The sequence below is a fragment of the Paramacrobiotus metropolitanus genome, unplaced genomic scaffold (genome assembly GCF_019649055.1).
Source record: "Paramacrobiotus metropolitanus isolate TYO unplaced genomic scaffold, Prichtersi_v1.0 Parri_scaffold0000027, whole genome shotgun sequence".
Classification (NCBI taxonomy): Eukaryota; Metazoa; Tardigrada; class Eutardigrada; order Parachela; family Macrobiotidae; genus Paramacrobiotus; species Paramacrobiotus metropolitanus.
This window is the reverse complement of record NW_026570247.1, coordinates 195,399-265,223: the sequence shown is the minus strand read 5'-3', so window position 1 is coordinate 265,223 and position 69,825 is coordinate 195,399. Positions and strand designations below refer to the sequence as shown.

General features: G+C 44.9%; 7 protein-coding genes across 7 annotated transcripts; 6 read left to right on the top strand and 1 right to left on the bottom strand.

Annotated features, from left to right (window-relative positions):
- The first annotated feature begins 15,226 nt into the window (after positions 1-15,226).
- LOC129588018 (uncharacterized) lies at positions 15,227-31,701 on the top strand. Its single transcript, XM_055482015.1, has 5 exons — positions 15,227-15,432; positions 23,067-23,880; positions 28,776-28,887; positions 29,701-30,447; positions 31,273-31,701. Exons 2-5 carry the CDS (start codon positions 23,073-23,075, stop codon positions 31,394-31,396), a joined length of 1,791 nt encoding a protein of 596 aa, XP_055337990.1. The 5' UTR covers positions 15,227-15,432; positions 23,067-23,072; the 3' UTR covers positions 31,397-31,701.
- Positions 31,702-34,756: 3,055 nt separating this feature from the next.
- On the top strand, positions 34,757-36,075 carry LOC129587941 (uncharacterized). Its single transcript, XM_055481918.1, has 4 exons — positions 34,757-35,427; positions 35,502-35,598; positions 35,668-35,989; positions 36,061-36,075. Exons 1-4 carry the CDS (start codon positions 34,899-34,901, stop codon positions 36,073-36,075), a joined length of 963 nt encoding a protein of 320 aa, XP_055337893.1. The 5' UTR covers positions 34,757-34,898.
- Positions 36,076-36,129: 54 nt separating this feature from the next.
- On the top strand, positions 36,130-36,809 carry LOC129588019 (uncharacterized). Its single transcript, XM_055482017.1, has 2 exons — positions 36,130-36,462; positions 36,528-36,809. Exons 1-2 carry the CDS (start codon positions 36,146-36,148, stop codon positions 36,565-36,567), a joined length of 357 nt encoding a protein of 118 aa, XP_055337992.1. The 5' UTR covers positions 36,130-36,145; the 3' UTR covers positions 36,568-36,809.
- Positions 36,810-37,305: 496 nt separating this feature from the next.
- On the bottom strand, positions 37,306-44,794 carry LOC129587940 (speckle targeted PIP5K1A-regulated poly(A) polymerase-like). Its single transcript, XM_055481917.1, has 8 exons — positions 44,741-44,794; positions 43,677-43,970; positions 42,144-42,578; positions 41,119-41,258; positions 41,015-41,072; positions 40,704-40,939; positions 39,076-39,416; positions 37,306-38,251 (listed from the first exon to the last, which is right to left on the bottom strand). The coding sequence occupies exons 1-8, from the start codon at positions 44,792-44,794 to the stop codon at positions 37,371-37,373; spliced, it is 2,439 nt and encodes an 812-aa protein (XP_055337892.1). The 3' UTR covers positions 37,306-37,370.
- Positions 44,706-47,611, top strand: LOC129587902 (uncharacterized). The gene is made up of 5 exons (XM_055481852.1): positions 44,706-44,896; positions 44,967-45,177; positions 45,651-46,033; positions 46,181-46,318; positions 47,035-47,611. The coding sequence occupies exons 1-5, from the start codon at positions 44,857-44,859 to the stop codon at positions 47,256-47,258; spliced, it is 996 nt and encodes a 331-aa protein (XP_055337827.1). The 5' UTR covers positions 44,706-44,856; the 3' UTR covers positions 47,259-47,611.
- An 803-nt stretch (positions 47,612-48,414) lies between these two features.
- Positions 48,415-50,739, top strand: LOC129587903 (uncharacterized). The gene is made up of 3 exons (XM_055481854.1): positions 48,415-48,604; positions 48,960-49,361; positions 50,090-50,739. Exons 2-3 carry the CDS (start codon positions 48,980-48,982, stop codon positions 50,251-50,253), a joined length of 546 nt encoding a protein of 181 aa, XP_055337829.1. The 5' UTR covers positions 48,415-48,604; positions 48,960-48,979; the 3' UTR covers positions 50,254-50,739.
- Positions 50,740-51,699: 960 nt separating this feature from the next.
- Positions 51,700-60,446, top strand: LOC129587901 (uncharacterized). Its single transcript, XM_055481851.1, has 9 exons — positions 51,700-51,888; positions 51,954-52,195; positions 53,410-53,844; positions 54,415-54,648; positions 55,188-55,435; positions 56,676-57,016; positions 57,895-58,344; positions 59,151-59,469; positions 59,954-60,446. The coding sequence occupies exons 1-9, from the start codon at positions 51,801-51,803 to the stop codon at positions 60,147-60,149; spliced, it is 2,553 nt and encodes an 850-aa protein (XP_055337826.1). The 5' UTR covers positions 51,700-51,800; the 3' UTR covers positions 60,150-60,446.
- The last annotated feature ends 9,379 nt before the right edge of the window (positions 60,447-69,825 follow it).

Sequence of the window (69,825 nt, the reverse complement as noted above, 5' to 3'; positions counted from 1 at the left end):
CTCACTGCAAAATGTCAGTGTAATTGTTTGGCATATAACGTCATGCGCATCTGCTATCAATGTGCATTTAAATGTACCTTTTCGACCGACCCCGACACCCCGTAAATAGCCCAGTCATCGAACAGCAGTTCGGGACGGGCTGACAGTATTGTCAAATACTGTCTGTTAAATCACCAACTAGGATTTGCCTTCAGGTTAAGTGCATTGATCCCAGCCGCCAGTCGATGTTCCGGCATGCTTAAGGCAGTATCAGTACAAAAAAAATTTTCAAAATATCTATCCCTAACGTCCACCGCTATTTGCAAAATTTAAGGATAATAAAGCGCAGTAAACTCAGGTAATATAAATAGATTCAAAAAAAACCATAAATCCATAATAACAGGAGTTCAAAGATTGATACAAGCGCTGCCGCATTCAACAATAAAGACTGCGATAACTCACCTCAATAACCGCCTGTGGACCCTCGCGGGTCATGCAGTTCGAATGGCATCCTGATCGCCTAACTAGTCGAATCCTTCACCGTATCGTACATGTGCCAGCGCGAATAATCCGGCTCCATATTCTCTAACCCTGCACTGGTATCATTATTAACCAATAACACGAATAATTTTACACCCCAGTATCAAAAGTGCAAATATAGTAATTAAAAGATGGACACCCACTTAGCGCAAGCTTTCTCCAGCAATGACGGCGGGAACTGTTTGGTCTGTTGCGACTGTATGCACACCAGTTAGCCATCAACAACCGTATATATAGCGCACCATCCATCAGCACTTTCCTCCACTCGCAGCGCCATGGTAATCGGTACCCCAAAGGGCCACGCCTTAGGTCAGCAAGTTCTGGTTAACCGGCACGACACGGTAAAATATCCACGCGCAGAATGCAGAACACCAAGCGCCGTCGCGAGCAGCGATATCCTACCAAACAGTGGCAAACACCAATAAATATTACAGTTAGTAACCGGCTTATCGTTTGGCTGGAAAACAGCAAATAAACTTTAAATAACTAAATCCGAAAATATAAAGAAAACGAACACCATAACAACAGAAACGAAATATCGATAACAGTATGCGAAAAAAAGTGCACAGTTACATCCGTAATTATTGTGCCATTCATTACGGGCACACTTACCAACATGTGCTCGGCCAAAAACCCTTCTCGCTGCGCCATAAAACTGCCCAGGTGTAGAACCAGACACTTCTTGCCCAACAGACTAGTGCCACCGTATCCGCTCCCATAAAAGCAGATCTCGTTCTCCTCGGGCAGATGCGCATTGATCGCCTTCTCTAGATCGCATGGTCAATCTTTTATCACAGGACCTACAAAAACTCACCGTATTGGCCTTGCGTAACGAGAAACCACCATGTACAGCTTTCCAGGTGCACAAACACGAATCAGGCAGCGAAAGTGGGGCTGAATGGTGACATCATCTACGCGCAAACCTTTTTCCCCGACACTTCCCGGCACGGCCAGGTAGGTTCCACCCAAACGCTGTCCGGAAGCAACCAGGTCGGTCTTCGTGTGGCCGCCAATGACCAGGTTGTACCAGGTTGGCACATTAAACGAGAGAGGTGCGCTGTACCATGATGTTGTAGCGTATTTGGCCATCGGTGCACCGCGTTTTGTTTTGATTTATTGAAATAATAATAATTTAATTTTTTAATTCATAATATATACAGATTTTCAATAAATTAATGTAGCACTAATTTTAAATTTTATTTCATCTGAATAAATTTTCAACAAAATGATATTTTTCCTAATTCAAAGATACTTTACTTGCCAATTAATGGTAATTCCGTATCAATCAATATTGCATAATATTAATCTAATTAAGACTTACATTGATTAATACCCGTCTTGTTGTGCCGTAATATTAATCTAATTAAGGCTTACGTTGTACCCGAATTGTTGTGCCGTAAGAACTAACTTTGTTGTGCCGGTCCCGTCGCCAAGGAATCCGCTGAACCTGCCGATTTCATCGAGCGTTAATTTGATCATTAAAGGTCACTGCGCAGCGGAATAACAAGGACCGCGCAGCCTCATCTCGGGCACCTAAACAGTAAGGTATTCCCGAATCCCTTCCCATTGCTCGGGATAGACCAGGTCACGCACCCAACGATCGCGGATTTGCGCCACTTGGGTGTAAAGGTCATCGCCAACCGGCGGACAGTGGGCGTTTGTAGCCGGCAAACTTGTTGGCCTGTTGACTGTTGGCGAGCCCGGCAGGAAAGTTGTTTTTCTCCCATAGATCTGCCGAACTGCACCCACACTTCTGCCGACCCGACCCTATGCATTGTCTATGGGAACTCCAACAGATCAGCCGAAGCGGCTCAACAGTGAAACTTGGCACTTCTTCTGAGCGCAAACAGCTATCAATAGCGCGGGCAGGCCCGCAGCATCAGATGTAGCTGCCTAGGCACACTTTATCGACAACAAAATTAAAGCGCACGGGATCTTTATTAAGGTCAAGCCTAATTCTTGCCAATTAGCTGAGTATCCTAAATGGCAATGCAGGCACCGGACATCCGACATCATTCATGACCACTGCAAGACGTAATCAAATATCTGAATGTAGTTACAAGTGATTAATATTCGCAATTTTATTTTCTGTTGAGTCTCACAGACTATGTATGTATGTTATTTGTGTACCCTTTCCTTTTGAGAACTTCACCTAAAATTTTGTATAAAAATTTTATATTTTATTTATATTTTTTCTAAAAAAATATGGTTTACAGATTGACAACATTTCTTAGTAAAACTTACTTATATTCTTCGAAGAAAAAACAGCAATAGATTTTCGTAAAAAACAAAGCGAACAATTGGAACTGGACCGTGTGTGCAGCAGAAGAACTGGGTGTCTTTCTACCTGTACAAATTTTAGCAGTGATTACTACTACTAAAATACTTGTTTGTATTTGCTTATGGGAAAAAGAATAATAATAACAATAATAATAATAATTAAATAAAACCGACTGCGGTGATTTTTGTAATTGTGTATGTGCTGATAGGTGCAGTTTTTAGAGAATATGCATTCTCGTGCAAGCTCACGCGCTCGTATTGTCTGCTGTCGTGTCCGACAAAATAACGCAAAGGCTCACTCAGCCGATATTAGCATGCCGGCTGGCGATCGGCAGAGGTATCAAGTTTTATTGTTGCTCTGGTTCGGCAGATCTATGGGCCATGGAGTTCCCCTAGACAATACGAGTACATAGGGCCGGGTCGTCAGGACTATTGGCGCAGTTCGACAAATCTATTGCTCGTAATGTTGTTTTCGAATACGCCTATTAAGTTTCAAAGCTCTAATTTTAGCATTACAAAGCCGTGTCATATTAATTAAAATTTGAAAAAATTCTTATAAGATTGCAGAAATAGTATGTTAGAATAAAATAATAGAACATGAATTAAATAATTGCCAATACTAATAACATGTGATCATATTTGAAATATGTAATTAATTACGTCTTGCAATGATGCAGGGGGCCTCGGTCTACCGTACACTCCCTCGTCTGCAAGGATGAGACACAGCGCAATGAACAGCGCGCGCTTCTCTCCGTATAGTACCAGTGTAATATGGATAGGTAGCTGCATCTCTGCTGCAGCCCGGCCGTACGCGTGCTAATCCCGGCTTGCGCTCAACAGAGATATCAAGTTTCACTGTGTGCCGCTTTGGCTGATCTATTGGAGTTCCCATAGACAATGCATAGGGTCGGGTCGGCAGAAGTGTGGGTGCAGTTCGGCAGATCTATGGGAGGATAACCACTTTTCCGCCAAGCTCGCCAACAGGTCAACAGTACTGTTGGCGAGCCCGGGTTACTATACCTTTGTTGAACGCATCAGGATAAAAAAGTGATCATGAGTTACCGGTACGTGATTATTTTACAACACACACTAACATCGTTGTCAACAATCATTACTAAGTACAAATATACTTAATCAAGTCATTTGCGGCGACTTTTCTTAATGTCTATGTGCTGCATAAGCCATTGATTGATGCAATTTATAGATATTAATTATTAATACGCAGTGTTGGACAAGTGCCCATGCTTAAATCCTACAATCCTACAAGTTTATTGAACTGTCTGACAAAAACGAATAGATTTGTTCATCAGTGACTGATATACCGGCTAGCGCACGACTCTAATATCAAGTTTCATTGTTGTTCTCCTTCGGCAGATCCACTGGAGTTCCCATAGGCAAAGTGCATTGTCGGGTCTCAGGACTACTGGCGCAGTTCGGCCGATCTGTTGTTGGTAAAGTTGACTTTAAAGTCTGGAGGGTTTAGTTTCGGCCTTGCAAAAACCCAATATTAATTTTTATATCATACAAGAATTTTAAACAAATTTAAAAGATATAGAAAAACGTATATAGTCTGTGAGATAAACAGAAAATGAAATTGCGAATAATATTAACTAGTAACGGCATTCAAGTACGTAGCTGATTACGTCTTGCAGTGAGCATGAATGATGCCGGTTGTCCGCTGCTGCATTCAAAAAAAGCGTACCCACCTAATTGGCAACAATTAAGCTGACATTAATTAAGCTGTTGTCGATAAAGTGTATCTAGGCAGCTGCATCTGTTGCTACAGCCCAGCCGTGCTATTGATGGCTGCTTACGATCAGTTGAAGTGTCAAGTTTCACTGTTGAGCCGCTTCGGCTGATCTATTGGAGTACCCATAGACAATGCATAGGGTCGGGTCGGCAGAAGTGTGGGTGCAGTTCGGCAGATCTATGGGAGAAAAACCACTTTCCTGCCGGGCTCGCCAACAGTCAACAGGCCAACAATTTTGCCGGCTACAGGCGTTGACGGTCCACATGAAACGACTGGCCAGATCATCGTTGTCCGTATCGCAGTGAAAATCCTCATGCTTTATCCTGATCTGCATCTGGTCGATGGCAAGCGGGAATTCCCATTCTTTCAGGGGGACCATCAACTGCTGCTCCGCCAGCGGCATGGAACATTCCAAGAACAACAGGCGCATGACGCGGCCGAACAGACTGCGCAGCTTCCAGTTGCGGACGATGATTCGTCGGCAGTACGGGCGGAATTGGGCGGCTTCCCCAGCGAAGTAATGCACCGGGGTAAAGCCGCCAAAATGCAGGTCATAATCACGCAAGAGGAGCAGAGGTAGGCGGGGCATCCGGGCCTCGAAAAAGGCGAGCAACGCCAAGGAGAGACGGCAGTTATTGCGCGGGCCGATGATCGTGAGGCTTTTTGTGGTGGAGCAGATGGAGCGGCTTAAAAGCAGCAACGCGGTGTGGTCGCTGCCGCCACGGCACTGTGCTGCACCGTTGCGACAGGAATGACACTGGAAGGTGATGTGATGTGTGTTGTGGGGATCGTTGAGGATCTGCTGCCAAAGTGCGCACACCCTGCAAATAAGCGTTAAAGAGGTCAGAAGTCATCCACTCTTTTTGACCGGAGTCAACGCTCATGACCGCTTACCTTTTGGCGGTTTCTTGCGTCTGGAGATCCAGCAGTAGGAGGATTGGACTCCACAGCGAAGGTGGCAGCCAGCAGAAGGCGGCGCCTGACAAATCATTCGACGTTGCAACTGCCCATAGAAACATTAGTAAATAATAATTAGTGCATAAGTGCAGTACTTTAACTAGAACAGTTATTTTAGTTGCCCTGTTCTTCAATCTCACATCGGCTCCACTTTCTGCAACCGGGACTCCTTCTTCCCATGAACGGTGGACTAATCAGTTGCGTGGCGAGCCCCGCCGTGTCGGCGCAGTGCTGTTGCAGCACCTGCAGCATCGTGGATCTCGTCCACTCCGCCGGCATGACCTTTTGCGCGGCGCTAAGGATGATACGTAAAAGCACAGCTATCCTCCCCGATGCGCAGATGGAAGCGACAGCAGTCTTCTAGCTCCTTCAGCTGGGCATGGCCACTCATGGCAGTACGGAGGCGCTGGACGAAACGGTCTCGATCAACGGTTGTTTGAAGGACAAACGCGCCTGGAAAAGGAATAATGTGCTTGGCATAATGGAAGCCTTTGGTTGCGTTGGCGCCGGATATTTGGGTGGACGGTAATTCGGGGATGACCTGACACCGGTCGACCACTTCGATGCCTGCGTTAAAGCCCAAAGACTCGCTATCCGTCGTGGAAGGCGGCGCTCCGACAAAAAACATAATAATGTGACTGAAGTCCGTCCAGAACATGCCCTTTACAACCGCAGCTCGGAAGCGGAAAAGCCCGTCGTGTTCGTCCCGCAGCGCCACTTGCACCGGCGCCTTACGATACAAGCTTTTGTCATGGGGCAAATCGCCGGCAGACAGCGCCAGCCATACGCGACTGGCCTCTATCCAGCAGGGCTCCATGTGTTACGCGTCAAAGTCAACAAGGAGAGAATGACCGTCGTCGGAGATGATAATAATAATATGATAATGGAAGTTTATTGTCCTTTGCACGGAGCATTTGCCCCCTCTAGGCTACAGACAACAGTCGTGAAACGACATACTGACATAGCAATCTAACATTGAAAAGTGCAAAACAAAACACAAAGCATTCTTCAGCAAAAACACGAAAACATCAGTTTAGTACTTCTGATCAGCTGCAGTAACATTAAGAGACAAGAAGAGACATAAAGATGGCAATTAGTTTTTTTTTCTCGGTTGCGATAAATTGACGCTATCGTGTGCAAAAAAGGGAGGGAGACGATCGCGCTGGGGTCGATGCATAAAACCAAAACCCACGTACAGTTAAATTAATTCAAATTTTCAAAAAGCATTTTCAAAAGAAATCGTGGGAAAAAGGAAAGCAAGGACACTTACGCACGTAATCGCCTTTCTTTACTTTTCAACTAGGTCGCAACCGTTTATGCATAGAAGTAGCAGTACATACTTAATACAGGACCCATTGACCACAAGCAAGAGAAAGAAAAAAGCGCAGATAAGCGTTATTTAGAGTAAAAACTGGCTTTAAAGATTTCGACCGATGGCAGCTCATATAACTTCACGGTTTCAAGGGCTTCTGAAAAGGCTTTTAATGTGACATAGGCTGTCGGCTGCAAAGGAAGCTCGTTCCAGATGGAGGCGAGGGTGTTTACATAGGACTGGTGGTCAGTAGTCACCGTTATCCCACAAAAGGTCGTCGCGGCAGGTTTTATAGGACATGGATGTTTCGTCAGACGCTCGGATGACCTGGTGTTTCCTGCAACAGACTCAAGCGCAGAGACCGAGAACGTAAGAGGAGTAACAACTTGATTACCCATAGGAATCACCCGGAAAACCAATTTGTACAAGAACAAAAGTGCTTTTTTTAAACGACGAGTAATCAAATCATCCCATTTGAGCTCTTTTAGCCGTGCACTGTAGTCAAGAACATTGTTGCCGAGTCGCAAAGATTTAGTGAATCTTCTTTGGCAACGTTCTATGAGATCAGCAGACTGTTTGAATAACGGGTGCGTGATGGAGCAACAATAATCGATAACCGAGAGGACAAGTGACTCAAAAAGTCGTATGCGAGCGCCATAATCCGTGTAACGGAAAATGTGATTGATGTAGCTGATTTTTCGGTTGCATTTTTTTGCTACATTTTCACTATTTAATTTGAAATTTAGTTTTCGGTCAACGAATATGCCCAAGTGTTTGACATGATCACAAGTCGGAATCGATACATTATCGATACTGTAATAATATGGGCAAACAGAGGATTTCTGTTTAGAGAAGTGAACATGCGCAGACTTAGCAGCGTTCAAACTGAGCTTTTTGCTGGCAAGCCATTCACGGAGAGAAACGAGATCTTCCTGCAACAACTGACTGTCAGCTGTCTCAGTAATGGGGCGAAAAATAACTATGTCATCTGCAAAAACGAGAGCGGCGCTCCCGTTTTTTAATGCGCGAAGAATGAAGTTTAAAACGCAAATGAACAGTAATGGCCCTAAAACTGAACCCTGAGGTACACCGCTGTTAACGGGTAACGAATCAGCAAACTCATTGTCAACTGTCACACACTGTGTTCGTTCCTTCAAGTAGTCAGAGACCAAATGGATGATGTGGCTGGGAAGATTCATTTCGATCAGCGCCTTTATGATGGATTCGTGGGAAAGCTTATCGAAAGCTTTTGAACAGTCCAAGAAGACTGCATCTACTGCAATGCCACTTGTGTTAAAATCGTTCACAGACTTGACAAAAAGAAATAGCTGTAGCTCAGTAGACCTTTTATGCCGGTAAGCAAACTGGTGATCCAGAAGTACTGAATTTTTGCACAAGTGTTCGCGAATTAATTGATCAAGACAGCGCTCAAAAATTTTCGAAACTGGATTCAACATCGAAACAGGTCGATAGCTACCCGGCAATCTGTGGTCTGCAGAGATTTTTGGTGCTGGAGTTATGAATGAATGCTTCCACTTCACCGGAAACACACCTTCATTGATAGCGGCATTAAAAATTAGTTTGAGCGGAGTAAGAATGCCTGGAGCAGCAATTTTCAAAAGTTTGTTGGTGATTTCGTACTTGCCACTTGAAGTTGTTACAGAAATTTTTGCAAGTTGTTTAAAAATCAGAAGCTCCGAGATTTCCCATCTTTCTTCGTTGCTGCAAACTAAATTTAAATCAGTGCCAGTACAGTGCGCGTTGCAGGTCGACTGAGACTCGCGGTACAGAGCGTTCAGTAGATTGGCTTTTTCATTATCCGTAACAGCGGTCGTGCCATCCGGCTTTTTGAGTGGTGGCATACCGATGCGGTCATTCATCGATTTCATATACCGCCAAAATTTGGATGGGTTTTTTCTGTGTGCAGTTGAAATATCAGAAAGTTTATGTTTTTCAAATTTTCTTAGCAAGACACTTAATTTTTTTGACAATTTTTTCCATTTAGATTTCAACTTCGGTAAATTTGTCTGCCGGTGTTGTCGAAAAGCACGATCTCTCGAATTTATTACTTTTTTAATATTTCTAGGATATTTCACTGCACCAATCCGGATTTTCACGTCACTGAATTCAAAAAACGCTTTTGCTGTTTCGAGAAAAACATTTTCAAATTTATCTGCTCTTTCATTAACGTTTAATTTGCAAAATAAACTCTCCCAGTTTACAACATTTAACGCGTCAATGAACTGACCAACATTCTTGCTTTCGATTTTCCATCGCTTAACAGTTCGAAATTTTCTGCGATATTTCTTCAGTTTCAAAGAAAATTCAAAACCGATATGATCGTTGGTAGAGCAGGGCGGGCTGATGGGAAATGCTGGTGAAAAAAGCGAGTTGGCACTGATGAGACACAAGTCAAGACAATTTTTCTTCCTGGTGGGGAAGTCGACTAGCTGTATCATCTCAAATTCTTTGATAGCGGACAGCAATTCACGACTGGCTGGTTTTCTTGCGGTTTTGCTAGACCAATTTATGTCAGGCCGATTGAAATCACCCATGATTATGCACTTCGCTAATAGACCAAGAGAGAAATTAGAACGAAGGTGTTTAATTAAAGCAGGCACAAGATGAATACTTTTGTCAGGGGGCGCATAGAAAGCAATAAAAATACGATTAATAGCACGAGACTCAACGCATAAAATTTCCAGGGAAGGAGTATTGAGCTCTGGCATGGGAAAAGCCCGAAGAGATTTTTTGATAACAATAGCAACACCACCACGTCCATCAGCTCTAGCATTTCGAAAGACATTATAGTTATCCAGGTCAGCAAAATCAGAACCTGTCATAAATGGTCTATCATATGTTTCAGTAAGAACGGTCACATCACTGTTCGAACAAAATAATTTCACTTCTTCGCTTTTGTTCTTGACGCTTCTGACATTGCAACATCGTATACGGATGTTCTCGAAAAGAACCGGATGTTTCGGTTGTCGGTTACTTACGGTCTGATAGCCAATATCATTGTAGATACGTCCAGAATGTATCCCAACCAACAGACATCTGCGTCATTGCCAGCCCGCACCACCACGGTGTTCTGGTAGCCAAAGGAACGCCCATCGGCCTCCACCACCATTCGTCGGAATGGCGGCAACGCTGCTGGGGAAGCCATGTTTCTCCGATCAAGTTGTAATAGTCGCACCTTGTTCGGGTCGCTGGTGCCAGTCAGTTTCTATGCTGGCAGAACCCAAGAAGATTTTTATACTGGACACATGCGCTGAATAATTTTCCGTTCTATTCCAGTAATAATTTGGCGAACGGGTTGTTCAACGGTTGGTAAATGTTCAATTACAGCCGTCAGAATTTACTGTAAAGGACATTCCAAGAACTCAGTCATTAATTTGACACTGTATTTATATTTTATACCGTAATAATTAAGCGAGTGCTCCTAGTTCTTGTTTCTGTCGTAATCCAGTTGAAAAGAGGGCCTCCTGTCTCTCTGTTTAACCAGGCTACGGTGCACAGTTCACACTGCATTTCCACGTTGGTCAGATGAATGAAGTAGCAGCTGAATGAATGATGATGATGCTGAATGAATGAAGTAGTAGCTGCCCGTTGTGGAGGAACACGACTGCGTAAACTGTGGAAGCCGAGTGGAAACAAACGGCCACCACGGTTTGTCTTGTCCTAGCAGCAAAGGCAGATGGTCGCGACATGTTGAGCTGAACAATGAGACGAAACGCGGCTTGGAGCTCGCCGGCTATCCCTGCCAAAGAGAACCGGCTGGATTGTCTGACAAGGACGGCAAGCGGCCGGATGGGATGACTTTGATTTCTGTGCGCGAAGGAAAGGCCGTGGTATGGGATGCAACTTGTTGGGATACTGTGGCCGTGTCGCATGTGCATGCTAGCTCTCTGAAAGCCGGGAGTGTCGCACAACTGGCGGAAAATTTCAAGCGGCGGAAGTACGGCATTCGTCGAGGGCTTGGGCTATTTTTTATGGCACACCGACAACTCGCTGAGGGTCATCTTGCTGACCAACCACTTGCTGACGACTATTTGCTGACCGACAAAATGTTGACCCGACAGTTTGTTGAAACAACAAATCGGTGAACGACATTTTGCTGAACGACAGTTCGCTGACACCGACGATTTGCTGACGACATTTTGCTGACTGACAGAATGTTTACCCGACAATTTGCTTACTTACTAAATTGTTGACCGACATTTTACTGACGGACGTTTTATGAAAATACCGACAACTCGCTGACCACAAATTTATTCTGTTACCCATCAAATCCTTGTGAAACTCAATTTTTTAATCACGCGTTTTTATTTTAAAACTTCACCGAAACACGTTTTAAAAACATTTATCTGTAAAGAAATAAAAGTTCATTAAACATTTCCGCTCACTCAACGGTACCTTCAATTTATGTAATTATGATCGAATACCACAACCAGGTCTCCTGCTATTGACAGCTGCCGGATTATGCAGCAATCAGACAACTCCAGTCCTCCATTTCTCCTTATTTCTGCGAACGCGTTCGAATAAATTTCATAAAACATCTAGGAAACAAAAGAAAAATAATAAATCTAAGAAACCCGAGAAACCTGAGAAACCTGAGAAACCTAAGAAACCTAAGAAACCTAAGAAACCTAAGAAACCTAAGAAACCTAAGAAACCTAAGAAACCTAAGAAACCTAAAAACCTAAGAAACCTAAGAATCCTGAGAAACCTGAGAAACCTAAGAAACAAAGAAAACTAAGAAACCCAAGAAACCTGAGAAACCTGAGAAACTTAAGAAACCCAAGAAATTTAAGAAACGTGAGAAACCTAAAAGACCGGTGTAATCATTAAAACATTTTGAACAGTTATTAATAAATAATTAATATTGGCTGAGACAATAACATACTCGTGAACTTAATACGGCGTAATAAATGGCAAAAAGTTATATTTCAGTCATGACTGTCATAGCATTGCTTCCTTTTTACGAAACCAACGAAGATTCTAGTTTTCGCGTAAATATCGCTAATGTGCGTTGAACTGGTCAGCGAATTGTCGGTCAGCAAGTTTTCGTCTTCTACAAGTTGTCGGTCAGTGAGTTGTCGATTACCGACATTTCGCTGAACGACAAGTAAGCTGTCGTTCAGCAAATTAGTTTCAGCAAGATGTCGGTCAGCCAGTTTGTAAAAAAGCGAACTGTCGGTCAGCGATTTGTCGGTCATCAAATTGTCGGGCAGCGGAATGAAGGTCATAGAGTTGTCGTGCTATCATTTTTTCTACGCTCTGGCGGTCGAGACGTTCGGAACTTTTGGAACATCGTTTGCGGAACTGATTCGTTTTGTTGGCCGAAAGATCCGCGACGCTACAGGAGAGCCTAGATCCACGGCCTTTTTAAGACAGCGATTAAGTTTGGCTGTAGTAAGAGGAAACGCAGCAGCTGTTTTGGGTACCTTGAGTGCACATCATAAGATTTTGAATGACAATAATGATTATGGGTGTTTTTTCAATGTTTAAAATTTAATCATTTTAATTAGTGTATACCTGCGGAAGCATACCAATATGTGGATTGGCTGTTGCCCATTAAAAGAAAAAAGAAGTAGCAGCAGCAGCAGCCAATCGGGCTACTGCTAAAGAAATCGATTGCCATCCGACTACTTTCGAGCAGTTTGGCTGCCTGCTGAGGTCAAGCTGAATGGGCTTCCTTGTGTGCGGTTTCGCAAAAGGTCGGCCTACTTAGCTTCAGGGCTTGAAGACTACCACTAGTCAATCTACAGAAAGTACTGGCCATTCAACCAGTGACCTTGTTAGTGCAGCATTGACGGTTGTGCCTTTCGAATTTTCGGCAGACTTGTTTGTCGTGTTTTTGGGGTATGGTAAGGTATGTTATGTGCGGACGTCTTTTTACATTATTTGAATGTTGAATGACCCATTCAATCATTTCATTCATGCGGCATGCCTAGCACCGCCAATATGCTCAGCCAGGCAAGTCCACATCATTCCAGCAGAGTGCTACATAATTTGCACATGGAAATATTCCCCAATTCCGTACCACTGCCCGGAATGGACCCGGCAGCGCACATAACGCTGCTGCACCTGCGCCACTTTAGTGCAAAGGTCATCGCCGACCGGCGCACAGTGGGCGTTGACGGTCCACGTGAAAAAAATATTATTCTTTCATGGTTTGCTGGTTTAAAGTGTTCTCTTTTATTATTATATTTTTTCGTTAATTCTGCTGATTTGAAATGCTGCGTGCTGTGTGTGCTCGTACTGACCGTCCACGTGCTGCTCGGCACGAAGCGATAGTTTACGTGCACACTATTGCAGATGCTGTAACGGCATCACAGTGACCAGACAGGGTTTGCCGCGCAACTGCAACGTCCGGTGTTGACGGAACACTGGAGTCCCGGTGGCTGAAAAGTGAGCCGGTGCGAGAATGCAGAAAAACATACGTGGATTAACCGTTCTAATGCAATTAACTCTTCTATGTGGTGCCTTTACGTGACCGTTGTATCCCTGGGTGGTCTATCCGACGCCGCGTTTGCTCGTCTGCCGGCTTCGCCGTGGACCGCGATCCCTGTTCACCTGGACCTCCACACGCAGACGACCGTCAAAAGGTCAGTGACTACAAACCATTGCCCGCCCGAAAGCCTGTACACCACGCATGACCTTTGTCACCTGCAAAGTGTGTGCACTGTGGCAGCAGATCCTCAGCGACCCGCGCAACACCCAGCACGTCCACCTCTCCTGCCAGTCGTGCAGCAACGATGCCGCAAAATGCCGCAGTAGGCGGAAATCGGGATCATACCGCAGTATTTCGCCGCAACCGCTCCACCACGAAAAGCCTGACGGTCTTCGCACCACGGAAAGACTGCCAAGCCACTTTCGTTTTACTCGACTTACTGAATGTTGCGAACGGTCTGACAATGAATTCGATCTGACATCCTTGTGTATAGTATATTTGTGGAACTTGTTAATTTTATTCTGTGTTAAGTGTTGTTTTTGCTACTATATGTTAAGCTGAAACTCTTTTTCTTATTTAATTTTCTTGTCTGCTCCAATTATCATACGGTGCAATGCACAGTGTGCCCCTGCCGGAAGAAATCTGGGTGAATAAAGTTGTCTTGTTTTAATTGTCTTGGTTCAGTTGACGGCAGTCGTTATTCGAATCCTCTGAACTCGCGTCCGGGTCAAACTTGTGCGATAACCGCGCTGTAGACAGAATTTGTGACTGCAGTATAAACGTTTGTCGTCTGACTGTTTCTACCACCATTCTTCCCATTCACGTCATTTAAGTGATGCAGAGTTTAATTTTAATGTTTAAATTTTAATTTAAAATTGAAACAATTTTTTAATGTTTAAACTTTGAATGTGATGTAGTGTGCCCGAGCCTGCCTTTTTGTTATTTGATGGCTGTTACCTAATCAAAACAATGCAGTGATGCAGTTACAGCAGTAGCACTTCCGGTTCACGAATTGCTCGGGATCTAGTGTATTACCGTATTTATTATGATAATATTAATAACATTAATAATAATAACATTATTATCTGCTTCATTAACTGCAAAAATTATTAATAATCCACTCAATCCAGTAACACTTCCGGTACAAGTACACACTTGGATCTAATCCCGGGATTTGCAGTTTTTATTACTTAAATGTATCACGCACTACCACTTCCGGTCTACAAGTTTGTTCTGATCTTATTCTGGGTTTTTCTTGGGCTTACAAGATACGTAGTTAGTAGAATTTGTTGTACGTCTGATATTATGTATATTTTTAATAAGATTAATCTCGTGGTACTTGCTGCTTCCGGTCCTTAATTTCATTCTGCACTTTTCATAGTATTACTTTGTTGTTAAGTTATCCAAATTTAAATAGCGCGGTACCACTTCCGGTCCACAATTTATTCGGCATTTATGCATGTTACGTAAGATTTATTTGTACTTGAAAATGCTGTCTTTTGCTGTCTTCACTCAACAATGTGCCATAAAATTATTAGAAAACACGAATAAAATAATCAAAACGTATTTAACGTTGGCAGTATGATTTAATTTTCGGAACAACTCCAATAAAAATTCGTAAAAAACTGTGTTAAAGTTCTTGTTGCATATGGCAGCGGGAACAAAAATGTAAAAATGCACCAATAAAAAAAATTAAAAAAAAGTTTTATTGTTGGCAGTGCGGAATAAAAATTAAAACATGCCAATACAAATCACGAAAAATTTCCCGTCATTATTATTTGCTAGCAAATTATAATTTGATAAAAATTTAATTCTTATATACATACTGTGTCATTGCTAGGAAATGAACATGTTGCACTGTGTATTAAGAACCGTATTAAGAACCGATGAGACGCCCGCTAGCAGCAGCCGTGATCAGACAGCACGTTGCGCAGTCGCAACTGCATGCGTACAGTGCTTAGTGCAAGCTAGTCGACCCGGGCAAGGCTGCACTGTCACGCATGGAATGGAGATCCCGGCCTCGACTTTGTAAAAACGTTCGGTAGAAAATCTCGATCGAACTTGGTTACTGATTTTTCCAGTGCGTTATAATGATATGATTATTATTGTTCACATTCACTAACTATATGACCGAGGATTTTTTTAACCATTTGGACGGTAAGTTGCAGAAACGTAAATTACAGATATTATGTTACCATTTTGTTTGCACGAGAGCATAGAAATAACGTATTGAATTAAAGCATGTCGAAGGCGACTGCATTAAATGCCCGTCTTTATTGAAATTTGAAAAATTATGGCCATTAATCCATTGTAAAGTTGCTGATACAGTGATACGAGTACTTGATATTTGATTACTGTTTTTAGGAAGACTGGCAAAAGTTTACTACTTTTAGAAGCCGATACTCATGCACTTAGTGTATCGTACATCGTCTTATTAGTTGCTACACTGCGACTTGATGCCTGTAGCCATGAATAAGAATTATTAGCAGTTAATTGTCATTATCCTGTCGTTGGATTCGATAACCTAAAAGTAAACCTACATTCTCCGCAGAGTTACGATCGGCAAATTTTCAGCAGAGTTAATAGGTATTCAACTACTGCGTAGTATCGATAGAATCTTAGGAATATGCAAAACTTAATGCTGGTGCTGTGTAAACTCTTAGTGGCTGAAAATGAAATTTGAAGTTGTTGCAGTTATTACCAATTATTATAAAATTATCACAAGAACAGCAGCAAAACCGCATGTAAAGACTCGCATTATGAAAGAGACTATTATTTGGCTTCGCAGTATGTCTAAATTCATATTTCAGCTTCTCATGAACTTGTGTAGAATGTGTGAAAAAATGTTTGTTGCTTCTATAGCTATTAAAGTACTAAGATAAAAAAAAATATTTCAGTTATTGTGTTGGGTAGTACAACTTCTTCACAATATATAGAGCATTTATTTTTACCACTCGTTTTTGAAGATTGACTTATATTTGCTTACTTTCGATAGTTTTCGTGGACTTTGCTTTTCACTTATCCGGCAGCAGATTTACTTACTTCTACTAATTGTTGTACTTTATTTCTCAATATGTACAAAGCGAGCTTCGCTCAACAACAATTATAATCAAATGAAGAATTTGTAGTCGACTAATTGTGTCCCCAAAACCAATTTGAAATGAAGCAAATGAATTATCAGACTGATTTAGGATTTTTGTCAAAATAAGCGCATACAGCCGCAAGTATCAGGATGTACCGTATAATACAGGGTCGAAGTTATTAGGTAATTCAAAAAAAGTTGCAAAATCACAGAAAATTCGAAGAATATAAATACACATAAAGAAATGAAAACGTCAGAGAGATTTTCACAACCAGTCATTAGATTGTAGTCGCACGCACAAAAAGGCTTACGATAGACGGTACGATATACGATAGGCTCTTGCACGTCATCACAGCGTACCCTTACCGGACCGTTTGACGATAGGATTGACGGTAAAAGGCTCAGATATCGTCGAGCATACCGTTGTGCTCAGCGATATGGCAACCACTCGCGGTGGCGGTGGCCTCCATAACAACGGCTGCAGTTGCCAAAACACGAAATTTTTGAATTGGTAGAGTAAGCTTTAAGTATTCTTGATTAACAAGCAGAGTAAATCAAAAGAAGGATAAAATTATTTGAAGTTTTTTGATACCAAGTGGGAGCGGTTTGTCCAAAAATTCACGATTCTGCAGCCATTTGCGTTTACCATGCTAAGCTTACGGAGCAGTTGGAGTACTCTGCGCGAGCTGTTCACTCAGATTCCGTAGACTTCTGTGTTAATTAAAAATGCTCCTAGAAACGTTCACTGGCGCTCAGATTTAGATGTTCTGATATCGAAAAATAATCTGGAATTTCAGTTTTGATATGACTTACAGCTGGACACAGTTTATCTCATACAAAAGTGCCAAGGCTGATTGAAACTTTCACGTTTCTTCACGAAAGCATGACTCGACTGGATTACACCGTTTGTGATGAGTGCGACAGCTCTAATGTGCTAACGATACGGTTCCGATACGGTGTCCCACCGTATCGTTTACCGGACCGTATACCGGGACTGTATTGCGACTACAATCTGTAAGATTGTAGTCTAAAAAACCCCGTACACTATACTAAATTATTTAAAAGCAAGGATGGAAGGGAAATTCTCATTCGCATTTTTCTTATAGTTATATTAATCTTATTATTATTTCTTATAAAGAAAACCAAAACGGAACTGGTTAATTAAGCGCTAACTCAGCCAATCAGATATATATTATACGTATATGTGTATATATGTTGAGCAATTTTTGCTGCGGCGATTAAATTTTGTTAGTAAGTGTTACAAAAATATTCAAAAAAATTTTGATTTTCCGACAAATACTCATAAAACAGTAAAATATCCAGCAAAAAATGCTCAAGAATATCCGGCATAAAAATTAAAATCCAGCAATCATGTATAACACTTGTGATTTAGGCTCACAGCCATCAGTTTCAAATATTTGAATATTCGTAAAATTAGTGAAAATTATTTCGAATAAATAAAATAAAACAAATTTATTAACAAAGGAATCAGTATTTATGGCATGGTTGGATTTCGATAAAATAACTAAATAATTTATATAACTCCAGACAGCTTTTAAAGGTCACTGTTCGTTGAAAGCATTACAAATAATTGAGACACTTTTCAAAACACGAAGCGCAAATATCAAAAAAGCCATGCCTGTGCATTTTTGCAGTTTACGGACAGATTTTTGCATTTCAATTGTAGAACGCTATAGGAACTCATTCAAGCCAGTACCGACGAATAAAATAGCAAGCTATGGAAACCTGATTCGGTGTAACATCAACGATCCCGCTGATGTGCTACCTTGGAAAATTTGAAGAAAACCGGTTGATAATGAGGCTTTTAGTATAGTTTCCTGCGTTTAAGCTTTTGGAATTTTATTTCACCGAGAACTCTCCAAACGGACGTGTTGCGAGCACAAACGGTTTTCACGCCAATGTGCAGTACGATATACAAATCTTAGTTTTGGGCACAAAACGCTCTAAGACTCATGCAGCAAAGTAATTCAGAATCATAAATTTAGCCGCGGAAGTTTTCGTACATGTACAGACGCTCTAGTGTGGTACTCACTATATATGTACCGTGAAGAATTCCAGAATTAAGATGAATCTGCATTCCGTGCCGTTTCTTCGATCGGTAAGCGACTTCGCACTCCGCACACTAAAAGTACTGCCAGAATTTTAGGAACTTTCAAAATTTTGTTACTGGATCTGATATGCGTAAAAATCAATGCGGCGGCTAAGAAAGAGTGGCGAATTTAAGAGGGGGCACCCCTACTAATAATATTTACGTGAAACCACAAATCTGTGTGTTTCGGGTGAGCGAAACACAAAAAACGGCATGTGATACACAAGAGTGCATGTCGATTCACTCAAATCACTTTCGCGCCGACTGATAACGTCTGGGCAGTTACGTTTTATCTGGTGCAGCATGAAAGCTGTCGTGATATAACATATTTCTTTCGGAAAACACAAAAACCGATTTCAGCTGACAAACATTTGCCGGCAACTGAGCTTTACATTGCCACTGTCCAAACTCAAACCATTATGTGCTGTTTCATTATTTTATTTATGCTTGTATCTGTACAGAAGCAAAAACGCTCATGTTCATACACCTTTATTGTAAAAAATAATTTAAATTACCCTTGCACGTACACGTGGCATGAGCGTACAATACAACGATGATTAAGCTATACGTTAATTAATGCCTATGCATAAGTCTGCTATACACTTTACGTCTGCAAATCGCCCTCTGCACTAATTAGAATGCATGGCGCTGAACTGTGTATTAAGGATAAATTGTCAAAGACCGAACACAAAACAGTAAACAGTAAGTTCAATTTTGCTCATGGGGCGTTGTGACTTTTATTATAATCATTACAGCGATTAACTTAATACTTTACGAAAAGCATTGGCTACAGAGTCTTTCTTTCTTAATATAGAAAGGTCATGTATTAATTAATTAATGCATGTGCTGCTGATATTCGTATAAAGCCATGCAGTAATTGAGAGTGCATTTTGTACGTAGGTGCGGTGTATACTCTATTGTACGTTGCGACCGTGTACCTTGAAAATTAGGCTTTTATTATTATTGAATATTTAAGTTTTTACCTAATAATAACTGACTACAAAATCCTTTCTACTTGTTTTTCGTATTCGGACAATCTGAAAATATCGATTCACGTACTGGACAAAGCATTTTCCATGTTGTTCCACTTGATAAATAATTATCAAAAACTGAATATGTAATAATTATTATTTTATGCAAGCTTGTTTACGAGAATAATAAAGCCACTTATCACGCCTTCTAATGTGGAATATTAAAGGAATGTCGTGTCTGTGGTGTCCGGTTTGCAAATCATATTGTCAAAGTGTCCGGAATGCGAAAAACATCGAATAACTACAGAGTACATACACTGAGTACACTGTAATTATGAATTAAACGCAAATTTCATGACCTTTGTTCCTAGCATCAAGCATGCTAGCCAGAACCGCAACGATCATAACGGCTGTTTCACTATATTTTCCGTAGCAGTGGCAGCACAAAAGCTAAAATTAGCACTTATCCTAATTAAATTATTAACCTTTGAAAAGTGCTGCGCACAATATTGCTTTGTGACATGCACCGGTTAAAGACGGCATAATTATCGCAAGCGCGCACGTACGCGTAAGGAGTATCGATGCGAAAAAAGCATCTTATCAGTAATTCACACAGAGTCGCGCCGTAACGGCTGCGGATTCCATGCGCTGCTATTGCGCGCGGCAAAACTTGACAGTGATATCCTAAGTCATACTTGACTTTTTAGTTTTCAGTCGAACGCATTCAACACCGCATTGAACCATGTAAAATATTTTGTTAATCCGCTGCTATATATTCAAAATTTATCTATCCGGCAGCTAATGATTAATATGAGCTAATGTATTAGCAAATTGGCAACATTCTCAAAGACATTTAGTCAAAGATATTGACATCGTTTCAACCGTTTTTCTGGGCAGTGTCGGGTAGCCGCAGTGCAGCTGTATCGCCTTGCTTTAACTTTTGATCGTCGATAATGTGCAATGCACTTTTATTGCCTAATTGCACCATAATCCAAGTGCACCTGTAGTGCTATCAAGTAAGGTTGTGCTGGATGCCGATGGTTTGTTACCGGCCTAACGCACAGAAAACTGGGAGTTTGTTAAGTTTCCAGGAGTATTCCGAAATGAAATCAGCTGTATATAACAGTATTTAATTATGTACGGATTGTACACGTTCGTTACCGTTTTATCAAGCGCGAACTATTAATTCGTTCAGACACAAGTAGGCAACAATCACACCTGCACTCAAATCGTCATTAAAACTTTGACTTACCACAAAACAAATGCAAAAATTCATAATTAGTAATACACATACTTAGAAGACAGTCCCAACATTTTCTGTGCGACCAGGATTTATGCAATTTCTACCGGTATACTTCATGTCCGACATCGACAAAATTTGTATCGTTACAAAATTTGGTTTTTTTCCGCCAAAAAAGTGCTGATTTAAGGGGTACTGTGACCCACGCGAACTACGAGTGACTACACATGTGGATACAAGTACCAAAATAAATATCAATCACCTGTCTACTTTTAATGGGGCACGGGAGGCTGAAAACCAAACCCGAGAAAAACTACAGAAATTATTATTTTTAGTAAAATTTCCAGCGATTTTTGCAATCGCAAACCGTTTGTACGTCGGCAGCGGTCGGCTTCCCGCTAATCGCAAATTTAGTACCTCTTTAATGAATAAAACTTAGTTAACGTTAACTGTGTGTCTATAGGTACTTCGTCCCACAATATCTATGTTTCATATAACCATAGCACAAAATAAATCTTATTCTTGTATTAAAATAAGCCGTGTTCCAAGGGGAACTTCTGCAAAGCTTGAAACCGTTTTTATCGAATTTTTGGAAATTTCAGCAGTAAGAACATGTGCATGCTTTGCGCGCAAATTAACTTTTTCTCTAAATTCAGTACATATACTGTACATGATAAAGCATTGCTTTTGACCTTTAGTAACGTCCACTGCAAAAGAAATTTAATTATGCTTAACATTTTTTATGAACTTTCTCGCAGTTTCCGCAGTGGAAACGTTTGCTGGCCTCGCGCTTCGTGCGAAAATGCCCACTCCATGTAATTTTTGATTTCACACCTTGCTGTACAAAATTTTGAACCGGTTTTGCTTTTTTTCTTTAATTTTCGACAATTTTGCAGCACGCTATGTTGCTGTTTTCTCGATTCTCGGTGCCCCTCCCACCTAAAACCAGGGCGCTATCCACTGGAAACCGAAATACGGCTGAAAAAGGCGCCGATGGGGGAATCGAACCCCGGCTACGTCGTTAGATCCGCGTAGGCAGTACCACTGCACCACGGCGCAATACGCTGAAATCCTTTGAAAGATTTTGTCGCTTTACGTGAGCCGCATCTCTGCTCACCCACCCAAAGGAGTTAAATTCCCTTATGGCAGGAAATGCATATATGTTTTACACGTCCTACAAGTACTTTATTTTCGTACTTTTTTGTCACGAACTAACTCCGCCCCTTCACGTACAGATAAATCGGACGGGAGAATAGGAGGCCGAGACGTCCACTCAAACAAATGTTAGAGTCTAACTGGAGACTTACTGCTTCCCGCAAAACGTCTCACAGTGTCAGCGGGCCTAGACAGAAGTTGTCCACCAAATTCATAAGCCAACATTACAAGAGAAAAACCTTCATAAACCAACATGCGTTGGCATTTGACTGTATATTGCGTACTATCCGTGAGCCTATTTTGTCGTACAACTTGTGAGGCGGACGAGGACGGTAACGGAAATTACACTTAGTTATTTTTGTTACTCTCGCTCCCGTCTGGCAATGCACGCAGCGTGCGTTTTTCTTGTATTGTTCTCACTGCTACTAACCAGGGCACATTTTCCGGGTCCAAATTCAGAAAAATCTGATCTTTGGCATAAACATAGTATACCATCGTAGTATATTAAAAAAATAATTTCAGCTGCTGACACTCAAAGGGCGTGGCCAAACAAAATTAATAAGTAAGTAATACTGCATGTTATTATTTTGCACTAGCGTTATACCCGCACAGGCTTTTATAAAATGACAGCATATCAGGAAAATTTCACCTCTTGCAGAAACGTACTTTTGCCACATTCTGATTAATGAAAAATTTAATGTGCAAACTCTAAGACGACAGAGTAGAAAAACCGTTTTGTAGCTGCGATTCTTTGCGGTAGTGCAACAGTATGTACCACATATTGCCACTGTATTTAATCTGGATTTTGCTTTTCCTCACTGTGTGCAGGTGCTCCCGAAACTTGTGGTAAATATTAGAGTTCATTATTTTTTAAACGTGCTATAGTCGTACACTGTCATTCGGCAAAAGATGAGAATTTTCTGATTTATTATTATTACACTGATACAAACAGCTGTTAGAGTACTAGACTAGTGCAGTGCAATAGTATGTGCTATTACTTAATTAATAATTATGTTTGGCCACGCCCTTTGAGTGTCAGCAGCTGAAATTATTTTTTTAAATATGCTACGATGGTATACTATGTTTCTGCCAAAGATCAGATTTTTCTGAATTTGGACCCGGAAAATGTGCCCTGGGAAGTACTACAAACTACAACTACAAAGAATCTGCAGTAATTGCCAGTTTGCCGTACTCAGTGGAAGCTGTTGCTAATCACCTTCGGTTGCTGCTTAGATCACTATGAACTCTTGGCCGATGCCCCCGTATGAGCGGCTGCTGGTGGATGTCAACCAGTTGAGCTATCACAACACGGTGGCGGTCCGCAACGAGGACGGTGCGTATTGGCTGGGCCACATTCAGGATATCGTCGGGGACTATACTCTCATCCACTTTGCCTGCAAAAAGGTCCACGCCAGCTGGATCCATGCGGGACGGGTGTGGCCTTTGTCGGCTCTTCGGTATAGCGATTGGAAAGACGTCCCCGTAATGGTGGCACTCCGTGATGAGGACGACGGGCCACTCCGCTTTCGCCGGGCGGTGGTACTCAATAATGTCACTTTTTTGGGCGAACCTAATATGTATTATATTAGAACGGATGTACCTGGGGCTAGTAGCGGGTCTTCCGCTGCTCGGACGGAACTGGTGGATGTATGCCAAATTGTCGGGCAGTCGGCGTGGGACGAGCCGGCGCTGCTGTACCGCAGTAGCGGTTTAATCTTCCGCAAGCACTTTATTCCGTTCGCCAGGGCGCAAGAGGTTCTGCGCGACCGCGCCGACAAGTCGCGTATAATCCAACGTTGCTGTAGAACGTATCGAAAGGATGTGGCATATATGGGTGGCTGTCCTTATTACGACCGATTCCATCTTCGCACTGAAGCCAGTGGATGCACGTTTATCATCATCAGCCGGGCAGGCGGCGTGGAGACCGAGCAGCAGTCGGTGGCAGCGCTGTCGGCACTGCTGCAAGCCCACGTGGACTCTCGGGCCGATCGGCCGCCCACTGATTACGGCGACCTTTGCGGCCATGGTCGCGGGCTCGGTGGCGAAGGTAAGTGCTACTCCGGTAGAGTACAGTAGTGATAATGAAGCCAGAGCAGGGCAATGACGGTGGCAAGAACATCCATAAAGTACAATCGACGGGAGCGCAGCGAAGGTCCTTTAATTCAGTAAAACTACGAAAATGTCTGTCTGTCCGGCTGTCTGTCTGTCCCGGAAGTGGAAGATAGGCCAAGGTCAAAAAGGGGAAGGAATATTTAAAGGAATGAATGTTTTTTGACCAAAAAGGAAGAAAATTGCGATGGTTTAAAAAAATGAAGGAATTTTCGTGGTCAAAAAAGGAAAAAAATTTCGATGGTCAAAAACAAAAAATTTTTTTGCAGTTAATGCGCTAAGAAAATTTTTAAAAAGTTTGGGGAATTAAGTACTTACGCGTTACTGTCGGTTTGATCAAGTAATGCAGATTAAGCGTTACAGCAAAACCTATTAATTTTGCGATAACAAGTAATTAAACGTGCTCTTAGTGTGCTTTGGTGCTAGGAATATTTTGTTGACAAATAACAGAAAAACGAATACTCAACAACAACAAATGCAGTAGAATTACATAACAACTACGGTAGTGCTGCAGTGCAGTACAACGTTATTTGCTTTGATGTGCTGAATCGTCGAGGCCTGAATCAGCCTCTTAATGAAAGAATAACAGCAGTGGCGGTCGCCTTTGATGCCCGATGAGGCAGCCCCATTTAAAAATCATATCCTGCTTAATACTTCCTGCTATTAATATTCCTTATTTACAGTGTACATACACCGCAGCACGTTAACTGTTAACGGTTAACACACAACAGACAAATGCTTTGCGTCGTTTTTGCGGGAGTTATAACTTTTTAGTCTGCGACTCTGTGTTCCTGCAACGATACGTGACTTATCAGTAGGAGTAAGGCGCCTGCCTTTTTTACAGAATGCACTCATATCAGAAGCAGTGGCAGATAGGGTAAGAAAGTTTGCATAATTATGCTGGCATGCGTTATTCCTCATTCACTCATTTCAGTAAAGCACCATGGGCATGGTGTAGTCTCACGTTCCGGTAGCAAATTCGTGGGTCATGTCGGGTTCTAGACAAATTCTCGCAAATACCAATTAATGTGACTAATGTAACAGACAAGCACGAGGAGATCACGAGTGATGCTTTATTGACAAATAAAGGGGAACAATGCTGCGTAATAGCAGGAAAGCAAGAACAAAGCCGTGATGGCTAAATCTAGCAAGTGTGTGCCAGGAAGGTTCTTGAGCGTCTGTCCAGACGTGAAAGAAGCAACTGGCGGCAAACACGTGCTGTGTGCCATCAGCTGTGTGATGATGCGCAGACTGGACTCTATCCAACGCGAGCGTATGAACGCTGAGTCGTACTGCGAGAGAGGAACGAGAGAGCAAGTGTGGCTCAGTGTATGCGCTGCGTATATCCGCTTCAGCGGATATGAGTGCAGTGCAGCAGCACACGTACGTACAGCGAGAGAGGCGATAACGGCAAGCAATGGTGCAAGTACGTCCAGTGTGGGCCGTACGCACCAGGCGCAGTCGTGTGCCTCTGACACTAATTAATGTAACAATTAATTTGGCTTATTAATGTGACGCAACTACAGCTAATAATAAGTATGGAGCCTCCTGCTCACGATGATGATGTTGAGTATCTGTACATACGAATCCATCATTGTGATTATAACAAACGGACACCGGCACCTCAGTTGACAATACATTTTACACTTTAAGAACTCAAAGTTATCGTAGAGTTTCGGAGAGAACTATTAATTTTGACAGCAGTTAATTTTTCGTTGGTTTGACAACAATTAACATCTCCTTGATCCTATTTTGTTCAGCTGATATGTAGTGTACATTGTGGAATTTGTGGTCAGATGCACTTACTAATTTTGTGTTTACTTAAGTACTTCTTTTGCGGTTGCTTATTTTGTGGCATGTTAACCTATCTTTGTGAACATACTATGGTTTGTTTAAGTTTAACACTGAATCTTTGGATTTGCAGCATAAATTTGATAACAGTATAATCGAAAGACCGCACCATTATTATTTAAACGCCAGACTTCTAAAACATTCTATAAGAACAGTTTGCGCCGTACGTAATCTTACCGTAAAATTAACAGGTAACGCTTATTCTGCATATTATAACGCTCATTCTGTAACGCTTATTCTGCATTACTTGATCAAACGGACAGTAGCGCGTAAGTACTTAATTCCCCAAACTTTTTAAAAATTTTCTTAGCGCATTAACTGCAAAAAAATTTTTTTTTGACCATCGAAATTTCTTTCTTTTTTTGACAATGAAAATGTTTTTCATTTTTTTTACCATCGAAATTTTCTTCCTTTTTGGTCAAAAAAAACATCCCTTCCTTTAAATATATTCCTTCCTCTTTTTGACCAAAAAAATTTCCTTCCTTTAATTATTCCTTCCTTTTTTTGACCTTGGCCGGAAGATAACTTTCTTATTACGCAATCACTTCCTTATTCTGCAACCTTCTTATTACGTCATCACTTCTCTATCCTGTAGGCCAAGGTCATATTCCTTCCTCTGTTTGACCATGGAATTTCCTTCCTTTAATTATTCCTTCCTCTTTTTGACCTTGGCCATCCTGGGGCCAATAATTAAAAGTTTCTGCCCAGCTTCACCAGCTTGTAATGTCATGACCAACGATAAGTGGGACAAAATTACGTGACGAAAAAACTCTAAGGGGAACCAATGCGATAAAACTTCGTATAGTGCCAATTTGTTTTAAAAAACCTTTCGCATTATTCCGCAAGCTTGGTTCCGGCCACATTTCCGTTTTGTCTTCCATCGGCATAAAGACGAAACAACAGCATTTCAGTGAACCAAGGAAGACCATCAAACAGCCATGTATAAATAAATCTCGTACATGGCTCGTTAAACGGCTACGCGACAGGTCGTCGCGGGACATTTGGTTTTACGGACATTTTGTCTATGGGCAACTCGCTTTTGTTTCAAATAGTCATAATTATGACTGTTCGTTGCTACAAATCAGTCGATAATTTTTCTTCGTATCCCAAAAAGTCGCGTGGCCAAATGTCACACAACAAAACGGCTGCAAAACGCGTTATCGCAAAACAAATTAGCCGCTGCGACGAAAAACGTGTGGCGAAATGTCCCACGATGCAATGTCCCGCGACCACTTGGGCTGTCACGCGTTAAACGCACCCTTCGTACGCCAGGAAAAATGCAACGGTTCGTCAAGTAAATACGAAGTAAAATAGCCGATGACGAGCAACCTCCAACCAATCACGCTGCGCTCCGCTCTACCTATGCACGCAAAAGTGCAGCTTCCTAGTGATTTATAAAAAACAGTACAAGAGCCGACTTTGCTTCCTTTTTGAATTTACTGTACTAGTAGAAAGGATGCGCAGAGTCAAAACGCGGACTTACATCGAGCAGCAGCGACTTACATCGAAACGAGAAATAGGCGTACCAAGTCCCGATTGGCTGGGCTTCGATGTAAGTCGCTTTTTGCTCGATGTCTGTCGGGGGGCGTCAACGAAAACCGTTACGAAGATAGGCGTGCCTTGTAACGGGTCTAAGCGACGCCCAGCGACTTACAAACTTCGCGTTTCTGCGATTTCATTGGTGGGTCAGCATGTTGAGTTAGATCGAGGCTGCCCACCGCCAATAGTAAAATTCGAAACCACGTGATTTTTTCCCCATACTTAAAGTTACCAACGGATTTATCGCAATGCGAAGACTAGTTTTCTTGCCTTCTTTAGAAGCTTCTGCTCTAAACTTGTTAAAAATTAGTGTTTATAATAATTTTTTTAGTAGATGTAGATTTAACTTACTAGGTTCTAGTGGAGGAAAGCCTGCATTCTGGGATCCCAGAATATTAGTGGCGAATGTTGGTGCTTGGCTCAGATACGTTCCTTCTCCCTGGTCACATCAGAATGTCTTAATCATCTTTTAACACTGATCTTGATTATCGCCAAGAGTATTACGAATTAAAAAAAAGGCCACAAGGTTTTAGAATCCATGTGGCTTTCTGTGTGATTTGTAATATTCTTGACACTTATTGCCGTCGCATCGCAGGGAACCCTGCTTGCTGGCTACCCAGCCGTAGGTACTGCCTTTTGTGTTTTCTACTGAATTTGACTTAACACTCAACTGCCAGTTATACTGCTGGACAGCCCTGTACACAGTTCGGTAAGTCAACTATTAGCATTTAATAATTTAAATTTATGTAGACTGGTATGCTGTATGAGTCTATGAGTTGGTCGGATTTTTTTCTGCATTTTCTAATTGAATCTGACATGAAGTTATGTTGCACTGTGTAGCAATGTTGCGGGTTCCCGCTTTTGATCTGGCTACCTAGAAGCGTTCTTAAATCTAACTTTACTTCTTATTCTTTACTTCTTGATCTTAATTATTTTAATTATTCATTCTGCGCTTTGTTTGGGTGCTTTTCGACAGTGAAGTGAGTGAAGTGAAGGTTGTACTTATAGAACTATTTACGGTGAAAAGATGACAATGATGTGGTTGAACTTTGAAAACACGTTGTCAGCGCAGTTTTGAGTTTTTTATCGAAGTCTGTGCGTCATGGCTGTTGTGCGCACGCGGTCAGGTTTATCCCGTACATACTTACACGCAAGCTGTGCAAAAAGGCGCGGTTTTGCCTACTTTGTATGTAAGTGCATGGTGAAATTCGATGTAAGTAAGTGCGCGATGCGCCTATGCGCAATTGGTAAAGTATTTACGCTTCGAAATTCACAAGCAAAATGCAATCGTTTTTCTGTATACTTTGGGTTGTTAACAAATTTTAACACTGGTATTGTGATAATGCTTAGTTTCTTGACCGTTTGCGAATAGTGCTCGTCACTGATTTAAAAATCTTTAGCAGTGTTTTTGGCAGTTTTGCGCAAATTGTTGTCTGCTTTTAGATATGCGAGCGGCTATACAATCTTCGGACACTGTGATCAGTGATCTACCGCTTCTCCTGCTCTGCGAAGTTTTTGCTCATCACGACCTGCACTCCTGCATGAGGCTTAAACGGTACTGTAGGGATTATCCCGTGAGTAGCGCACCCATTAGCGAAAATCGAAATTGACCGTTGCGCCGGTTGAATTAGTCTCTAAGCACTGCGAATAGGCTGCATTTGCAAGCTACAAAACGTGTCATAATAATTTGAATAAACCTGAAGAGTCTAATAATGCTTGCAATTCTAAGCTGTGTTGTATCATTTGCCTGCTGCAGCGGAGTTTTCTCAGTTTGATAATGAGCGTGTGTTGTGTTGGGCCAGTTAAATTTCCTTGCCGACTTGAGAGTATGTCAAACACAGCAGTTTCATGGGCTACCTGCTAGTCTGCTACCGAGATGAAATAATTGCAGCGACCTTTTCAGAAGCGACATCTACTGGCGAAGTGCTTTTAGAGCAAGTCCGGCTAGGACATCAGAATCGGGGAATCTTTTAAATCTAGAAAAATGGTAGCACTTAGAACACCAGTGGTTCTCTTTCCCCTAACTTCCCCTAACATGGGCGACTCACTGACGAGGCGGTTGCCGTGTAGTGCGTGTGGGGATGGACTTTTTCAGGAGGGGAATGTTGCGTCAAAGTTGTGCCCTCCGAAATGGTATTTGTTCCCAGAAATGAGCCTTTGCTGACCTCCACCATGGCGTTCAAGCGTACTCACCCCGAGGGTGCAACTTCGATAATTAATGTGCGGTACAACCTGCATTCCTGATTCTGTCAAAATTCAGTGGAGCTAGGGCGCAAGTTGCAGTTCTAATTTTTTAACCGCGTGCATGGTGTTTTGAACGTTTTACTGCGCAGTATAGGTTATAATGTTGATTGGGCTGTTGTTGCAGAGTGTGTGCGCTATGGCTTGCGCTGCTCAGCCGTCCTCAAGCAACGGAGCACATCAGCATCTGCTTTGAAACCTGCTCTTGCACCAAAAAGTCTCCCGATTTGAACTACGGTAAAGTCGCGTCTCTCCTGAGCCGTACGGTCAACGCAGCGACCAAAAGTATCACGGTGCTGCAGCTGTTCAGCAGTCCCGCTCGTTTGAGAAACCTGTTAGTAGCCATGGGAATCACCGTACCGACCATAATGTTCAAAGGCTGTACGGTTACAACATGTGCTCCATATTCGATATATCGCTGTTACGGCGCGGAACCAGATCGACTGCGGTACGCAGTGGCGATGCAGCCGGCCGAGTTTGACGCGTGCTGTCGGCGTGTTCTGCTGTACAACTGGACCGTGTATGAAATGTTCGGCGATGCCATCTTCGAGCTGCTCTATTGTTCCACCCCCCACGTCATCGACGATTTAGTTCCTCTGCCCCCCGACGAAACGCAGTGGATGGCGCGCCTGAAATGCCGTGCTCACGTCGGCGTCCTGGCGGGCGAGGCCCTGCGTATCACGATCCCGCAGCTGGTGCTGCACAGCAGCGATGGCCACGAAAGCATGGCGCAGCGGTTCATGTGGGCCTTGGACAGCCACTTCCCGCCGCTGACCGACGACGTCTACGCCAAGGTCACGGCCGTGCATGCGCGCTGGGTGCGCAATCTGCAGTATCCGGCTGAATGGGACAGGATCCGAGCCTATCTGACAGTGTGAGTTGCGAAGTACAGTATGTATTGTACAGCTTGTGTTTTAGGGAGTGGAGAAGCAGCATGAACTTGATGGTTTATTTTTAATCTGTGCATAGTTTGCCGTTTACCATTATACTGTAGTCTGGAGCCGTCCGCACAAGTTAAACCACAGAGTCGATAGGTATACCGGAAGAAGCGCAGCAAATATACCTACTCTAAACGTGCCAATAATGCCGCCAATCAGAGTTTCTTTTAATAACTGAGTTTATTTTACTAAGTTTCTATCCCGCTCGTCTTTGTCACTGTAAACCCACCTGCGCTTCACAGCTAAGCTCACGCCCGGCAGTGCCGACATTTCCATCAACAGCCCACACAACATCGTGGTACGGTCAACAAGCAGCCCATTAGAAGGCCGGCATAACAGCCCGCGTTACAGTATCCAGCATGCCCATAATATGTATCAACTATTACGTGTCTTTTGCCGGGGCGGACGAGCCAATGACGCCGCCAATCAGTGCTTGGGATACTACGGTAGTAAGCACATGGCGTGCATTGTTTTTCTAAAATCATAAAGAGAAACTAAAACTGCACGGGTTTGCGTGAAAAAGTTCCAAATGACTGTCGTTCAACACTGGCAGTGATCAGCTAGTGGTCACGGACGATCTGCCCCCTTTGGGTGTGAGGCTGGAAAGAGCTGGGTCGCAGAAAATAGGGTCGGTATCAGACGGTCAAAACACAGTTGTCGCGTATGTTGGGCGCCCGTGACCGGAAAGTTGAATGCGGCTAAACCAGAGACAGTCTTACAACTGCAACGTTAGTTGACCTCGGATCTGTGGTTAATTGCAGATTCAGTGGGTTCCACGCCGACGGCACGCCAAAGGGATGGAACGACGTGGATCTGCGCACTGAGGATGTGCGCACCTGGAGCCGATTGGCCGTGTGTGGAATCAACGACGTATTTCGTGTTTGACAAGTAGCGGCTCGTGCAAATAGTTTTGTAGCCGCTCTCACATGAGTTACAGGCCAAGACCAGTACCACTAAACCTCGCCTGGGCGCTAAACTTTTACCGATTCTTATGTTTTTTTGGTAGCGATACACTACTCGAGGAATCCGATGGGTTTCTCGCGTTAGCGGTAATAAGAGAACATTTGCTTATATTTGGAAGCAGGAATTGCGGTTGCTTTTGTATTGGTTAGATTTCGAGTGTGATCTATACTGCTTGCCCGCTTTCCCAATTGTTGGCTGTTTGATGGCTATTGACTATTAAAGTTAGATCGGACAGACATTGCGCAGCGGTTGTTCTTTCTGGCGTCAAAATGGCCTTCTAACGCACAACCCCCCTTCCACTGAGAGTGTGACATTTTGCCGCACTTACATCCGAGGCTCGACTTGCGCCGTGGGATATCCAGACGCTGGGACACTTCGCTTTCGAGCTTACGGCCTTGAGGCATGTAAACTTTGTGACATTTAACGCAAAGCATCTGGTCGCGGACAATTCGTCTTGGGATTATGGAATCAGGCGGCAATTCGGCAAGCTTCTTTCGGCGCGCTCTGTTTTTCCAGATTTCATGACATTGGCTTTTTTCGTTAAGCTTTCTTATGTTTTCTTATGTTATGCCTTCTTATGGTTAATATGCTTTCTGATTTTTTGTCTGATAGAGGCAATGTCTCTTCGTCAAAACCGTCTCACGGCGAAACGTCTCCGTGTCGAACTGGCCCGCGACGACATATAGAGCCGTATGGTGTCCTACCGACCAAATGTCCCCCTTCAAAGCGTCTGTCGGCCAGATGAACTGGCGATGTCCGCCACAATGTCCTGAAACTACTTGTCCTCGGCGAAAGGTCACGGTGTAAACATCCATCAAAACGTCAGCCAGTGCTCTACTTGCAAGTTCCTACACATTGCTGATGATCTTTAACCAATGGCCGAGTGCGTGCATTATGGCAGCATAGGTTGTTCTCGCCCCAGGCAGCACAACATCTTCCGTTGCCGGTCGTGCAGGAACCAGCAACGGCTCAACAGAATGCCGCAGCCAACGCGTCCACGCCGCACTGCTGCGCTTTTAGCCCACACCTTCCACCCAATCGCGAAAAGCCAGCCGCGGGTTGGCGTGTGGCTGGCTCCGTTTCCGGGCGATGATCCCTCGGACTACCACCGGTATCGTGAGACCATGGTCATGGTGCAGCTGGCGCTACGGGATGAACCGGCGGTCCCTTGCGCTTCCGAGCAGCGATTCTACGGCACCATGTCGGACAAATACAACACCATCGCTTCTGTCACCACCACTCTTCACCAAAGGGAAACGTTGCGGCCAGCTTCGAAGTGGTGGACATTTGTCATGTTGTTACCAAATCGTCTGGCCTCGCCACCGCTGCGATATATCCTTCGTCTGCTGGCAGCTTTTTTGGGCCTTAAACCCGCTGTTAAAAAAAGGGAAATTCGGAACTGGCGCCATTGTTCTTTTTCGAGGAGAACAAAGTTGCGCCCGCCCCCCTCCCAAAAAGCTAAAGACGGGCCTGCGTGTTTAGGGATCGAGTCACCCGGCTAATCGTTGACACCGAAGGCCCTGTTTCCCTAGCTCGTCGGCTTCTGTAAATATAACTATGAACGAGATTAACAGAACCGAACTATATTTTGAACTCCAAACGACTGCGCTCCAAAGTACAGACGCAGCACGCTCTTCTACAAATTGTCCATTGGTTTACTTACATACGAGTATGCGCTATTACTTACAAAAAACCGGATGAACTGCACTATAACTTATTGTCTATAAGCAGCTCTTCCCCATAAATCAAATGCTAACTCCCAACTCCTTAAATCCATTCCTGTTGGTTAGGTCACTTGCCGTTGGCGAATCAGCAGCAGAGAGTTCCGCAGAACAAGTCAGCATCCACATTCCAGTCAGACCAAATCACGTTGGCTAGCGGAGCTATCCACAGCGATGCGGTCGACGGCACTGTATACCTTCGTTTCCGGTGGGCCGTCAACGCCCACTGTCCGCAACTCAGCGATGACCTTTACGCTCAGATGGCGCAAGGATATGAGCGCTGGGTGAGCGGTCTGGTCCATCCCGGGAAAGATACGAGGTTCGGGGATATTTCAAACTGTAAGTCGTTCACAGTGCGACTGCAGAGGTTTCATGCATTCTTTTAACTGTTCCGCGGTAGACTATCGATAGAACCGTCTTAAAATGTTAAGGATTTTGGCTGTGTGTAATCGGAACCCGCTTATGCAGAGCTAGCAGCAGGAAGGCATATTCACCACAATGGCTAGTGATTTCCGTGCCACACTGACTCCTAATTGATATCATACTATATAGCTGATACTTGATAGGTGCTCCCTATTTAACTAACATGTACATAGTTTTCTCTAAATTCTGTTGTCTGCGCTTACAAATTGTGTTATTTTGCTTAGGCTTGGGGAAATAACAAATCATTTCCTAAAATTACAGCGAGCAAGGGCATATTTTCTGTTATTTCTTATCATACAACATGGCTCGGTAATCAACAAGACAGGTGCGGTGACACGACTTGTGCCGTCCCAAGTATGCCGGAGCCACAAGGCGTCTTGAATCAGTTGAGTGCCGGCGCTATTCGCGTCCTATGAACCGGGTTAACCAATTGTGCAATAACCGCAATGTGGCTGCCGAATGGAACTTTTCTCGTCCGACTGTCTGTAACACCATTCTTCCCATTCTTCCCACTCAGTAAGGTGTCAGAGGCCAAAGTTGTGGCGCGCAGCATGTTGCAGTTCGATCTGCGCAGCACAACTGGTCCACATTGCCTGTCAGTGTGGTCTGAGTGGTAGTAGTCACAGACGCCCTAAATGCCGCTGCTGCTTCTTGACTTGACCTACATGGAATTGCAAATTTGCAATCAGAGCTGAAGAGAGAGACTCTCGCTTCCCGGATGCTTGGCACACCAGTGTGACACCATTAAACAACTCCTTCGCTCTCGCTATCTGAAACCATTGGAATCCGCAAAGCGTCTGTGGGGGCAGCATCATTACAAGTATATAACCCAGCGTCAAGCCAGCGCATTTGTCAGCACAGAAATAAGTCCCCTTGGTGTCGGCATGAAAAGCGTTGGCTACGCCACGAGCAACACGGTGTGACCATTATAAAATGAATGGAATTATGGCATCCTCGACATCACTGCCACCCTTCCGGCGGATGCGTGTGGCGTCGGATGGCCGTTCTTTTGGCTACCAGATCACGGTGGTGGTGCAGTCTGACAGCGACCGTAATTCTTATTGGCTGGGATACATTCAAGATATCTCCGACAATGGCGAACAAACTCTGGTCGAGTGCGATTCCGAAGGGACGGATGCGCGCTGGATGGAGGCCAGTCACGTGTGGCTGGCTCCGTTGCCGGGCGATGATCCCTGGAACACCGCTGGCAACGTGGGAACAGGGTGCAGGTGGCGCTGCAGGATAAGCTCAACGGACCCTTCCGCTTCCGAGCGGCGACGATGATGGGCGGCATCTCGGATAAACACGACCGCGTCTGTTTTGTTACCACCCCTCCGGCGCCGAGGAGCGATTCAGTGAGAGAAAACCTTGCACCCACCTTCGAAGTGGTGGACCGTTGCCAGATCGTCACCGAATTGCCGTCGGCCCGAGCGTCGCACGCCAATGCCGGCAGTGGCCTCCACTACGCCAAGGTGGTCATCCCGTTCCCCGGGGCTCCGTCCGTGCTGCGAGGTCCCGCCGACCGAACTCATCTCGTGCAACGTCTCCGTGACGCTATGAGCGGGCACGACACCCTGAAGAAGCTACATGACAGCTGTCGCTTCCATCTGCGCATCGGAACGGACAGCTGTACTTTCATCGTGTTAAGCGCTCCGATGGAGGTCATGTCGGCGGAGTGGACGACCGCCACGTTGCTGCAGGTGCTGCAGCAACATCGCGCCGAACAAGTGGGGCTCATGTCGCAACTGAACAGTTTAGCCTCCACGGAGCATCCTGGCGGCCGCAGGAAGAGGCGCTGCGAAAATGGAGGTCAGCGTAAGTGATCAGTAAAGTGACCTTTCTAATAAAATAGGAGTACTGCTTCAAGGTAGCTTTTACCGTAGTCGATTTGGACGGTGCCGACTTCGCTCATCTTCCACCTCCGCTTTGGACTGCGATCCTCCTGCAGCTGGACTTGCACACGCAGGCCACAGTCAAAAGGTCAGCGGCGACCAAGCAGCTCGCACATTTATCCATAAGTGACGCAAAACCTTTACGTTTTTTTGACAGGGTGTGCGCCTTGTGGCAGCAAATTCTCAGCGAACCGCGCAACACGGAGCACATCATTTTCGGCTGCCGGTTCTGCAGCAAGGGCGATGTTCAGTGTTTGATCGGAAGAGACCACGCCGCGCTCCGACTCCTGTCCGGCTCCATCCGTTCCGCCACGAAAAGTCTGACGATCGTCGTCGGGCACCGCCACGAATGCGACATATCCTTCGTCTGCTACCAGCTTTTTTTTGCCTTGAACCCGCGTCTACCGCTGCTCATTCTGCGCGATATCCACCTGAATTTCGGCGGCTTGGGAGACGAGTACCACTTCTTCCCCATGCAGGTCACCCGCTTCCGCGACTACGCCCGATCTGTTCCGCTTCGCCATGTTCAGCCAACCGTTGAAAGGCGCAGATATCCTTTTGTTGAGCGAGGAGAAGAATTTAATGGCTCCGCTGAACTATACGGCTGCCCCACTAAGTATCTGTTCCGCTTCGCCATGTTCAGTTTGTTCAGCCAACCGTTGGAAGGCCCCGATATCCTCTTGTTGAGCGAGAAGAAGAATTGGATGGTACCGCTGAACTATGAGGCCGCCCCGCTGGCCGTCGACCAGATGCAGATTACGCTGCCCAACGTGGTCTTCCACTGCGATGCGGACGGGAATGCCATAGCCAGCCGTTTCATGTGGTCCGTCAACGCCCACTGTCCGCCGGTCAGCGATGACCTTTACGCCAGAGTAGCGCAAGTCCACGAGCGTTGGGTACGCAGCCTGGAGTACCTACGGCAGTGGAAGGGGATCCGGGAATATCTCAACGTGTAAGTGCCCACGCTGTTCACGCCATTCCGCTGCACAGTGACCTTTGAATGGTTTTGTTGCACAGACCTTTAAATGGGGTACGTGCCGGTGGCGCTGCGGAATGAGATCAGCATGGTCCGATCCAGCGTGTTGGCCGCCACTGCGGATGCAGACCCGCGGGACGTGCGTTGCCAGCCTGCTACGAAACCCCAGCGCCAACGCCGGCAGTAGCCTTCCTTCTTGTGCCCCGCACTGTCCCCCGTTTCCCCATGGGAGTGCCTGCCTACAAAGAGCTATGGTCGCCGGTCTCCCTGATGCCGAGGGGCCGCAGCTGAAGGAGCGGGCCGTCTCAGGCCGAACGGTAGCCCCTTCGTCAGTCTTAGCGTCCCGGCGGCGGTCCTGCCGGCGGAATGGGCCGTGCGCCCGATGACGGCCGGTGCGGTTGCCGACGTCTGGCCGGGAGCGTCGGGCGGGACTGGGCCCGTAGTCACCCAGCACTGCAGTCCGCGCAACGCCGCCTTTAACCGTCTGCCGCGCCTCCGCTGCATCCACCGGGACGCCTGCCCGAGGACCGGTGATGACTGCAGACCAGCGTGACCTTTCACTGCACCGCCCTGCAAGGCCAGCCGTTGTATGTGCGCCGTCCACGCCCACTGTCCGCCGCGGTGACCGATGGCCTTTAGACTATAGTTGTTCACGTACTACCAGCGCCAGATAAACAGCCAGGACGGTCCCGGACAATGAAGGAAGGGATCCGGGAAGATCGCTGCATGTCAGGAGCGAAACGAGACGCATAACGCACTTGCTATTCCCAAAATGATCACTGCACTGGCATTTCATATGTTCTGTTGTAGATATCTCCGTCAGGTATGATGTGTTTTATTAGCACAAGCCAGTAGCGGTAACATCACTGTTTCAAAACAATAAATCAAATAAAAAATAACTCATTTAATGCTGCCGCTCCCTCCATTGTCCCGAGCACGGAAGCAGCGTTGCCTCGCTGAATTTCCAGCGACAGTCGTTGACGGAGGTACTCATGGGAGCGAGGCTCACCCGTATGCTGTTGAAGTCGCTTGCCAATTTCTTTCACTAATCGGCTAGCTGACTTTCCCCATGGTCCAAGAGTTTCAAAAGCCAGCGGTACGAAGATGTATCTGCCCTGAAGGTACAAGTACAATCCCGCTTTCCTATCCTCCGCCTGTGCGGCGGCGGATCCCGCAGTGACTGATGTGGCTTTCCGGTGAGACATAGCAACAGTATCCACGCAGGTCACGTCCCACGCCAAACACATACCGCGTTGCCACGCAAACGTGGTGCAGCCATCTGGGCGGCGGTCCGATGTGTGGGATGTACCTCGCGGCTCCAATTTTGCAGGGATGCCGGCTGATACTAACGATCTGCACAAAAAAATACTGTTCAGGCCGCCATGGCGTGGATGCCTTCCAGCTGAGAATGCGCAGGAGAAGCCGTGGTGACCATACAGCATGACGGGCGGCGGCGCCACGTCTTCGCGCTCCGTTTCCAGCAGCGGGAGGAGGTTCAGCGCGCGCCGGCGGAAGACGGCGACCTCCTCTTGGAGCCAGCGCAGCAGCGCCACGAAGGTGGTCAGCGAGACGCTCTTGGCGATGTTGTGCGACAGATCGAAGGGGTCCTGCAGGTTCACGTAGCGCAATTTGAAGGGGTCGCCCGTGGGCGGCAGGGAATCGCGGAAATCGCTCAGCGGGACCACTTCGCCGCTCCAGCCGCGCATCACCGTCGTGGGGAAGGAGAAGGTGGAGTAATACTCGAAAAAATCCAACAATAAATCCGCTGCAATACGGCGAAGCGTATATATAAATGTATATAAAAAATGCTAATTAATGTGCAGTTAAATGAATAATTTAGTAACTTATATACAAAATCGGAACGACATGCCGATTTCAAAAGCAACAGTAAGGTACATTTCGCAACGAATGACTGTATTTCTTAGAATATTAATTTCAATATTTCCCAACAGCACTGAGCAAAAATCGTAATTATTGTTATTTTCAACCAAAAGGTTTAATTACAGCGGTTTTTAGTTGCCAGTACACAGGCGAATTAACAAAACGGCAAAACCAAAAATAACACAATCATTAAATCAAGATGATTAATTTTGGCACGGTAATTATAAAAGGCGCTTATATATCAGTATTTTGTTTCCTTCCTATAAGTCTGCGATGTGATTTTGTCGGCTTTCTAGCAGAAAGTTCTGCAATCCGTTAAACATTTGTCGGCTTTTTTATTCCGCAATTCGTTAAACATTTTTCAAAAACTTAACGATTAATTAAACGTAGCATATTCATTTTAGTACTTACTACGCACGGTACTTAATTACAAAATTTATTACGGCGGTTTTTATTTTTCAACCCATAAAGCAGCTATTAAGAATTAAAAATAATTTAATTCGGAGCAACAGTTTTAGTACCCACGGTAAAATAGTGCGTAATCACAGAACAAAGGCATTAATTTTCAAAACCCGAACTACAAATCAGAATTTATTAATATTAATTTTTAATATCATTGTGAAATGCGAAGCAATAAATCGTGGATAATACGAAAGACAAAATGCGACCAGATAAATTCAGCGACAAGAAATGCAACAAATAACGTACCTTCCGTTTTCGTATTTGTCGAGGGCGGCAACTCGCTGGCCAAGTCGGCCAATTTCCTCTCGGGCAGATCGAAGCTGAAGCCGCCTTCCTCGTCCAAAAAGCGCGTCAGACGGGGATTATTCACGACATGGCGGTGGATCTCGTCGGGCGGCGGGAGGACGGCGGGTTCCTGGGTGTGGAGGAAGAAGACGAGGAGCAGCGTCAGGGCGTACTTGGTCAGTCCCTCGCTGCCCGTCAGCTCCTTGGCGTCCGCCCACTGCCGCAGCGTCAACACCAGCGGCCGCAGCCGGGGCTCCAGGTGGCTATATAAAATCAACAGGCCCGTGTTCTCGAACACTAACCTGCAATTATGACTGATTATTTAAGTTTATTTGCTACCGACATTCGTCTATTAAAAGATACATATCTGGATTGAAAATTTTTACTATGGTTTATTTGTAAAAATTTTTACTCACCTTACTGAAATTTATTTACAGAAATCAAAATGTAATTTCTAAAATTTATTTCTGGAAATTTATTTCTAATTTGCAGCCGGATGGCTGTACAGAATCAGCAGGCCTGTGTTCTCGAACACCAACCTGCAGTTTATTATGCATTTCTTCAACGTCACTGTTTTAATTCATTTTCTTCTTTTAATGTTTTTTTAATGTTGTTGATGTTTTTTTAATGTTAAAATTCGATCATTTTTATTAGTGTAAATCGGCGCAGGCATTTTGTTATGTATACGGGCTTTTGTCGAAATAATACACCCTTTTCTTCTAATGCACAGTAATAACAGACAAAAACTGTTCGCAAAATTATCTGGATAATTAATCTGGGAGACCACTGACTATCCGTTATATAATTTGATAAATTACGGTTAGGACTAAGCAGGCTAACAAGAATGAAAAAACAGGATTAGCAATCTGAATCGAATAAGAAAACCGTACTAAGTGCTAAACAGCGGCGCCACTGCACTACGATCCTGTGCAAATTTAGAGATACGTTGTGCAATCATTTTGTACACATCTCAATTGGCTACTCGGCATTCGTAGACCTGTCGTAGAGCCAACCATCAAATAACGTATTAAAAACACCACAACTACAATATTTTACCCCATCTTCCAAAATAATTATTGGAAGGATTATTATTCCAATTATTGGATTATCATTATCGGATTATTGGATCGATTATTGGATCAATTATTATTATTTTTGATTATTGGATCAATTATTATTATTTTTTCATCAATCATTTGATTTATTATTCCAATGATTGGATTATCTTCCTTAATAATTATTACTATTATAATTATTGTCGTTCTTATTTTTATTATTTTATAGCGATTTTTCAACTGATTTCGCCCATTATTCCATATTACTGCAACGTCAAATAGTAAATATAATTGCCGAAAATAACTCATATTATTTTATTCTTAATGAATTTAAAACTCTAAAGAACACCCAATTATTGTTTCAATTATTCCTCTTTATAGTTAAAAAAATAATTACGATACCGGAAAATAATTCATTTTTATTTTCTTAAATTATTCGTATATCTACAGAAGTCCAAATTAATTTGGTAATTATTCTTGATTAATTCCAAAAATAATAATGATTAATTCTGAGCGTCGAGCGCGGGTGCGTACTTGCTGGTGAAGGAGACGTCGACGCTGAGGTGCGCGGCGGGATGGCGCAGCTTGAGGATGGGCGTGCGGGCCGCGGGAATGGCCATCACGTCCTCGTAGTTCTCGCTCTTGGCCAGGTAGCGCAGCAGCTTCTCCATCAGGCGCAGGATGTCTTTCGGCGACTCCCCAGCCAGCTCCCACGGCTCGTACGGGCACTGGAACAGCTGCGTCACGTTGGAAAAATAATAGCTCATCGGCTGCTCGCGGGGTATGAAAAACAAAAATACGGAACACAAATTAAATTACATCAAAATGTTAATTACGCCACATACGGTATTTACTGCTGATAAATTGCTATTCATCTTATAAAACAAAATAAAGAAATTATTGCTATTCATGTTAAGAAATTAAAAAATTGTAGAATTAAAGGGGTTACCTTATAGTCAGGGATCCGTACAGACGCACCGTGCACCGCCGGAACGTGGCTTCCAGCTGCCGCCTCAACTTTTCCCGTGCATCGCGTTCCTCCTCACTCAACTGCGACCGCTCCATCAACAAGCGCATTTGCTGACACGGCTGCAACACCATTCATCTTACCAAACGATGAAGTAAAAATCAAAATAAATAACTATGCAAATATTAACGCGATTTTGCCGGTAGCAGGCCGAGAAATGGTGAAAGATGGAAATCATGCGTTGAAATGAAAAACCGGCAGTATTTTTCGAGAAGCGTATTGTGCTTAATAGGACGTTTTCGAAAACAATCAGTTGAAAAAACTACTGGAAGTAATCTTTTCGAAAATTAAAATAAAAATTCCCTTTTGAAATTAAGATGAGGATTTAGAGCTGCGGCACAACAAAAATTTTGAAATATATTTTTGGAAACAAATTCCTGCAACGGCAGCAACGCGATGAAAAGCGCAAGCCGCATTCAAAAATCTAATTTCGCGCCCAAAAATCCCTGATCAAAACTTCATGCATTTGTAAATACCAAACATACTATTTCAATCCGGGGAAATACTTAATAAATTACCATCACCAAAAATGATTGATGATTGGTAGTATTACAATCACCAAAAATGTCTTCACAGAAATATCGCGCAAATTAGCCGGCAAAAAATATTGCTACACGAAAAAATTCAATAAACTGAAAATTCAATACTTCCCAAATTTGAATAAATCCAGAATAATATCTTTTAAACCAAGTAAAAAACTCACTCAAAATTAAAGAAAAAACTCACTCAAAATAATCCAAGAAAATTAAACAAAAATTGAAATGAACATAACTAAATCAAATACAACCAAAACAAATCCGTATGCAAATATTAATGAAAAAGCAAGGCAGTATACGGATAAAATAACTCAACAAAAAAATGCACAAAAACCCAGCAAAATTTATACAGAAATCAAGCGCGGTACAAATTGTCAATAAGTGGCGAAAATACATACCCATTGCACTTACATCATCCGTCTCGGTGAGAAAGGAGAATTTGTGGTGGGGCGCCTTCTTCCGCTTGACGGCCTCCCCGGCCAGCGGCACCACGGGAACAGCCAGCTGCCTCTTCTGCACCAACTCCAGCCAGCTGTGGAGGACGGGGGCGCGGAAGGCCACCGCCCCCGGGGGCCGTCCCGTGCGGTGGTGCTCGTAAGCCTCGTCTTCGCTGAGGACCGGCACGCCCGCCGGCAAAACAGATAAAGGGACGCCGCGGCCCCCGGGGGCGCGCTGCACGATGAGGGGCGTGGGCGTGTCGCGGGGCAGCCGCGGCGGGTGCGGGTGGCCGTCCGGCGACCGGCGCGGCTCCATGGCCACGCGCTGCTCCTGCACCACGAGGCCGGCCTGCAGCGCGTCGAACGCCGATTCCTCCTCCACGAAGACGACGATGCCGAAGCGCACCGCCTGCCAATTATATAATTATGCGCAACGGGGATTTTTATCGGCGCACCGCCAGGTCGCAGGCAAATAAATCACATAACTGATAATTCCAAAATTAAATCAATTAATTCTGGCTGCGTTTTACGCTGAGCATTTAAAATTTCCACACGGCACGCTTAGTACAAATTGATCCGATTCGGCGATTCGAAACGGATAGGGTTCGGTAATTTTCAAAAATAAATTATCAATGGTTGAAAACATAATTCGGTTCGATCTATTTCGAATTTCAGCTGCTACGTAATTTCAGCTGCTACGTAAAATATGTACACAGAATTAGTACAAATGTGTTTAATCAATGTAGTCACTTCTACAAAAAAGAAATCGTCAGGAAAAAACCTCACAAACGCAAAATTAATGCGTCATGCCATGTCATGTCGCTTCACAAATCACAAGTAATTAATCAGCAAGCCAAGCACGACTACAAGAATAATTTCAAAAATAAATGAAAACCGATAAACCGACCAACAAAAAATGCACCGAATAATTGACTGCATTTGCTTAATAATTGATTCATAATTTGCAAATCAACTGATCAATAATTGTTAAATCGCTTTTTCAAATTAATCGAAGAAAAACGCCTGCAAATTTACCACAATCCGCTTTCAGCGAGTAAAAATTATTTCGTAATTGAAAACCGGAATTCACCAAAGAACCGAACATTCAACGAAAGCCGACCAAAAATAATGCTGTAATAAAAATCGTATTTTCGGAGCAAAAATAATTTGAACTGCCAATTGGCACGTACGAAAATAATACAATAATTAAAACGTTTGGCAAAAAAATTATTTGCGGTGCAGCGCATGTTACCATAGTTGCAGCAAATTCTCAAGAAAACTACGGTCATTTACCATGACAACAACCGCATCTCGAAATTGACAAGAAGAGCGAAAAACTATGGCAACATCACACCACGCAAAGTCGAGAACGGAAAATGGTGACGAAATTCGACAGAATTAAAAATGACTAATTAAATCAACAATTCAATTATTTTCACATTTTTTCACGCAGAATAATTTTTTAAAATCTACAATAAAATGATAAATCCGTATTGGCAAAACTTACCCGTTGATTCCTCTTGACAATAATCTCCTGAATATTCCCGAGCAGCGTGAGACGCGCGGCCAGCTCTTTCAGCTCGATCTCGTCCGGCAGACAGGGAATGAACAGCGAGCGCCGCAGTTCAGCGATCCTGCTGGCCGACAGCGCTGACGACGCAGACGGCGTCCAGGCCAACGACTCCCCTGTCTCAACAACCGCGGGAGCATCGCGCTGCGGGTCCGGGCCAAAACGCGGTCGGGAGGACGCTCCACAAAGACAAGAATCAGAAGATGCTCGTAAATCGCACTGCGCAGTCAACTAGCGTTCTCGTACGCAGGCTAATAAACAGGTGGTTTTTACCGGATACGCAGCAGACAGCAGCTGTTCACGGCAGTCATCTGGCCATCCGGATTAAAGTTTAAAAATTTACAAACTAAAAGGAAAGTGTTTTTTTAACGGAAATATGCGCTGAGAAAAACTGTGAAGAAAACCTTCAAAAAAGCCACCGCGTCGTTTCACAAATCACGGCGATTGTTTTTGGCAGTGCAGTGCGTTTGGCTAGTGCAACGAGGTAAACGAGGCGCTGGCCATGCTGTCTCTGATGTATGCCTTTGCAGAATATTGCAACCGGAAGTGTTGCACCGCGATTTCGCTGAATGCGCTCTATTTGTTTGTTTCGCATACTATACCAATGCCAGGAATGAAAACTGAGACTTCATCATTGCTGTTTGTGCCCTCGGAGACAAAATTCACAATTCAGTTATTTTAAATTATTTTAAAATTACACAATCTTGAATTAAAATGTTAAAAGAAGTTGGTTTTTAACGGAAGATCAAAACTAAAATCAAGAATCATGAGAAAAACGGTCCAGTTCCAGTGGCAGTGAAAATGGTTTCCACAACATAGACTCGATGGAGTTCACACTGCTCAGCGGAACTGTATCACGGCTGCCTTGCCTGTCGTACGCTGTCATCCGTAGGACAGAGCACGACACCCCGGGCTAATTTTCGACTCGCTGTCCGCTGAACGGTGTGCGCCGCCGGCCTAGTTTGCAATTTTGCAAATCATCGTCAGCTCGTGCAGTTTGCCAGGTTCCCCATTTTCGGTTCTGCTGTTTCTTCTCCCCGCTTCCGCAACGACATACTCGGTTAAGTCGGTTTGTTTTTGTCTCGTGCTAGAATTTTGATTTTTATTACTGGCTAGAATGGCCGGGCAACCCACATTTAACCTTATTATAACTCCAGGTAAAGCAAGAGTGTTCTTGACAGCTCTTCGTAGCCATGTGTGCTAAATTAATTGCTGTCGCTTTTCCAGCGCCAAACGCTCAAATACAGCTACTGCAAGAAAAACACCCTCTTCTCGTCGACGTAGTGGCTCTTGATGGCCTGACTAATTTGGGGCAGGATCTGGGCCTTCAGGGTGCCCAGTTCGATCCGGTCTGCAGCACCGTGCAGTACCGCGGCGGGCTCCGAGTGTTTTCTGTTTTTGTCCATGGAAATCAAGCCGCTCTCCGGGTGCCTGTGGGGTAGGAATGCTGTTATAATAACGCAGTCTTAATTTCGTGAGGATGAGCAGCAAATACGTTTAACTGAAACCGAGTAAAAAATGCAAAATGGGTGAATGAATTTTTTCTAGTTAAAATTTTAAAAATATTTTTAATAAAATCGAAGGTAAAACAACTACCATGGGTGGTAGCAATGGAGTCAAAATTTCAAAAATTATTTTGTGTATTTTGCGCAGCTTCTGCTGTAGGTGAATCGATAACGCTGATTCCGAATTTTCTGTCTGAAAAATTTTAAAAAAATACTGCCTAGAACCACAAGGATGATATCAGCCTGATTAACAATGAAATGATTTGATCATATTAATTGATTATTAATTAATAAATTATATATTTCATAATTTGGATGTCTCGTACATTTTATGGTTTTCAGATACTAGGAATGTTTGAAATGTAAACAATTTAATTTAATATTAATCTGTGACTCTCGACTGTAGAAACTTCAACAACGCCCAGCAGAACGCTCAGCGATGGTCGCTCTCAACGTCACAACATCCACGGCTGATCGGTGGCCGCTATAGATTCCGCGTACAATCGTTGATTCCGGACGTCACCGACGACCACCTGCGCGCTGCGCTCCTTGATGCCGGAAACGGCGACGTGGTGACTGCCCCCATTTTTGATGCCGGAAACGTGGTCCCCATTCTGGTGCACACGGTCGGGGGTAACCCCAGGATCCGCACCCTGGCGTTCCTGGACGCCGCCGATGCGCAGACGAGTTTTGAATATCTGAATCGTAATAATTTGGCCCACTTGGCTGAGACGGAGATCGTGGCTAAATGGGAAACTCCCGGTCTCGCAGGCGGTGACGCAACTTGGGGTAAATTTTTTTAATGTTTTAATTTAATCATTTTTAGTAGTTTGACCGCGGATGCTGTTATAAGTTGATTTATTCGCTAATACTGACTATGAACCAGTTTGCAATGGGAAAGCCGGTGTGTGATGGGAATTTTCCAATGTTTGATAGCGGCGAACGCCATCAGCATTGTCAGCGGACAGGAGCTGGGCGGATCCGAGCTGCGTGTGGCCTGGGCCAAGCCGCGTGATCAGCGTAGCGGCGGGGGACGTCGTGGAGGATACGGCGGTGGCGGTGGCTACGGAGGCGGTGAGTTGCCGGAAATTCGATTTTTTTGGGAATTTTTTATTGAATTTAATCGGTGAAATTTTCGGGTTAATATTTAGCCAATCAAATTTTGAATTAATAAGTTCCGAATTAACTTGGATGATTTAATTGGCGAATTTTTCCGGTAAGAATAATTCTGTTTTAAATTTATTCAGTTTAAATACCGAATTTCTGCTGATTTTATTTTGGCCATAATTCAGTAGTGCAGTAATTTTATTGCTAATTTTTTGCGGCAGGAATTCAGAGATTTAAGTATCGAATTTTTCTTAATTTTCGTAGGCTGACTTCGCATAAAATTTCCGTGAAATCGATTAATTTTCTCATGGTGTTGCGATAAAAAATTTGTCAGATTAGTCTTAGGCCAAGCAGATATTTTAGCCGTATTTCTCATGGTTCGGGTAAATTAAATCGAAACAATTCCAGAATTTTAATAATATTATTTTCTTATTGCAATTGAAAATTCGTCTAAAATGATAATTAGTTTAAGATGAAGAAATTTGAAAAAAAATTCAAGCCGGCTTTCCGCTGCAGTGATTGGTTTAATTCGGATTTATTTTACGCTTATTCAATGTGAAAGATTACGTGTTACGCGATCGGATATTTTGGCGATAATTATTGAATTTATTGTGGTTGATAATACGCGCGATAATGAAATGCTTGCATCATCCGGTGTTATCAGTCGCCTTTGTCTTGTGTAGGACGCGGGTATGGAGGCGGCGGCGGAGGATACGGAGGCCGCAGTGGAGGTTACGGTGGCGGAGGCGGCGGCGGGGGCTATGGCGGCGGCGGGGGATATGGCGGCGGTGGCGGCCGGGGAGGTGGCGGCGGCGGCGGGGACCGTTCGTGCTACAAGTGCGGCCAGTCGGGGCATATTTCCCGCAACTGTCCGGAGAACGACGGCGGTGGGCGTGGCGGTTATTAGGAGACCCTCCCCCCTTCATCCAGGCATCCTCCCCCCATCGTATCATCCGTGTTTAAGCTCGTGGGTCGTTTTTTTTAACTTCCATTAGATATTTTTTTGATAATAATGTCCGTTTAGCGCTTTATTTTCGAGCTAAAGAATTCCTCTCGTAGTACGTGTGCGTGTGTGTACGAAGCCGCACCGGTTGTTTGTTACGTATAGAATTTCGTTTTCCCGGCCTTGACCGAAAATTAGAAATCTCCTCTCTTCGCGGTGGGTGAGAGACGGGTTTCCGATGCTTATCTTTCTGATCTTGAATTTGATGTTACTAGTTTTTTTTGTGATAATTTTGTGATGAAATCGTTGGTGATGGATTTATTTTCTGCAGTTAGATCTCACAGATAAAAAAAATCTCCAAAGTTACCCGATATTAAGGATACTCGTAGTCGTAGGGAATTTCTGTATTTTTCGGGATGCATTTTTATAGCGCTAAAAGGATAATACAGTGTGTGTTGAACAAACGAAAAATAGCGCATATAGCGAATTGCCAGTATGCAGCTTTCGCTATAATTGCCAACGAATGTGTGAAACAGAAACAGCAAGGGAAGCGCAGCATTAACCAGCCAGCTAAACTGACGAAAGCCACAAAACGGAGTTAAAATTATTCAAACTCAATGATGTAACAAATAAATGGAAGAATTCTGTTGATTACAAAATCGGCGTAGTTTTAGTTTCCCAGGCACTTGGCAGATCGCTGCGATTGCGAAATGGCCGCGCGCATTTTCAAAATATCCGAGTCGGCGTTTTCGCAGAAAAACAGGTCGGTTCATGATCAGACAAGTGGTGTGTGTATTGTGTAGTGTGTACGCAATTTTGTTCAGTGCGTATGACCGCGCAGTCAGCATACCGATTCGCGGATGAAAATTTGAATGCCCAGCCGCCGCTTCTGATTGGCTGCTGCGGTTATCATGCCATGCTACTCGTACAAGCGGCTGCACTGTACACGTGCGCATACGCTCGTACGCCGACTTCCGTGTGGATATGCGCAGCGGCTGCCGTGCTGCGTGTACACAGCACGGCGTACACTATCGCGCAACACCCGGGGTAATTTCTCCGCCCGCGTGTAGCCGACCGAGTTGCCTCGTTGCGGCTGCGACGACGCCATCATCACACCGCACAGCAGCACCGCATTTCATTTTCATCCAAGCAACTGAATCGAAAAGCGTTGGGCTGTCTCATCGGGAGAAGCCGGTTCGTCGTGTTTCGTGCGGGTTTTTGGGGTTTTGGCAGCGTCCATCGGGCTGCTTCGTGGTTTCCGTTGATTCTTGTTTGTGTGAAGTTTCGGTTTTCTTCCTAGTCCATCTCAGGTACGTGGATTTGAAGTTTGTAGAATTATTTTGTGGTAGATAGCTGCGTAGAGAGCCGCGGTGATCCGTCTGGGTCCTCCGCGGAAAACCGATTTCCTCGCTGCTGTTTTGACTTTTTTCCGTTGATTTTGTAACAGAAAATTCACAGACTGTTTAAAGGTAATTTAATCAGCAAAATTTTTCCGTGTAACTGTAGTCATTCTGCGAAATTTTAATTTGAAATGAAGAGGAAGAATACCGCTTGGGTCGCCGCCGTATAATGGGATTTCCCCAATGTTTTTTCCTTTCCCTGTTCTTTTTTCAATTTAATTGCGATGTGATCAGGATGTTGACGGTGTGGAACGCTTGTATGTAGAGATCCAAGGCATTCCAACCATGGATAGCGACTATTCTGGTGGCGGACGTTCGTTCGGCCGCGGCGGCGGCTTCCAGGGTACGCCGACCCGGGATGAGAAGTCGGGTGGATTCCGGCTGCATGTCGGCGGCATCGCCGACGGGGTGAGCGAAGAGCAGGTCCGTCAGACCTTCCAGAAGGTGGGCAACGTCAAGGACCTGTGGATGTCCACTAACAGCGACTCGCCGCGTTTCGGCTTTGTGGTCTTCGAGGACCAGGGTGATGCGGAGAACGCCATCAGCAATGTCAGCGGGCAGGAGCTGGGCGGATCCGAGCTGCGTGTGGCCTGGGCCAAGCCGCGTGATCAGCGTAGCGGCGGGGGACGTCGTGGAGGATACGGCGGTGGCGGTGGCTACGGAGGCGGTGAGTTGCCGGAAATTCGATTTTTTTGGGAATTTTTTATGGAATTTTTTCGGTAAGAATTTCGAGGTAATATTTAGGCAATCGAATTTTGAAATTATATTTATTCAATGAAATTCCGAATTAATTTGGATGATTTAATTGCCGAATTTTTCCGGTAAGAATAATTATTTTTTAAATTTATTCAATTTAAATACCGAATTTCTGTTTTTTTATTTTGGTCATAATTCAGTAGTGCAGTTATTTTATTGTTGAATTTTTTCGGTAAGAATTCAGAAATTCAAGTTTCGAATTTTTCTTAGTTTGAGTAGGCTGACTTCCGCATAAAATTTCTGTGAAATAGAATTAATTTTCTCATGGTGCTGCGATAAAAATTTGCCAGATTAATCTTAGGCCAAGCAGATATTTTAGCCATATTTCTCATGTGTTCGCCTAAATTAAATTGATATAATTTCAGAATTTCAAAAATTTCAGTTTTTTTATTGCAGTTAAAAATTCGTCCGAAATGATAATCAATTTAAGATGAAGAAATCTGAATGACAAGTCATGATGGTGATCGATTTAATCAGTATTTATTCTACGCTTATTCAACGCTTTGTTAATGTGAATGATAACATGTTACGAGATCGGATATTTCGGCGATAATTATTGAATTTATTCTGGTTGATAATGACATGCTTGCGTCATCCGCTGTTATCAGTGGCCTCAACCGGTGATTGTGTCTTGTGTAGGCGGTGGGTATGGTGGTGGCGGCGGAGGATACGGAGGCCGCAGTGGAGGTTACGGTGGCGGAGGGGGCGGCGGCGGCGGCGACCGCTCGTGCTACAAATGCGGCCAGTCGGCATATTTCCGCAACTGTCCGGAGAACGACGGCGGTGGCCGTGGCGGTTATTAGAGGACCCCCTTCTTCTTCATCCAGGCATCCTCCCCCATCGTATCATCCGTGTTTAAGCTCGTGGGTCGTTTTTTAACTTCCATTATATTTTTTTGATAATAATGTCCGTTTAGCGCTTTATTTTCGAGCTGAAGAATTCCTCTCGTAGTACGTGTGCGTGTTTGTACGAAGCCGCACCGGTTGTTTGTTACGTATAGAATTTCCGTTTTCCGGCCTTGACCAAAAAAGAGAAATCTTCTCTCTCCGCGGTGGGTGGGAGACGTGTTTCTGCGCGCACAAATGATTCTTGGCGACATGGTTGTTTGTTACGTCTGTGGAAAAACGCGCTCCTTATTGCGCTGTGTGTAGCTCGGAGATATGATGTTTTTGACGAATACGTGGCGGTTTTCTCTTTTTGTCCGAACGCAGTTTTGAGTCTTGGTGTACAGAGGAGCTCGGTTTAACTTAGTATTATTCTCTCTTCTTCGATAAAGTCCAGTTCTTGTGTGCGGTGCGTGGCGGCTTTCCGGTAATTCCATAGAAAACACGTACAATTTATTGATGAATTTACTCATGCAAAATAAGGCAATAAAACGTAGGAATTTGAATTTTAACGGCAGAAAAATTGAGAAATAATTTATTTTAAATTGGGGATAATTGGAATTTGCTGATCTACAAATTACAATTAATCAATTAGAAGTACTTGTGCTTTAAGAAATTAAAAACTAAATTTGCCGTTTTTTTTGCGGATAGTTACATGATTTCAAATAAATAATCGTAAAAAATAAGCAACAACGAAAACCCAGAAATAAACAATTTATTTGTGATGAAAAAATTAAAAATGCGGCATTTTACCGCATCATTCGGGTTTGATTTTAACAGCGCACATTTGACAAGTAGTACCGTCACGAAAAATGATTGAAAAATTGTTTACTGCATATTTTTTGCGCTTCAATATTTAATTTATCAGCAATTCTGATTTTTCTGCTTTCGCGAGCAAATAAAATCGGTAAATACAGGTAAAATTAAAGCGGCGCATACAAGGAATGTCCAGTAAGTAACACTGCAAACCGAAAGCTGGCAACAGAGAACAGCGCGGGAAGAGTCGCATTAAAGCCCCTTGACAGCGCTGAAATCAGTTCAGAATTTTTGTTTTGGTTTTAACATTTGAATTCTAATTTATCTTTAAATTAACATCGTGATTTGTAGCTCAAAATAATTAATATCACATTATCATAAAACCCAGATGAATTTGCATGTTTTATTCCTGCGCATCAAAAAAGCACGGGGCAAACAAAAGCAGCGCATGTAGCGAATTCACCGTACACAACTTCCGGCTGCCATCGTCAGTGTGAAGGCGAACAACGGAGACAGCACGGCCAGCGCAGCGTTTACCCCACTTAAGCACTGGCCGAACGCAAACGCGTTCGCCGTTCTGCCAGTCTTTGTTGTTGTCCGACGCGGTTGGCTCGTTTCTAGTTTTTATCCGTAGATTCTGCCGTCTATTCCCGTTTAAAATCTCTATCTTTTAGTTTTTTTAATTTTAAGTTTTTATTCCGGATGCCCCGATGCCCGCCGTGGCCCGTGCCGCTGGTGTCAATGGCCCGTCTGCTGACGCTGCTCGGCAGCAGCAGAGCAATGGACGCAGCGTATCCGGTAAATCCCCTGTTTGACTGTGTAGCTGAGCGCATTATTTACGAGAATCTTGTGTGTTTGTGGAGCGTCCTCCCGGCCGCGTTTTGGCCCGGACCCGCAGCGCGATGCTCCCGCGGTTGTTGAGACAGGGGAGTCGTTCGCCTGGACGCCGTCTGCGTCGTCCGCGCAGTCGGCCAGCAGGATCGCTGAACTGCGGCGCTCGCTGTTCATTCCCTGTCTGCCGGACGAGATCGAGCTGAACGAGTTGGCCGCGCGTCTCACGCTGCTCGGGAATATTCAGGAGATTATCATCAAGAGGAATCAGCGGGTAAGTTGTTAAGTTTGGAGTTTTATCGTTTTCTGTAGATTTTAAAGAATTATTCTGCGTGAAAAAATGTGAAAATAATTCAATTATAACGAGTTATTGATTTAATTAGTGATTTTAATTCGGTCGAATTTCGTCGCCATTTTCCGTTCTCGACTTTGCGTGATGTGGTGTTGCCATAGTTTAAATTAATTTTCTCTCTGGTGTTGCCATAGTTTTTCGCTGTTCTTGTCATTTTTGAGATGCGGTTGTTGTCATGGTAAAATTAATTTTCTTGGGAATTTGCTACAGTTATGCCTGTTATGGTAACACGCGCTGCGTCGCAAAATTTTGTTTTGCCAAGCGTTTTATTTATTTCATTATTTTTAATTTTCTTACGTAAACTCTACCAATTCAAATTTTGCTCCGAAAATGCACAGTTAATTTCTACTCGCTGAAAGCGGATTGTTATAAATTTAGGCGTATTTTTCATAATTTTGCTCGTTTTTCTCCGATTTTCAGCCCGAAGATTGATTTTGAAAAAGGGATTAAAATTTTGTTATTAATCAATTATTATGCCAGTGCAGTCTGTTATTGAATTTGTTGGTCGGTTTATCTGTTTTAATTTATTTTTGAAATTATTCTTGTAGTCGTGCTTGGCTTGCTAATTAATTACTTGTGATTTGTGAAGTAACATGACATGGTATGGCGCATTAATTTTGCATTTGTGAGGTTTATTCCTGACGGATCAAACCGAATCTGTTTTTCAACCATTAATAATTTAATTCTTAGAAATTCCAAATTGGTAGTAGCACATGTTCGGTCTTTTTGGTTCGTTTACGGATTACAGAGTGCTTGTGAAATTATTTTTGTACCGATTTCTTTTTTGTAGAAGTGACTCGCATTTGTACTAATTTAAACACATTTGTACTAGTTTTGGGTATTTGCTAGATTAATTACGTAGCAGTTAAAATTCGAAACAGATTGAACCGAATTATTTTTTCAACCAATAATAATTTATTTCTGAAAATTGCCGAACACTATCCGCTCGATTTTCGAATCGCCGAATCGGATCAATTTGTACAAAGCGTGCCGTGTGGAAATTTTAAATGCTCAGCGTAAAACGCAGCCAGAATTAATTGATTTAATTTTGGAATTATCAGTTATGTGATTTATTTGCCTGCGACCTGGCGGTGCGCCGATAAGAATCCCGTTGCGCATAATTATATAATTGGCAGGCGGTGCGCTTCGGCATCGTCGTCTTCGTGGAGGAGGAATCGGCGTTCGACGCGCTGCAGGCCGGCCTCGTGGTGCAGGAGCAGCGCGTGGCCATGGAGCCGCGCCGGTCGCCGGACGGCCACCCGCACCCGCCGCGGCTGCCCCGCGACACGCCCACGCCCCTCATCGTGCAGCGCGCCCCCGGGGGCCGCGGCGTCCCTTTATCTGTTTTGCCGGCGGGCGTGCCGGTCCTCAGCGAAGACGAGGCTTACGAGCACCACCGCACGGGACGGCCCCCGGGGGCGGTGGCCTTCCGCGCCCCCGTCCTCCACAGCTGGCTGGAGTTGGTGCAGAAGAGGCAGCTGGCTGTTCCCGTGGTGCCGCTGGCCGGGGAGGCCGTCAAGAGGAAGAAGGCGCTCCACCACAAATTCTCCTTTCTCACCGAGACGGACGATGTAAGTGCAATGCGGATGTGTGGTTTCGCCGGTTGGCAATTTGTACAGCTGATTTTGTATAAATTTTTCTGGATTTTTGTGAATTTTTTATGGAATTTTGCGGATTTTAATGTTCATCCGAATATTGCATTAATATTCACAGATGAATTTATTTTAGGTTTTATTTGATTTATTTATGCTCATTCTCCTTTTTTTATTTTGCTGGGAAAATTTTGAGTTTTTTCTTTATTTTTTCTTGATTTATGGATTCGTATTTTGGGTTTGTTCAGATTTATTAATTATGGAATTTTCAAAATTTCTTGTAATAATTGTTTTGCCGATGAATTTCCATGCTTTTTCTCAGAGGACTTTTGGCGAGTTTTTTAATTTTCTTGTGTATCAAAAACACAGCCAAATCAAGCACAATACGGTTCTCGGAAATTCTGTCCGGTTTTTCATTTCATCGGATGATTTCCATTTTTTCTGCCTCTTACCGGAAAAATGGCATTATTAATATTTTTCATTATTTTCTTGATTTTATTTCACTGTAATATACATCATAGTGCAGAAATGATTACAGTTACGTTGCAGCCGTGCCAGCAAATGCGCTTGTTGATGGAGCGGTCGCAGTTGAGTGCGGAAGAGCGCGATGCACGGGAGAACGTGCGCCGCCAGCTGGAAGCCACGTTCCGGCGCATTTTCCGCCGGTGCACGGTGCGATTATACGGATCCTCCGTCAACACGTTCGGCGTCCGCGGATCCGACATCGACAGCTTCCTCGATCTGCACTTGGACGAGATAACGGCCCCGCCCGCTGACTGTAAGGTAACCCCTTTCATTCTACAACTGTTTACTTTTATTGGATGAACTTGTATTTTTTATTCGAGTGTTCGATTTGTTATAATGTGCGCGTTTGCACTGGTTTTAATAATTCGCTATTTAATTTTACCGATTTAATTCCACAGTTAAACGCGGTGAAATTATTGTTGTTCTTATTATTAATTTTACCAGAGCGCCTTAGGCGAAAATTAATTGTTTTTTCAGTGTTCCGTAATTAAGTGAAGTGGTTCAAAGTAAGGCTTTGCTGTTCGGTTGAATTGATTATTGTTTAATTTGGAAGTTCAGCTTTTCTTACTTTAATCATTAATAAATACCGGATAATTATTACAAAATAATTTGGAAATTATTCGGGAATGTCGTTTGCTTTCTTTTTGTGCGTAGTTTTTTATATTTTAATTGCTAATAATTTCCGGATAATTTTTCCGTTTATAATTACCTGATAATTGGTAATTTAGCAGTTATTCGGGAATGTGGTGTATTAATTATTTTGGTGTATTTTAATTTTTTACGGTATTTTTTTGTAGCCCCGCGAGCAGCCGATGAGCTATTATTTTTCCAACGTGACGCAGCTGTTCCAGTGCCCGTACGAGCCGTGGGAGCTGGCTGGGGAGTCGCCGAAAGACATCCTGCGCTTGATGGAGAAGCTGCTGCGCTACCTGGCCAAGAGCGAGAACTACGAGGACGTGCTGGCCATTCCCGCGGCCCGCACGCCCATCCTCAAGCTGCGCCATCCCGCCGCCCACCTCAGCGTCGACGTCTCCTTCACCAGCAAGTACGCACCCGCGCTCGACGCTCAGAATAAATCGTAGTTATTTCTGGAATTAATCCAGAAAAATTACAAAATTAATTTGGACTTCTATAGATATACAAACAATTTAAGAAAATAATAAGAAATTATTTTTCGGTATCGTAATTGTGTTTCAAATATAAACAAGAATGGTTTAAGCAATAATTGGGAGTTCTGTAGAGTTTTAAATTCATTTAGATTAAAATAATATGAATTATTACCGGAAATAATATTTATTTTTGACGTTGCAGTGATATGGAATAATGTGCGAAATCAGTTGAAAATCGCTGTAAAATAATAAAAATAATCACGACAATAATAATTATTTTGGAAGATGGTGTAAAAGTTTTGGTGTTTTTAATACGTTATTTCACTTATTTGATGGTTGACTCTACGATAAATCATAAAAGTCTGATTGAATGCCGTAAATTGGGATGTGTAAAAAATGACTGCAGAACATCTCTGTAAATTTGCACAGGATCGTAGTGCAGTGGCGCAGCTCTTCACCACTTATAACATTTGTCTTATCGGATTTCTGGTTTTATTTTTCCGTATGCGTCAGGTTGCTTACCGTAATTTATCAGGTTAAATGACTATTTTAACGGGTGGTCAGTGACCTCAAAAAATTGATTTTCCAGATAATTTTGCACACAGTTTTTGTCTGTTATAACTGTTTCTAACAAGAAAATAAATTAATTCTCAGGGACGTTGAAGAAATGGCATAATAAACTGCAGGTTGGTGTTGGAGAACACGGGCCTGCTGATTCTGTACAGCCATCCGGCTGCGAATTAGAAATAAATTTCCAGAAATAAATTTTAGAAATTACATTTTGATTTCTGTAAATAAACTTCAGTAAGGGGAGTATAACGTTTTGCAAATAAACCATAGTAAAATGTTTAATCCAAATATGTACCTTTTAATAGACGAATGTCGGTAACAAATAAGCTTAAAATAATAATAAGTCCTAATCGCAGGTCAGTGTTTGAGAACACGGGCATGTTGATTCTTCAATTCTTCACAGCCATGCCGATGTCCGGCTGCAAATTAGAAATAAATTTCAGAAATATATTTTAGAAACTAAATCTCTGTAAATAAATTGCAGTAAGGTGAGTAAAAATTTTGGCAAATAAACTATAGTAAAAATGTTTAATCCAAATATGTACCTTTTAATAGACGAATTTTGGGTAGCTTAAATAAGCTTAAATAATATAATCATAATTGCAGGTTAGTGTTCGAGAACACGGGCCTGTTGATTTTGTACAGCCACCTGGAGCCCCGACTGCGTCCGCTGGTGTTGACGCTGCGGCAGTGGGCGGACGCCAAGGAGCTGACGGGCAGCGAGGGTCTGACCAAGTACGCCCTGACGCTGCTCCTCGTCTTCTTCCTCCACACCCAGGAACCCCCCGTCCTCCCGCCGCCCGACGAGATCCACCGCCATGTCGTGAATAATCCCCGTCTGACGCGCTTCTTGGACGAGGAAGGCGGCTTCAGCTTCGATCTGCCCGAGAGGAAATTGGCCGACTTGGCCAAGGAGTTGCCGCCCTCGAGGAATACGAAAACGGAAGGTATGTTAATTTTTGTATTGAGTGTCGCTGGTTTTTTTTCGCACTTTGTCTCTCATATTTTCCACAATTTATTACTTTATAATACTGTTGTAAATTAATGTTAATAAATTCGGATTTCCAGTCTTATTGAGATGAAATATTCGGGTTTGGGAAAACGATGCATTTATTCTGTAATTACGCACTATTTTACCGTGGGTACTACAACTGTTGCTCCGAATTAAATTATTTTTAATTTTTAATAAATTCTTTATGGGTTAAAAAATAAAAAAGTGCCGTATTTAGTTTTTTTATTAAGTACCGTAAGTACTAAAAACGAATAGGCTACGTTTAATTTATCTTTAAGTTTTTGGAAAATATTTAACGGATTGCGAAATAAAGGCCGATAAAATCACAGCTTCAAACCAGTTAAAAGGAAACAGAATATTGACGTTGTTTTATTTCAACGCGTTGTATAATTACTGTGCTAACGTTAATACTTTTAATTTGATTATTGCGTTATTTTGACCTTTGTAATTGTTGATAATTCGTTGGTGTACTGAAAAATAAAAAACCGCTGAAAATAGACCTTTTGGTTGAACTTGATAAATCTCCTTCGCATCAGGTCTGTTGTGGGGAAATATTAGAATTAACATTTAAAAAAATACAGTAATACGTTGCACTAGTGTACCTTCATGTTGCTTCTGAAATTGGCATTTTTTTACCCATATTAAACGTTTGAATTTATATTAATTAGGATTATTTATACCTTTCGCTGTATTGCAGCGGATTTATTGGTGGATTTTTTTATATTATTAATCACAACATATACATACAAGTAATTATACGTTTAATTAAAAATTCTTAGTTATTTAATAATTATACACTTCGCTGTGTTGCAGCGGAATTATTGTTGGATTTTTTCGAGTATTACTCCACCTTCTCCTTCCCCACGACGGTGATGCGGGGCTGGAGCGGCGAAGTGGTCCCGCTGAGCGATTTCCGCGATTCCCTGCCGCCCACGGGCGACCCCTTCAAACTGCGCTACGTGAACCTGCAGGACCCCTTCGATCTCTCGCACAACGTCGCCAAGAGCGTCTCGCTGACCACCTTCGTGGCGCTGCAGCGCTGGCTCCAAGAGGAGGTGGCCGTCTTCCGCCGGCGCGCGCTGAACCTCCTCCCGCTGCTGGAAACCGACCGCGAAGACGTGGCGCCGCCGCCCGTCATGCTGCAGCTCTCGGCCGTTCAGGCTGCGATCCCTTTTGACCAATGGGCGCCCCGCGTCCCGGAGCTGCTGCGCCGGATGCTGGTCGAGTTCTTCAAGTGTGACTGCCCGCTGCCGGCGGTCGACGGTGAGTTGGTCTTTTTTTTCTCCATTAATTGATTTTCTGAACCGATTTATTTAGATTTATTCTGGTCATTTTCTAATGCATTAATTTTAATAATTTATGTTTTTGTCGTTGATCACTTTTGTAATTTACTGCTTATTATTAGTGGCTAATTTGTATGACTGCCCGCTCCTGGTGGCCAGCGGTGTGTGAGAATTTTTTTCTTCATTAATTGATTTTCCAAACTGATTCGATTTGCACTTAATTTCTGGATGCTCTATTCCTAATCCTTTTTGCATCAAATATTTTTAAAACGTTTTTGTTTTTTCAGTAAGTATCTTATTTTGTAATTTACTGCTAACTGTTGGGTGCAGGGTGGCAGGTATTGTTGTGGAAATATAATTTTAACCATAATCATCCTTCGGTGTTTCCTGCGTATTTTATACTCGTATTTCTTTAATAATTATTTTATTTTCTTGCTATTTTTCAATTAGTTTTTGAACTGCCTCAAGTTATGATTTTTAATAAAAATTGTTTTTTTGGTAATTTTATTACATTGTGAATTTTCTGAACCTTTTTATTTATGTTTGAATATATAAATGGCGTCTCGTCGCGTGGTACAAAAAAAATTTTGATTTGTGTTGGATCTTTTTTCAGCAGACGACGGCAGTGTATTTTGTCAATATAAAACGCTTCTGCTTATTCGTTTATTCCTAAAATTTCTTGTATATTTTCTGGGGATGTTTGTGTTAATTTATTTCTTCTGACGAATTTGTTTGTTCAGTTAAATAATTTTTGGTGGGATTTGAGTGTGCATGGCTGTGGTGCAGGTGACATGGCCGGCGGCAGTGGCGAGACGCGGCGTTTCCGGCAGATCGGGCGGATCGTGGCGGAGTGGGAGTGCCGACTGCAGCAGCGCACCTGGCTGAACCGGCGCGCCTACCGCAAGGCCGTGCTGCAGAAGCGGCCGGGGACGCTGCTGGGTCTGGAGGAGCAGTGGCGGCTGGAGTGCCAGGTGGCCGAGCGAATCGCCGCGACTGCCGGGCGGCCGGTGGACCTGCACTTCCGCCTCACGCTCCTCCACAACGCCGTCGAGACGGAGCGGCTCTGCGTCTTCCTCGCCGCCGAGGAGTCCTCAACGGATCTCCAGTAAGAACGCTTTTTCAACTGTTTCATTATAACAGATACGCGGAAGATTTCACTTCACTGTAGAATTAATTTCTCATTTTCTTGCCTGGATTTTTACCGCGCAATAGACAGATGCAGCAAATAATGGCAAAAAAATTAATTTTCTAATTAACACATACTTCTGCACAATTATTAACATAAATAAAATATTAATTACATATTAAACGAATTAAAATGTTGTGGTAATGTCGAAGAGCCGGTAGGCTGTACAGGAGTTTGTTTGGGTTTCTGCGGCGTTTATTAAATAATTTAAAAGGGTATTTGATGCGGTTCATCTTCGTTTTCTTGTGCAGCAAACAGATGAAGTAGCCGATAATGATAAAACAAACTGATAAATAATTGTTAAATATGTTAACTATAATTATTAAAATAAATAAAATATTAAATTCGTATGTAATGAAATAAAATCTGGTGGTACGGTTAATAAACCGGTAATTATGTACAGGAATTTGTTTGAGTTTCTGCGGCGTTTCCTGCCGGAGCATCTGCGCCGGTTCCTGCGTCTGGGGCACAGCGCGGAGCTGGAGAACGGGCGGGATTCCGCGGAGCATCCGCCGGAGGACGCCGCCGCAGCGGCACCGCGTGGACTGAACGGATCGCACTGGCCGGAGGCCCGCAGCGGGGCTGAAGAGCGCCGTTAGCCGTTGTTGTTGTTGTTGTGTTTCCGGTTGTATTTACTTGCCGTTGGCTGGGAAGCGGCGCCCGCCGCGCTGTGGATGCACGGGAATGGGTTGTTGATTAATGACTGTTGTCGAGGTGAAGTGTTAATGTGTAGATTCAGAGATTGTTGAGTCTTCGTTTTTGTTACAGTGATGCTGATGTTCTGGCATATTCTGGCTCGGATCGCCAGCGTACGGACGCTGTTGGGTTGTGCGCCGCATTGGGCGAATGAAAATATTAATAATGAAAATGCATTAATACAGAATAAAATCGGGAAGAAACTAGTCAATAACTGACGGAAAAATCTGTAAAAGAATATATTCATTGACGCTTGTTTATTTACGAAAACCAATCCATATCTACAACAGAACATATCTATATGAAATGCCAGTGCAATGATCATTTTGAGAATAGCACGTACACCGCGTCATGCGTCTCGTTTCGCTCCTGACATGCTGCGATCTTCCCGGAGCCCTTCCTGCACTGTCCGAGACCGTCCGGCTAGGCTGTTTATCCAGCGCTGGTACACGTGCAGCACTATGGCCTAAAGGTCATCGCTCACCGCGGCGGTCAGTGGGCGTGGACGGCGCACATCCAACGGCTGGCCAGTGGCCAGGCAGGGCGGCGCCGTGAAAGGTCACGCTGGTCCGCAGTCATCCCTGGTCGTCGGGCATGTGTCTGCCGTTGCACACGCACCATCGGCAATAAATGCTGACCTTTTATTGGGCGGCTGGGCCGGACCATCCCGGTGGGTGCAGGAGGACCGCGGTCCGCAGCGGAGACGCGGCAGACGGTTAAAGGCGGCGTGGGGCGGACTGCAGTGCTCGGTGACTACCGGGTCGGTCCCGCCCGACGCTCCCGACAATACGGCCACAGCACCGGCAGTCATCGGGCGCACGGCACTTCCGCCGGCGGGAGCGCCGCCGGGACGCTAAGACTGACGACCTAGCTACGTCGCGCCCGCTTCTTCAGCTGGGGCCCTTTCTTGGCATCAAGAAGACGGGCGAAGATAGTTCTTTGTAGGCAGGCACTGCAGGCGGGAAACGGGGTACAGCGCGTCAGTGCTTGGCACAATAAGGAAGGCGTTGGCCGGCGTTGGCGCTGGGTGTGTATGCCGACAGGTAGTTCGGTAAGCACGCTTGCAACACACATCCAGTGGGTCCGCATCCGCCGTCGCGGCCCGCTCACTGTCCAGGAACTGTCGGACCCCGCTGATCTCATCCCAGAACGCTACCTGCGCGTACCGTATAACCCCTGGTATAGTACTTGAGAAAATAAAATCTATACTTCATGCAGTACATAAATCATGAAGTACATAAATCATGCAGACGGTTTTCTCACTATGCTACCTTAACTCTGCTGTCCGGCCTGCACGTGGAATAATTTGTATTCGCTCGCTGTCTAAGGTCACATTCATTCCCGTCTGAAAATCGGGAGGGCCGACTGTACGAGCGGCCTCTTGTTGGGACGCCAATAAAGTCAGATTTTTAAGAACCACTCGGCTATGAGTGATGCGTGGATAAGAGAGCAGTTTGTCCTGAGACTGACACAGGTATCTGGCACAGCTATGCCTGCATGCCGCAGGAACCGATACCACACCGGTGACTCCATCGGGCACGCTGCGTATACGTTACAGATTTTCCGAGGAATGTTTTTTACCGATTATTGTCCACAGGATCCCAGTGTTTACTGACATTGTCCTGCATGTACCTTCCTCGTGTTTCCTGTTCCTTTTCGCTTTCACGGCCGTTAGCCCAGCGTTTTGCGGCCGTATCCTTAATGCACCGTGCATCCGGTTCACGAAGAACTGTACTCGTAATGATTGTTCGCCAACATGTGCGATACGCGACGGATGACCTCGTACATCCCCGGTACAGTTGACCGTAAGCATTCACTCGTCCCTCTCTGTTCCCCGGGATTCAAGCAGGTTTCTTACCAGCCTGTCGACAGACGGAGCAGCAACAAATACAACGATTCATTTACTGAAATACACGAACAAAAATATATCCCGACAATGCGCATGCCAAAATTAAACAGGTTGGTCTATCTGTAAATGCCGACGGTGCTCTGGTCAAGGGAATGCGTGCGGCTTGGACAGTGATCCCGTACCGGAGTAACCGGACGTCTAATTTTTTTTACCACCAGCTTTTATACATACATACACTAATTATCGTTCTTTTGACTCGTATCTGTTATGCGTACCACCGCGGACAGGACGAAGAGTACCGTTTCTCTGGTGTACGGCACGCGCATCCCAAATGTCCGAAATGCTTTCAACGTCCCAGTACTGCTGGTTATACACGAATGTCAGAGATATCAGCCATGTTTTGGATGACTGTTTTCATTGGAACCGATTACCATTACAAGGAAATTACGGTAATGTGTCACAAGTGAATTCCGATGTACGTACAGTATTGCACAACTAAGAATAAAGAACTACAGACTGTACAGCATTAAAGCATATAAGCACAAATTAGCAAGGAAATTACGGTAATGTGCCACAAGTGAATTCCGATGTACGTATAATATTACACAACTAACGTAAGAATAAAGAACTACAGACTGTACAGCATTAAAGCATATAAGCACAAATTAGTAAATTAGAGACAGAAATGGAGGAACACCAGTGAATGATAAGGTGTATTTACATTATACACATGGCGTAACGGCTGATGCGCCAAATAAGGCGACGATAAGGCCGGTGCATCCGTGCGTCGGTACAGCTGCGTGTCAGACGCGGAAGACCTCGCTGATGCCCAGGACCGCCAGTTTGCTCAGCTGGAGCACGTCCAACGTCCGCAGGTCCTCGTCATCCCAGCATCCTACGCTCCCGTCGCCAAAAAACGGGCTAAACCTGCCAGTTTCAACACATTTAGGGTCACCATGTAACAAAGCCATTTAAAGGTCACTTTGTAACAAAACCATTTAAAGGTCACTTTGTAACAAAACCATTTAAAGGTCACTTTGTAACAAAACCATTTTCACTGTGCAACAAAACAATTTAAAGGTCACTGTGCAGAATAACCGTTTAAAGGTCACTGTGCAACAAAACAGTTTAAAGGTCACTGTGCAGCGGAATGGCGTGAACAGCGTGGGCACTTACACGTTGAGATATTCCCGGATCCCCTTCCATTGCCGTGGGTACTCCAGGCTGCGCACCCAACGCTCGTGGACTTGCGCTACTTTGGCGTAAAGGTCATCGCTGACCGGTGGACAGTGGGCGTTGACGGCCCACATGAAACTACTGGCCATGGCGTCCTCGCGTGTATCGCAGTGGAATTCCACGTTGGGCAGCGTGATCTGCATCTGGTCGATGCTAAGCGGGGCGGCCTCATAGTGCAGCGGTACCATCCAATTTTTCTCCTCGCTCAGCAAGAGGATATCGGGGCCTTCCAACGGTTGGCTGAACAAACTGAACATGGCGAAGCGGAACAGATTGCAAAGCGTCCAGTGGCGGAGGATAATGCGCCGGGCGTAGTCGCGGAATCGGGTGACCTCCATGGGGAAGAAGTGGTACTCGTCTCCCAAGCCGCCGAAATTCAGGTGGATATCGCGCAGAATGAGCAGTGGTAGACGCGGGTTCAAGGCAAAAAAAAGCTGGTAGCAGACGAAGGATATGTCGCATTCGTGGCGGTGCCCGACGACGATCGTCAGACTTTTCGTGGTGGAACGGATGGAGCGGGACAAGAGTCGGAGCGCGGCGTGGTCTCTTCCGATCAGGCACTGCACCGCGCCGTTGCTGCAGAAGCGGCAGCCGAAGATGATGTGGTTCATGTTGCGCGGGTCGCTGAGAATCTGATGCCATAAGCAGCACACCCTGTCAAGACATGTTAAAGGCCATGCGTCATTTACGAGTAAATTTGTGTGGCGTTTAGTCGCCGCTGACCTTTTGACCGTGGCCTGCGTGTGGAGGTCCAGCTGCAGGAGAATCGCGGTCCACAGCGGAGCCGGCAGATGAACGAAATCGGCGCCGTCCAAATCGACTGAAAAAAGCTACCTTGGAGCAGTACTCCTATTTTATTAGAAAGGTCACTTTACGATCACTTACGCTGGCCTCCGTCTTCGTACCGGCTCTTCCTGCGGCCGCTATGTTGCTCTGTGAAGATTGAGCTGTTCAGTAGCGAGACGAGTCCCGCTTGATCGGCACTTAGGTTCTGCAGCACCTGCAGCAACGTGGCGGTCGTCCACTCCGCCGGCATGACCTCCATTGCAGCGCTTAAGACGATGAAAGTACAGCTGTCCGTTCCGATGCGCAGTTGGAAGCGACAGCTGTCGTGTAGCTTCTTCAGGGTTTCGTGCCCGCTCATAGCATCACGGAGACGTTGGACGAGAAGAGTTCGGTCGGCGGGACCTCGCAGCACGGACAGAGACCCGGGGAATGGGATGACCACCTTGACGTAGCGGAAGCCACTAACAGCGTTGGCGCGCGACGCTCGGGCCGACGGCAATTCAGTGACGACCTGGCAACGGTCCACTACTTCGAAGGCTGGTGCACCGTTTTCTTTCAGGGAACCACACCTCGACGCGGGAGGGGTGGTAACAAAACAGACGCGGTCGTGCTTAGCCGAGATGCCGCCCCTTGTCGTCGCCGCTCGGAAGCGGAAGGGTCCGTTGAGCTTATCCTGCAGCGCCACCTGCACCCTGTTCCCACGTTGCCAGCGATAATCCAGGGGAACATCGCCCGGAAACGGAGCCAGCCACACGCGACTGGCCTCCATCCAGCGCGCATCCGTCCCTTCGGAATCGAACTCGACCAGAATTTGTTCGCAATTGTCGGAGATGTCTTGAATGTATCCCAGCCAATAACAATTAGCGTCGCTGTCAGACTGCACCACCACCGTGTTCTGGTAGCCGAAAGAACGGCCATCCGACGCCACACGCATCCGCCGGAAGGGTGGCAGTGATGTCGAGGATGCCATAATTCCATTCATTTTATAATGGTCACACCGTGTTGCTCGTGGCGTAGCCAACGCTTTCATGCCGACACCAAGGGGACTTATTTCTGTGACGCTGATAAATAGCGCTGGCTTGATACGCTCTGGTTGCCAGGCATATCAACTTTTGCAAATTTGCAATTCCATGTGGGTCAGGTCAAGAAGCAGGTAGCAGCATTTAGGGCGTCTCTGGTCACTCAGACTACACTGACAAGTATCAGCTATATAGTAGATCAGTATCAGTATCAGCTATATAGTATATAGTATCAGCTATATAGTAGCTATATTTTAATTCAGAGTCAGTGTGACACGGAAACCACTAGCCATTGTGGTAAATATGCCTTCCTGCTGCTAGCTCTGTTCCGATTACAACACACAGCCAAAATCATTACCATTTCCCGACGGTTCTTTCGACAGTCTACCGCGGAACTTAAGTGACAGAATGCATGCAACCTCTGCAGTCGCACTGTGTACGACTTACAGTTGGAAATATCCCCGAATCTTGTATCTTTCCCGGGATAGACCAGACCGCTCACCCAGCGCTAATATCCCTGCGCCATCTGAGCGTAAAGGTCGTCGCTGACTGGTGGACAGTGGGCGGTGACGGTCCACAGGAAACGAAGGAACACAGTGCGTCGACCGCATCGCAGTGGAAAGCCCCGCTAGCCAACGTGATCTGGCCTGACTGGAATGTGGATATGCTGTGCTGGCTTGTTCAGCGGAACCCTCTCCTGCTGATTCGCCAACGGCAGAGACGTACAGCGACGCCCATTTTGGGAATAGCATGCACAGCATCTCCTTTCGGCACTGGCATGCTGCTGCGATCTTCCCGATCCCGTAAAGGTCACCGACTCATCGCTCACCGCGGCGGACCGTAGGCGTTCGACAGCCCGCTTGACATGGCCGGCCACGCAGGGCGTCGTTACCGGCGGCGCAGTTAAAGGTCATGCTAGTCCACCCTCATCAACGGTCATCAATTTGCACCTGCACGAACGGAAACCAAAGCTAACCTTTTGATGGGCAGCTCTGCCAGAAGATCCTGGTGCAGGAGGAGTGCGGTCCGCGGCGGAGGGGGCTACAGGCGGCGTCTAGCGGACGGCACTGCTCGCGGACTGCGCGGCCAGCCCCGTCCAATCGGCGCGATGCAGATGGAGGCGCTGCCGCCACATCCCTTCCGCCGTCACGACCGCCGCCGGGAAACGCTGAGAATGACGACAGTGCGGCTGTCCGGGCGGGTACGCCGGTGGAAACGGCAGCGATCGTGCCCGCTTCTTCCGATGGACGTGGCCCCTCCCGGCATCACGGAGACGAGCGACGGGACGGCATCGGTCAGTGGCTAGTTTTCAGAGGAAGATACTCGCGGCGGGAGACGGCATGCAGTCATTGCAGTGCGCGCACGGCTTGATGGAGGCTACTGTCGGCGTCGACGTACTGCAGTTGACAGCAGGCCTAGGGCAACGCTCCGACCACGTCCCGATCCCGGTGCGGCACGAATGTCCAGCGCGTCCCATTCCGCCCCCGCGGGACGCACAGAGAGCCGACAGAAGGATGTCAGGAGATACAGGTCACACGAGATGCGAGCCCTTACAGCCGCCGCGCTCAGAAGCGGAAGGTCCCGTCGATCGCATCGCGCTGCTGAGCGCCACCGGCACCGGCGTCGCAGCAGCCCCAGCAATTCAGGGTACTTGAGAAAACTATCTGTATGGATAAACCGGGCAGCTTGATTTCTCATTTGGCTACCTTGTCAGCTGACCAACGCCTGGAACAAATTATATCCGTTTGCTCTCAAAGGTCACATACTGCAGTCATCTTCCCCGTTTTCCCCGCCTTTTTCAGTTGCGCTGCCGTATCATGGTTCAGCGTGTTTCGGCAACAACCTTAATGTATCCCGTATGCATTCCACGAAGATATCTGAGAGAAAATGACTACTGGGCTATACATGATGGATACGCGACGGATGCCCGCGTATCCCGCAATACAGTTGACCGTACACAAACTCCTCCCGGTCTGTTCCTCGGAATCCATGCAGCTTTGCTATCTCTACAAGCCGGTCGACACATCGAGCATAAGTAAGCTTATGCATCGATACAAATAACAAATACCCAATAAGAAATACGCAATACCAGCTGGTACGTGCCACCGGTGCTTTGGCCGAGGGAATTACTAGCTGCTTGCATGCACAGCGTACACCTGTCCAAGGCTGATTGTTCTGCACCCAGAACGAATATACATTTGCCGTGACGGGCGTCGGGAACGAGAAGGACCATCTTTTTCAGCGTTTTCGGCATGCCGGACAATTTTGTATGATGGATTCGCGTGCCGGACACCTAACTGTTTACTAGTCTCGTCACTCGTGTACGAGCTTGTATACGTACAAACACTGAATATCGATTACTACTGAAAAGCACAGTATTTCTTAGGCGTAACAGCGCGGAGAGTACCGTGTCTCTGCTGTACGCAATGCGCATCCAAAATGCTCGAAATGCGTATAACGTCCAAGTACTGCTGGTTATACACGAAAGTCAGGGATATCAGCACTTTCGTCTAGATGATTGTTCGATTGGGGCTGATTAAAGGGGAATCACGGTAATCGGTCACAACTAATTTCCATTGTAAGAACCACACACTGTACAACATTAGAACGGATCATACATACACAGCATAGGACAGAAAGCGTAAGACATCAGCAACATCAATCCTTATAATAACATGTACTGTACACATGGCGTAACGTCATTTGTCCCAAATACAGCGCCGCTAAGGCCGCTGCATCCGTGCGTCGGTCCCGCTGCGTGTCAGACGCGGAAGACCTGGCTGATGCCCAGCACCGCCAGTTTGCTCAGCTGGAGCACGTCCAACGTCCGCAAGTCTACATTATCCCACCATCCTGTTCTCCCGTCGCCAAAAAACGGGCTGAACCTGTGATTTGTTCACGGGTGAAAGGTCACTGTGCAGCGGGATGCCGTGAAAAGCGTGGGCACTGACACATTGAGATATTCCCGGATCCCTTTCCATTGCCGTGGGTAATCCAAGCTGCGCACCTAGCGCCCGTGGACCTGCGTTACTTTGGCGTAAAGGTCACCGCTGACCGGTGGACAGTGGGCGTTGACGGCCCACATGAAACGACTGGCCATGGCGTCCTCGTCTGCATCGCAGTGGAATTCCACGTTTGGCAGTGTAATCTGCGTCTGGTCGATGGTCATCAAGGATTCCCGCGTGTCCAGCGGGACCATCAACTGCTGTTCCGTCAGCGGCAGGCCAAGGGGGACACCTGCCACGAATAATGTGCGTATGGCGCACCCAAAGAGATTGCACAGCTTCCAATTGCGGACAATGATGCGCTGACAGTAAGGGCGGAATTGGGTGAATTCCAAGGCGAAGGAGTGATGCGGAGCGCAGCCGCCGAAATGTCGCAGGTCATAGTCGGCGGTATGCATGGCAATGGGTTCTTCGACAAATCGGAGTCCACATCGACGATGCCTGAGGAGGGCTTGTATTCTTGCCGCTAAAGCGTCGGATTACCCACAATGGACCCCGAGTACCGCTGGGTTTGCTTAATACTGAAACGAGAGTAATAAAATGACCGCCTTGTTTACAATGTTGTTGGTTTCTAACTGTTCATTGGTTGTTGTTTTACGGTTTCACTGTGTGACTCATCGTTCTTTTTCTCCACACTTTTGCCGGCTAAATGTCTAACTTACATACTTGCTGATCTGGTATCGAGTGCTGAGTGATCCGATTGCTGCACCATATTGCAACAGTGACCAAATGACGGATTGATTGAAGTATACGCCTACGAGAAAATCCAGTTAAAGCTAACTTTTGGTTTGGTTTTTGTCGTTGGAACATTTGATTCGTTTTGGTGGATAGACATAGAATGGACGGTCAGAACTGATAGGGTTTGGGTGGTAAATTTTACCCGCCGTTTAGAAAACTAGGTATTGTAACGAGGGCGGTTATGCGGGCGTTCTAATGGGTTGGCGTGTTGACCGTACCACGATGTTGTGTGGGCTGTTGATGGTAATGCCGGCACTACCGGGCGTGAGCTCAGCAGTGAATCGGAAGTGGGTTTACAGAGACAAGGACGAGCGGGATGATGTGTGCATCATCCCGAGGAGTCAACCAAAGCAACGTCGTTTTCAGGCATTTATTCAACAAGCGTACAAGCAGGACAAGCGGGTTACAAGCTAAAACAAGCGGGGCAAGCATCCATTCCAGTCTTTCTCTAATGAAGAGTCTGTTGGACGTTGCCTGCGTCGACACCACGGCCACTTCCCATGTGAACTTATTGTGAAGCTTACTTCCACGAGTGCGACAGCGGCTGCTGTACAAGTCGAAGAAAAGAAGACCAGATTACATTTATATTTGGTTGGTCGATATTTGGTTGGTCGATGTTTTGCTGGATAGCGTTTCAAACGAGGGACCAGGGGGGACCTTCGGCCATAGCCAGTGGCGCGTCTAGGGGGGTGCCAGAGCAGCCATGGCCCCCCGTAACCCGGACGTGAAAAAAATTCGCAAGATGGGGGTACATTGCAAATTTTTTTACGGCGGAGGTCGCCGAAAAAGCGAGAGAATACTCCCCCCTTTGGTGTGAGTTCTCTGGCTCCCCCTCTGAAACCCGCCTAGATTCGCCACTGGCCATAGCCATCGTTAAAGAATTGGGTCCGCTCCTGCAGCAACACACCGATCAACCTCGCTCTTACGAAAACCGCTGTCACTGGAA

Bases quoted from the DNA above. Each gene is read 5' to 3' on its own strand.
- LOC129588018 (XM_055482015.1), top strand. From the start codon at position 23,073: ATGAACTCTTGGCCGATGCCCCCGTATGAGCGGCTGCTGGTGGATGTC. The intron at 28,888-29,700 runs GTACTGTAGGGA...CTGTTGTTGCAG, and splicing joins TCCTGCATGAGGCTTAAACG to AGTGTGTGCGCTATGGCTTG. The intron at 30,448-31,272 runs GTGAGTTGCGAA...GGTTAATTGCAG, and splicing joins ATCCGAGCCTATCTGACAGT to ATTCAGTGGGTTCCACGCCG.
- LOC129587941 (XM_055481918.1), top strand. From the start codon at position 34,899: ATGATGGGCGGCATCTCGGATAAACACGACCGCGTCTGTTTTGTTACC. The intron at 35,428-35,501 runs GTCAGCGTAAGT...CTTTTACCGTAG, and splicing joins GAGGCGCTGCGAAAATGGAG to TCGATTTGGACGGTGCCGAC. The intron at 35,599-35,667 runs GTCAGCGGCGAC...TTTTTTTGACAG, and splicing joins ACGCAGGCCACAGTCAAAAG to GGTGTGCGCCTTGTGGCAGC.
- LOC129588019 (XM_055482017.1), top strand. From the start codon at position 36,146: ATGTTCAGTTTGTTCAGCCAACCGTTGGAAGGCCCCGATATCCTCTTG. The intron at 36,463-36,527 runs GTAAGTGCCCAC...TTTGTTGCACAG, and splicing joins ATCCGGGAATATCTCAACGT to ACCTTTAAATGGGGTACGTG.
- LOC129587940 (XM_055481917.1), bottom strand. From the start codon at position 44,794: ATGTCGTTGCGGAAGCGGGGAGAAGAAACAGCAGAACCGAAAATGGGG. The intron at 42,579-43,676 runs GTAAGTTTTGCC...TATAATTGGCAG, and splicing joins TTGTCAAGAGGAATCAACGG to GCGGTGCGCTTCGGCATCGT. The intron at 40,940-41,014 runs GTATGTGGCGTA...CCCCGCGAGCAG, and splicing joins ATTTATCAGCAGTAAATACC to CCGATGAGCTATTATTTTTC.
- LOC129587902 (XM_055481852.1), top strand. From the start codon at position 44,857: ATGGCCGGGCAACCCACATTTAACCTTATTATAACTCCAG. The intron at 45,178-45,650 runs GTAGGAATGCTG...TCTCGACTGTAG, and splicing joins GCTCTCCGGGTGCCTGTGGG to AAACTTCAACAACGCCCAGC. The intron at 46,034-46,180 runs GTAAATTTTTTT...AATGTTTGATAG, and splicing joins AGGCGGTGACGCAACTTGGG to CGGCGAACGCCATCAGCATT.
- LOC129587903 (XM_055481854.1), top strand. From the start codon at position 48,980: ATGGATAGCGACTATTCTGGTGGCGGACGTTCGTTCGGCCGCGGCGGC. The intron at 49,362-50,089 runs GTGAGTTGCCGG...TGTCTTGTGTAG, and splicing joins TGGCGGTGGCTACGGAGGCG to GCGGTGGGTATGGTGGTGGC.
- LOC129587901 (XM_055481851.1), top strand. From the start codon at position 51,801: ATGCCCGCCGTGGCCCGTGCCGCTGGTGTCAATGGCCCGTCTGCTGAC. The intron at 57,017-57,894 runs GTATGTTAATTT...GCTGTGTTGCAG, and splicing joins GAGGAATACGAAAACGGAAG to CGGAATTATTGTTGGATTTT. The intron at 58,345-59,150 runs GTGAGTTGGTCT...GCTGTGGTGCAG, and splicing joins CCCGCTGCCGGCGGTCGACG to GTGACATGGCCGGCGGCAGT.